This window comes from Eleutherodactylus coqui, chromosome 6 (genome assembly GCF_035609145.1).
Source record: "Eleutherodactylus coqui strain aEleCoq1 chromosome 6, aEleCoq1.hap1, whole genome shotgun sequence".
In the NCBI taxonomy this organism is placed as follows: Eukaryota; Metazoa; Chordata; class Amphibia; order Anura; family Eleutherodactylidae; genus Eleutherodactylus; species Eleutherodactylus coqui.
Window position 1 is genome coordinate 224,692,618 of NC_089842.1, and position 72,089 is coordinate 224,764,706.

Sequence of the window (72,089 nt, forward strand, 5' to 3'; positions counted from 1 at the left end):
CAGGAGTCGGGTAGCCTAGGAAATTATCTGCGGTAATACGCAGATCAATCACATTGGATTACACAATTCCACTCTCATTAGCGGGTCGGAATTGTGTAAATCACTCACAGAAAAGAGAACGCAGCATGTTCTATTTTACCGCGGATATCCCCGCAGCCCATACACAACTACCTTGTATACGGGCTGCGGGCACCCGGGTCATCGCCAAGCGACGGTGCGGGAAATACAAACAACAACAAAAATATACTGCGCATGACCGCCTGTGTGAGTAAGCAGTTATGCGCAGTACATTACATGGCCGTACGCAGGGTCACAGCCGGGCTCACAGCTGGGTTCCGCTGCGGGCCTCCGCAAGCAGATTCCGCCTACAGCTGCGTGAGCCCGGCGTTATTCAGACCGCTACCTGTAATCCGTAATTTACAAGAAGCCCCGGGAATGCTCGCCTTCCTGCAGTTCCAGGAGCAGCTTGTTGAGCGTCTTCTGTGTGAGACCGCCGCACCTAATCAAGCTTACGGAGACTCACAGAGCGCCACTTTTTACACCCCATACCCGCTACTGAGCTCACAAAATACCCCCAAAAAGCATGAGAGGAGGGGGGATACACGTTTTTTCTGCCCAATGTACCCATCCCAACCAGCCTCCGTAATTACCCCTGTCTTCGGAAATACTACACAGTTCACATTATTACTTTTATCTACGATTTGGAGAATGCCGAAAAGGGCACGGGGGGGGGGGGGGGGATTTTTTTAAGGTGTCAATTTTTATTCCGTACAAGTGGGCAATGGGGCCTGGAATTTATTCAGTTGTACCCTGCAATCCAACGGGTGTTCCCTCCATTATAGGCCTTGCCATGTTTCCTGTAAGTAGATTAGGGCCACAATGGGTATGTTATTGAACACGGGACAAACGGGGGTATCCATTTTGGGGTGAATGTCTTCATTCCTATTTACACTGTACAAAAAAAACAGTTTCTAAATTGACAAAATTGCCAAGAAAATGAAAATCATAATTTTTTCCTTCTGCTTTGCTTAGATTTATGCAAATACTATGGGGTCAAAATATGCAATACACCCCTAGATGAATTCGATAAGGGGTCTAGTTTTTAAAATGGGGTCATTTGTGGGGGTTCTTTATCGTTTTGAAAGCTCAATGGCTCTATAAGTGGGCGATGGGGCCTGGAATTTATTCCGTTGTACGCTGAAATCCAACGGGTGCTCCTTCTATTATAGGCCTAGCCATGTGTCCTTTAAGTAGATTAGGGCCACAATGGGTATGTCTCTGAACATGGGACAAACAGGGGTATCTATTTTGGGGTAAAAGTCTTCATCCCTATGTGTGCTGTACAAAAAAACACAGTTTTTAAATTGATACAACTGCCAAAAAAATGAAAATTTTTTTCCTACTCCTTTGCTTAGATTTATTCAAAAATTGTAGGGTAAAAATACACAGTACATCCCTAGATAAATTCATTAGGGGGTCTAGTTTTCAAAATGGGCTCTACAAGTGGCCAATGTGGCGTAAATCACCTTCATGCTAAATTTGTGTTCTGAAAGCCACCGACTACTCCTTTCATTTTGGGCCCCATTGTGCATCCAGACAAAAGATTAGGGCCACAATGGGTATGTCTCTGAACATGGGACAAACAGGGGTATCTATTTTGGGGTGCAAGTCTTCATTCATGTGTGTGCTGTACAAAAAAAGCAGTTTTTAAAATGACAGAATTGCCAGAAAAACGAAAATCACATTTCTTTCCTTTTGCTTTGCTTGAATTCATTCAAAACTGTTGGTCAAAATGGGCAGTACACCCCTAGATAAATTCGATAAGGGGTCTAGTTTTGAAAATGGGGTCACTTGTGGGGGTTCTCTTTGGTTTTGGCCGCTCAAGAGCTCTACAAGTGTTCTGTGGGGCCTAAAAGGCCTTCAAGGAAAATTTATGTTCTGAAAACCACCGACTACTCCTTTCGTTTTGAGCCCCGTTGTGCATCCAAACATAAGATAAGGGCCACAATGGGTATGTCTCTGAACACGGAAGAAACAGGGGTATCCATTTTGGGGTGAAAGGCTTCATTCATGTGTGTGCTGTACAGAAAAAGCTGTTTTTAAAATGACAGATTTGACAAAAAAACGAAAAACAACATTCTTTCCTTTTGCTTTGCTTGAATTCATTCAAAAACTGTGGGGTCAAAATATGCAGTATACCCCTAGATAAACTCGTTAAGGGGTCTTGTTTTCAAAATCAGGTCATTTGTGGGGGTTCTCTTTGGTTTTGGCTGCTCAAGAGCTCTACAAAAGTGCTATAGGACCTAAAACGCTTTCAAGCAAAATTTATGTTCTGAAAGACACCGACTACTCCTTTCATTTTGCGCCCCGTTGTGCATCCAGACATAAGATTAGGGCCACAATTGGTATGTTTCTGAACACGGGAGAAACGGGGGTATCCATTTTGGGGTGTAAATCCTCATTTTCTTGGGCACTATAGGAAAAAAATATGTCTTTAAATTGACATATTTGCAAAAATATGAAATTTTATTTTTTCTCCTCTAAATTGAATTAATTCCTGAAGAAAACTGGTGGGGTCAAAATACTCATGACACCCCTCAGTAAATATATTAAGGGGTTTAGTTTTGAAAATGGGGTCATTTGTGGGGGTATCTATTATTCTGACACTCATGAGCCTTTGCAAACTTGTCTTGGTGCAGGAAAACAAAGTGCTCCTCAAAATGCTGAAAAGTAATGTTAAATTTGTACGTCCTCTAAATGGTTTAAAAAACCACAAAAGTTTTTCAAGTGTGCATCCAGAATAAAGTAAACAGATGAAAATATATATCTTATAAAAAAAATTGTACAGTATGTTTGAACATATTTGAGATATTACGGTTGAAAATGTGAAAAAATGACAATTTTTTTCACAATTTTTGCAATATTGGTACTTTTAATAAATATACACAAATTCTATTGGTCTCTTTTTACCACCTAAATGAAGTTCAACATGTGGCGAAAAAACATTGTCAGAATCACTTGGATATGTAAAGCCTTTACGGAGTTATGCTACATTGAACGACGCATGTCAGATTTCCAAAATTTGGCTCCGTCACTAAGGAGCAAACAGGCTTCGTCACTAAGGGGTTAAGACACTTTTAGGCAGCGGCTGCAGGTATAAATTTGGCAGTATTAAAAATGGACGGATGATGATGTTGCATCTTGTAGCCGAGGTGTTCATTATGTTGTAGAGCCATCTTCTGGCTTCACAGACTTCATCCATTTTATATGATAGAAGATGAATAGTGCAATGATTGATAATACACATGCAGATAATATCAGACGGGCTATATTCTGCCGGGTATACCCAATATTGTCCATGCGGCCTGCAAAAACAAAATCATTGAGTTTATTTCCAAATATAAAATCTTACCATTAAACAATCGAGAGAAACTCAACTAGATGATTTTCTGGACTTTTGGAAGTGTTCAACGCTCAATGAAATTATAAAATGTAATTTTGGAGGGTATGACAAATTATGGAATCGCCTCAGCTAAGTCAGTTTTACACAGTCGAGAAAGTTGCATGAGATTTGTGCATTGCGAGATGCACAAATCCCTCACAAATATAAACATTGTTCTTTTGAATGGGGTCATACACATGAGCGATGCTTTTCCGCATTGCATCGCAGGATGGGAAAAAAATCACGTCATGTTCTATGTTTGGGCATTCTCTCGGAACACATTGCCCTTTGTTTTCAATGGGGTCGGCAGAGACATCACACCGTGTGTGAGGTGCACGCAATTGTGATGCGAGATTTCCCATTGAAAACTATGGGAAACATTTGCCAATCCTTTGGCGCGGCTAAAAGCCCTGATGGAGGATCACTACTCCCATGCAGTGACGTGAGGCTTTTTTGACACAAATGCTTCACATCCATATTGGAATTGCTCATGGTATCGGGCTGATATCGCACTCGCCCATGTGAAATTAGCTGAGAGTTCATCCAGACATTTTTAATTTATAGCAAATACACAAATCACAGATATGACCCAAATGATGTCTCTTTAGTTGGAGAACATTGGTGCTTCATGAAACACCTCAAATAAATGAAGTAAACTTATGTCATGAAATAGCATGTGTTTTCCTAATCAACTAGAGGGAAAAATATTGGAATCACTCAATGCTAAGAACCCCCTTTTATGTTGGTGATGAATAGAGATGAGCGAACGTACTCGTCCGAGCTTGATACTAGTTCGAGTATTAGCGTGTTCGAGAAGCTCGTTACTAGAGCCGAGCACCACGCGATGTTCGAGTTACTTTCACTTTCATCTCTGAGACGTTAGCGCGCTTTTCTGGCCAATAGAAAGACAGGGAAGGCATTACAACTTCCCCCTGTGACGTTCAAGCCCTATACCACCCCCCTGCAGTGAGTGGCTGGCGAGATCAGGTGTCACCCGAGTATATAAATCGGCCCCTCCCGCGGCTCGCCACAGATGCATTCTGACAGAGATCAGGGATAGTGCTGCTGGTGCCGGAGCTGCTATAGGGAGAGCGTTAGGAGTTATTTTAGGCTTCAAGAACCCCAACGGTCCTTCTTAGGGCCACATCTGACCGTGTACAGTACTGTTGAGGCTGCTTTTAGCAGTGTTGCACAATTTTTTTTTTTGGTATATCGGGCGTGCAGAGCATTGCGTCCGCAGTCTGCAGTCATTGTACAGAGTATAGGGCCAGTACTGGTGAGGCAGGGAAAGAGATATTCAGGCTATATAGGCAGTGGGCTTTTTCCCAAAAATTGGGGAAAAATACTGTATTTGGGCTGCCTGTGACCGTCTTCAGTTTACTGCGTGTCTGCTGGGGTAAAGTAGTCCTAATTAATACGCAGCTAAGCGTTACAGCATTCTTGCACAAAATTGTTTCCTGGATCTGCTGTCTCTGTTACATCAGCGCCGTCATCCCGCCAGAGGGAAACAGTATACATAATATTATACGCTGCCTACAGTATCTATCTGCTGGGGGTAGTAGTCCTAATTAATACGCAGCTAAGCGTTACAGCAGGCTTGGGCAAAATTGTTTCCTGGATCTGCTGTCTCTGTTACATCAGCGCCGTCATCCCGCCAGAGGGAAACAGTATACATAATATTATACGCTGCCTACAGTATCTGCTGGGGGTAGTAGTGCTAATTAATACGCAGCTAAGCGTTACAGCAGGCTTGCGCAAAATTGTTTCCTGGATCTGCTGTCTCTGTCACATCAGCGCCGTCATCCGGCCAGAGGGAAACAGTATACATAATATTATACGCTGCCTACAGTATCTGCTGGGGGTAGTAGTGCTAATTAATACGCAGCTAAGCGTTACAGCAGGCTTGCGCAAAATTGTTTCCTGGATCTGCTGTCTCTGTCACATCAGCGCCGTCATCCGGCCAGAGGGAAACAGTATACATAATATTATACGCTGCCTACAGTATCTGTCTGCTGTATCAGCTCAGCATTTTAAAAAAATAGAAGCAAAATACTTAAGGCCTACTACTGGCCTTTGGCCACTTGACTGCTTCTGCGTTGTGAATTCCACTAGCTCAGTCATACGCACCTACGTCTCACTATAGGCGTGCGCAAAATTGTTTCCTGGCTCTGCTGTGCGTTCCGTAAGGGAAGTCAGCCTCCAACCACAGGCCAATAAGCGGCACATTTAATTACAGAATTCTGTTTCTGCACTACTGGTAATACAGCATGCTGAGGGGTAGGGGTAGGCCTAGAGGACGTGGACGCGGGCGAGGACGCGGAGGCCCAAGTCAGGGTGTGGGCACAGGCCGAGCTCCTTATCCAGGTGTATCGCAGCCGACTGCTGCGGGATTAGGAGAGAGGCACGTTTCTGGCGTCCCCACATTCATCTCACAATTAATGGTTCCACGCGGTAGACCTTTATTAGAAAATGAGCAGTGTGAGCAGGTCCTGTCGTGGATGGCAGAAAGTGCATCCATCAATCTATCGACCACACAGAATTCTGCGCCGTCCACTGCTGCAACTCTGAATCCTCTGGCTGCTGCTCCTCCTTCCTCCCAGCCTCCTCACTCCATTACAATGACACATTCTGAGGAGCAGGCAGACTCCCAGGAACTGTTCCCGGGCCCCTGCCCAGAATGGCCAGCAATGGTTCCTCTCCCACCGGTGGAGTTTGTCGTGACCGATGCCCAACCTTTGGAAAGTTCCCGGGGTCCGGGGGATGAGGCTGGGGACTTCCGGCAACTGTCTCAAGAAGTTTCTGTGGGTGAGGAGGACGATGACGATGAGACACAGTTGTCTATCACTCAGGTAGTAGTAACTGGAGTAAGTCCGAGGGAGGAGCGCACAGAGGATTCGGAGGAAGAGCAGCAGGACGATGAGGTGACTGACCCCACCTGGTTTGCTACGCCTACTGAGGACAGGTCTTCAGAGGGGAAGGCAAGTGCAGCAGCAGGGCAGGTTGGAAGAGGCAGTGCGGTGGCCAGGGGTGGAGGCAGGGCCAGACCGAATAATCCACCAACTGTTTCCCAAAGCGCCCCCTCGCACCATGCCACCCTGCAGAGGCCAAGGTGCTCAAAGGTGTGGCAGTTTTTCACTGAAAGTGCAGACGACTGACGAACAGTGGTGTGCAACCTTTGTCGCGCTAAGATCAGCTGGGGAGCCACCACCACCAGCCTCACCACCACCAGCATGCGCAGACATATGATGGCCAAGCACCCCACAAGGTGGGACGAAGGCCGTTCACCGCCTCCGGTTTGCACCACTGCCTCTCCCCCTGTGCCCCAACCTGCCACTGAGATCCAACCCCCCTCTCAGGACACAGGCAATACCGTCTCCTGGCCTGCACCCACACCCTCACCTCCGCTGTGCTCAGCCCCATCCACCAATGTCTCTCAGCGCACCGTCCAGCCGTCGCTAGCGCAAGTGTTGGAGCGCAAGCGCAAGTACGCCGCCACGCACCCGCACACTCAAGCGTTAAACGTGCACATAGCCAAATTTTTCAGCCTGGAGATGCTGCCGTATAGGGTTGTGGAAACGGAGGCTTTCAAAGGTATGATGGCGGCGGTGGCCCCGCGCTACTCAGTTACCAGTCGCCACTACTTTTCCCGATGTGCCGTCCCAGCCCTGCACGACCACGTCTCTCGCAACATTGTACGTGCCCTCACCAACGCGGTTACTGGCAAGGTCCACTTAACAACGGACACGTGGACAAGCACAGGCGGGCAGGGCCACTATATCTCCCTGACGGCACATTGGGTGAATTTAGTGGAGGCTGGGACAGAGTCAGAGCCTGGGACCGCTCACGTCCTACCCACCCCCAGAATTGCGGGCCCCAGCTCGGTGGTGGTATCTGCGGCAGTGTATGCTTCCTCCACTCAACCACCCTCCTCCTCCTCCTCCTACGCAACCTCTGTCTCGCAATCAAGATGTGCCAGCAGCAGCACGTCGGCAGCAGTCGGTGTCGCGCGTCGTGGCAGCACAGCGGTGGGCAAGCGTCAGCAGGCCGTGCTGAAACTACTCAGCTTAGGAGAGAAGAGGCACATGGCCCACAAACTGAAGCAGGGTCTGACAGAGCAGACCGACCGCTGGCTTTCGCCGCTGAGCCTCCAACCGGGCATGGTCGTGTGTGACAACGGCCGTAACCTGGTGGCGGCTCTGTAGCTCGGCAGCCTCATGCATGTGCCATGCCTGGCCCACGTCTTTAATTTGGTGGTTCAGCGCTTTCTGAAAAGCTACCCACGCTTGTCAGACCTGCTCGGAAAGGTGCGCCGGCTCTGCGCACATTTCCGCAAGTCCCACACGGACGCTGCCACCCTGCGCACCCTGCAACATCGGTTTAATCTGACAGTGCACCGACTGCTGTGCGACGTGCCCACATGGTGGAACTCTACGCTCCACATGTTGGCCAGGCTCTATGAGTAGCGTAGAGCTATAGTGGAATACCAACTCCAACATGGGCGGCGCAGTGGGAGTCAGCCTCCTCAATTCTTTACAGAAGAGTGGGCCTGGTTGGCAGACATCTGCCAGGTCCTTGGAAACTTTGAGGAGTCTACCCAGATGGTGAGCGGCGATGCTGCAATCATTAGCGTCACCATTCCTCTGCTATGCCTCTTGAGAAGTTCCCTGCAAAGCATAAAGGCTGACGCTTTGCGCTCGGAAACAGAGGCGGGGGAAGACAGTATGTCGCTGGATAGTCAGAGCACCCTCCTGTCTATATCTCAGCGCGTTGAGGAGGAGGAGGAGGAGGAGCATGAGTAGGATGAGGAGGAGGGGGAAGAGACAGCTTGGCCCACTGCTGAGGGTACCCATGCTGCTTGCCTGTCATCCTTTCAGCGTGTATGGCCTGAGGAGGAGGAGGAGGAGGATCCTGAAAGTGATCTTCCTAGTGAGCACAGCCATGTGTTGCATACAGGTACCCTGGCACACATGGCTGACTTCATGTTAGGATGCCTTTCTCGTGACCCTCGCGTTACACGCATTCTGGCCACTACGGATTACTGGGTGTACACACTGCTCGACCCACGGTATAAGGAGAACCTTTCCACTCTCATACCCGAAGAGGAAAGGGGTTCGAGAGTGATGCTATACCACAGGACCCTGGCGGACAAACTGATGGTAAAATTCCCATCCGACAGCGCTAGTGGCCGAAGGCGCAGTTCTGAGGGCCAGGTAGCAGGGGAGGCGCAGAGATCAGGCAGCATGTACAGCACAGGCAGGGGAACACTCGCCAAGGCCTTTGACAGCTTTCTGGCTCCCCAACAAGACTGTGTCACCGCTCCCCAGTCAAGGCTGAGTCGGTGGGAGCCCTGTAAAAGGATGGTGAGGGAGTACGTAGCCGATCGCACGACCGTCCTCCGTGACGCCTCTGCCCCCTACAACTACTGGGTGTCGAAGCTGGACACGTGGCCTGAACTCGCGCTGTATGCCCTGGAGGTGCTTGCTTGTCCTGCGGCTAGCGTCTTGTCAGAGAGGGTGTTTAGTGCGGCTGGGGGAATCATCACAGATAAGCGTGCCCGCCTGTCAACCGACAGTGCCGACAGGCTTACACTCATCAAGATGAACAAAGCCTGGATTTCCCCAGACTTCTCTTCTCCACCAGCGGACAGCAGCGATACCTAAACAATACGTAGGCTGCACCCGCGGATGGAAGCATTGTTCTCTATCACCATCAAAAACGTGGACCTTTTAGCTTCATCAATCCGTGTATAATATTCCTCCTCCTCCTCCTCCTGCTCCTCCTCCTGAAACCTCACGTAATCACGCCGAACGGGCAATTTTTCTTAGGCCCACAAGGCTCAGTCATATAATTTTTGTAAACAATTTTTATACGTTTCAATGCTCATTAAAGCGTTGAAACTTGCACCTGAACCAATTTTTATTTTAACTGGGCTGTCTCCAGGCCTAGTTACCAATTAAGCCACATTAACCAAAGCGATTAATGGGTTTCACCTGCCCTCTTGGTTGGGCATGGGCAATTTTTCTGAGGTACATTAGTACTGTTGGTACACCAATTTTTTGGGGCCCTCGCCTACAGTGTAATCCAATTAATTTTTTGCCCACCTGCATTAAAGCTGATGTTACATCAGCTGTGCTGGGCACTGCAATGGGATATATTTATGTACTGCCGGTGGGTTCCAGGGAGCCACCCATGCTGTGGGTCCACAGGGAGTTGTAACTGCATGTGTCCACTTCTAAAGAACCCCAGTCTGACTGGGGTATGCAGTGTGGGCCGAAGCCCACCTGCATTTAATCGGACGTTACCTCAGCTGTGATGGGCACTGCAATGGGATACATTTATGTACAGCCGGTGGGTTCCAGGAAGCCACCCATGCTGTGGGTGCACACGGAATTCCCATTGCGGAGTTGTACCTGCCTGTGACTATTTATAAAAAACCGCGGTCTGACTGGGGCATGCAGACACCTTGACAGAATGAATAGTGTGTGGCACATAGGTTCCCCATTGCTATGCCCACGAGTGCAGCTCCTGATGGCGGTGGCACAGGATTATATTTCTCATTGCTTCTGTACAGCATTGTGGGCTATCGCCCCGCCCCTTTTAAAGAGGGTCGCTGCCTAGCCGTGCCAACCCTCTGCAGTGTGTGCCTGCGGTTCCTCCTCATGGCAGACGCACTTATAAATAGACATGAGGGTGGTGTGGCATGAGTGCAGCTGAAGGCTGTGCAGGGACACTTTGGTGTGCGCTGTGGACACTGCGTCGTGCGGGGGGGGGGCGAAACGAACCCTCGAGCATCGCAAAAATTTCGTCCCGAGCAACGAGCACCCGAGCATTTTGGTGCTCGCTCATCTCTATTGAGTACCCATCCAGAACTGGAGCCTTGTCTTTTTTGGATGCTTTTATTATTTTCAGTATTTTTTGGATTGTTATAGAGGAGTTTAATTTTCCTAATTGGTCTTTAGTTAGGGCTAGAGATGAGCGAACCTACTCGTTTCGAGTAATTACTCGATCGAGCACCACGATTTTCGAGTACTTCCGTACTCGGGTGAAAAGATTCAGGGGGCGGGGGGAGGCATGGCGGAGCGGGGGGTAGCAGCGGGGAACAGGGGGGAACCCTCTCTCTCTCCCTCTCCCCCCCACTCCCCGTTGCAACCCCCCACTCACCCACGGCGCCCCCCGAATCTTTTCGCCTGAGTACGGAAGTACTCAAAAATCGCGGTGCTCGGGCGAAAAAGGGGCGTGGCTGAGTAGGTTCGCTCATCTCTAGTTAGGGCCGGACGTTGCAGAGGTCAGAGGAACCGGTCAATCTCTGCTTCAGAGGGGTGATCTAACGTGTTCTCCTCTCTAAGGTTGTAAAGGTATTCATAATACTTCCTGAAAATCTCTGCTATATTGATGGGGTTTGAAGTTTTGATACCTGTCATGGGATTAACTACAAAGGGGATTTTTGATTTGATTCTTTTTTGTTTGACCCTTCCTGCCATTAGGCTTGTATATTTGTTATTGGCTATATAGTATGTAGACTTTAGGTATGTAATTTTTTTTTCATGTTCATTGATGAGGATATTCCTCACTTTTAGTCTAGTCTCTTATAGAAGGTTTTGTAGTTGGGTTGATGTTTGTAGATCCTTTTCAATTTTAGCTAGTTCTGACAAGGTGTTTTTAAGTAATTTGGTATTTTCTCTTTTATATATAGCCCCTTGCTGTATCATAGCTCCTCTTATCACTTACTTGTGTGTTTTCTGTAGTGTAAATCGACATGTCTCCAGTGAATCATTGAAATAGAAGAATTCCTCCAGCGCCTTACCAATTTTTTTCTTGGAATTTAGGCAACCTCATCAAAAAAGTATTATTCCTCAAGCTCCCTAAAGAGCTGGGAGAGTTAAGCCCTAAACAAACTGTGATTTTCACTGGAGCGTGATCAGACCATGAAGCCACTCTGATGGATGCCTTCCTTACTTTCGTAAGAGATGGCAAAACCTTGAGATTTCTAGAAGTTTGCATCATTTCTTCCTTGATGTGGAAAAAATGCCCCATTGCAATCACATCTCTCGGTGCCTGCTCAGGTATACTCTTTGGTTGGGGAGTCTGTAGATTCTGTCTAAGATGTGCTCAGTCGGGTTAGAGTTTGGCAGTAATGTTTTTATGAGGTTCTGTACATAGGTGCGCAATTCTTCTGGTCTCACTGACTCCTCAATTCTTCTAAATTTGAGATCTTTGCTCCTATTGAGATCTTCCAGATCAGCTCATTTATTTTTTAAGAGATTCAAAGTCCTCAGATAGCTTGCAATAGGCATCTATTAGCTAATTATTAGAATCAGTAATCTCAACAGTTTTGGCCTCCAGATGGTCCACTGTCTCCTAGTCCTGTGAGAAGTAAAGTCCAAGGCAGCATACCGGGATGCAATAATAAAATAACGCTTTTATCCCTCCATAAAAATAGCTGCAACGTTTCAACCTAGACACAGGTCTTTTTCAAGCAAGTCTCCTAGTCCTGTAATAGCCAAACTGACTTTGTTGTTCAATGTAGTTAATTCCTTCTTCCAGAAACCTCTTAGTGCTTGCACCATGTCCCTGATAAAGAACTCTGAAGCTGCTTGGCTAGAGCACTCAATAGTCATGATAGGATCCTGCCTCTCCTCTGCCTTTGTAGTTTCCTGCTCTAAAGAGGATTGTGGACTGACCTCCTCCTTTCTTGGCCTTCTTTTCTCTGGACTCTGACTTGAGGAGGGTGATTTATCTCCCTCATTACCCTTTTCCTCTTGTGAAGATGGTGGGTAGTTGGCCTCCCTCCTTCTACTCACCGTGTGGTGCAGGGCTGCCTGCTCTCCTCTCTCTCCTTTCAGTGACAAGCTGTTTTGCTCTCTAGTGTGGGACTGGGAGTTGCTGGATGTTGGGGGACACCAGGACGCTCTCTTACCCAACTTCTTGGCATGAAGGTCTCCTCTGGCGGATGTCCCCGGCATTATCCTCTGCTCTGCATCTGCATTGGTAGCCATTTCCTGCTCTGCTTCTTCTCCACGGGTGGTGAAGAAATCTGTTAACCTCTTCAGTCCAACTTTGGAAGGCTTTCTTTCGGACATCCTGAGGTTCAGAAAGCTATCCAATGCTCTGGTGGCGATGTTCTCAGTCCTCAGAAGTTGCTGGATGTTGCTAAGGGAAGTAATGTACAGAGCTAAACTGCTGTGCTTCTGCCATTAACTCCTTCCAGGCCACACACCCCAGCAACTCCTTTATCTTTTCAAATTTGAGCTAAGAGCAGATTTGAAAGGAAAGATTTACCAGCACCTCCTGGGGCATCCAAAAATAACAAATCCCCATTATGCGCGGCATTTTAAAAGAAATGGATAGGAAATACTATTATTAGTTGGGAAATTACAGCACCAGTGTTTCTGGTGGTGCAATGCACTACACAGCTCTGCTACATGCAAGTCACACACAGCTCTGCTACATTGCTTTTAAACACTATGTCAAAGTATTCAGTAATGAGGGTACTGCAGTGGGGAAGAAAGAATCTCCTGCCACAGCTGTGGCAGAGGAGCACTATGCTATCCCATTGCCACCCTATTAAAATCACAGGGATAAAGCAAACTCCTGGAGGGATTTTAGGGGAAGGGCTTGAAATATAAGCCATTCCCTGAAAATTAGCCCTAGCTGCTTGAAAAAAATATATATCACCTTTCCGCTGCAGTCCTGCACCGGCGCGTCTTCTCCCCAGCTACCTTGTACTGTTATAAAACATTTTCTTCTGGCTGGATATTTAAAAATCTCCACCTCCTGAAAGCGCTGCCTCTGATTGGCTGAGCACTCTGACCAATCAGAGGCAGCGCTCACCCACTCATTGAGAGCAATGGGATAGCACTGTGCTCCTCTGCCACAGCTGTGGCAGGAAATTCTTTTGTCCCCGCTGCAGTCCCTTCATCACTGAACACTGTGACAGTGTTGTCACAGTGTTCAGTGATTAGGGGACTCCCTGTGGGAATTAATGAAACCCTTGGGTAGTTCCCTCATCCCCACAGAGACTAAGGGGTTAACAGTGGGGCATTTAAAAGTGATTCTGGCCAGCGGGGAAGCTATACCCAGCAGGAGTTTCCATCAATTCATGCTCCCATAAGAGTCAATGGAAACTCCGGCGAAATGCACCTATGTCCTATGTTTTTCTGCACTTATGTCCTATCAAATTCTGTGCATATGAACGCTTCTATGAGAACCCATTGATTCTTTTAGAAGCTTTCATTTTAAATGAACCTTAAACATGCTTGTCTGACCGAGCCCTTAGCATGCATTATGGGAAAGTTGATTTTCCTGCAATTTTTGCCATAAGTCCCGTTGGGCTGACCTTATCAGATTTTGCAAAAATTGGTCTGATTTTATCACACTACTGCTGCAGAACCTCTTTATGAAGAGATGGTGAGCACTATATGTCAGTAAATCAGTGGTTGGCACTGAATAAGGAAATATCTGCAAATAAGAAATACAAATGTTATTTAAAGTCAGTGGACTGTCCTATGAAAAATAGAAATCCTCCTCCTCCTCCTCCTCCTCCTCCTCCTCCTCCTCCTCCTCCTCCTCCTCCTCCTCCTCCTCCTCCTCCTCCTCCTCCTCCTCCTCCTCCTCCTCCTCCTCCTCCTCCTCCTCCTCCTCCTCCTCCTCCTCCTCCTCCTCCTCCTCCTCCTCCTCCTCCTCCTCCTCCTCCTCCTCCTCCTCCTCCTCCTCCTCCTCCTCCTCCTCCTCCTCCTCCTCCTCCTCCTCCTCCTCCTCCTCCTCCTCCTCCTCCTCCTCCTCCTCCTCCTCCTCCTCCTCCTCCTCCTCCTCCTCCTCCTCCTCCTCCTCCTCCTCCTCCTCCTCCTCCTCCTCCTCCTCCTCCTCCTCCTCCTCCTCCTCCTCCTCCTCCTCCTCCTCCTCCTCCTCCTCCTCCTCCTCCTCCTCCTCCTCCTCCTCCTCCTCCTCCTCCTCCTCCTCCTCCTCCTCCTCCTCCTCCTCCTCCTCCTCCTCCTCCTCCTCCCCCTTACCAGCAGTGTTACCTGGAATGTATGGTTGGACAGAGATGTGAACATTTGGTGTTGTAGGGTCCCAGGGACTTGGAAGATTTGCTGACTGAAGACTAAGCTCAAAGATAGTGGAAGATCTCTGCTACAGATACGGTCTTACAGCTACAGATGCTACAGAGAGATTTTATTGTCTACATTGCAAAAGGGGAAATCTGTGAAGTTGATAATCCTCCCATGTAGTGCAGTTTGTTGCAGAGTTTCAGTCTGTAGAATTCCATCCCAAAAATCCTCCACATCTAACCGTAACCTGACTAAGTAATAATTACAGATGGCCGGTCAGGAGACAATGTGACTCCATCAGTATACAAGCGCTGCCGGATAATTCTTATATAACTGATCCTGGACTTACCTTCTACAGATACAGAAGCTTCATCATAATGGATGTTCTGTCCAGCGATTTTTTTCCCACATCTGTAAGTCCCGGCAGTCGTCCCATCTACATGTCCTATGTAATATTCTGCATTATCTGTCCAGTCTCTAATGACTCTGTCATCTTTGTAGTATATTGTCGGTCCTCCAAAGTATCCGGGACGGTGGTGACATCTTATGTGTATCTCATCTCCTTCATAGACATATAGAGGGGTCTGCAGGATGAACCACCCTGTAAAACATATGTGATATGTTATCAGTCTGTGTGATACAATGTGTTACTTTGTGTCTATATGTATGACCTGGTAGATTTACTCACCATTACTAACGTCCAGTCTAGCAGGGTCACTTATTTCTCCAGGTCTGGTCTGACATCGGTAACTTCCACTGTGTAATATTTCAGCACTTTGTATTGTATAGGACTTTCCATTGTGTACAGGAGAATTGTCTTTGGACCATATATAATTTGGCCCCCCTCCTATAGTAGAGCCCCCATCACAGGTCATCGTTATAGACTCTGTGGTAAATATCTTCTTGTAGTTTGGAGAGAAGGTCACCGCAGGTCTGATGGTGGCTCCTATAAGACATCATATATTATATAGAGGACTTGTAGACACAATGACCTGCACATTCTTCATATCTTCATAGTACATATTAGGACCATAACATGTACATAATGTGCAGTCCACATAGAAACAACCATCATCTGCCGAAACCACCAGGTCTACAGCTGAATCACCGGCCCCATTACCTATCACTGCTGTTATAGAGAACCTGTCCCTATGACAGCCCATAAACACACAGTGATTGGCCTATTTTGCACCTTAAGGACCAGGCAATTTTATTTTTTTTTGTTCTTATATCATTACGTTTCAAAAGCCAGAACATTATTTTTTCATCGATATAGCCATATGAGGCCTTGTTTTATGTGGGACGAGCTTTATCTTCTAAGGGGACCACTCTGTGGTACTTATTAAAATAAATTTTCTTTAACTTTTTTTAACACATTTTTTTTCCCTCATTTCCCTCAAAGGAACTTGAATATGTGATTGTTCAATCACTGTCACACTGCACTGCACTACTTACTGCATGTGTAGTGATCACATTGTGGGGTGCCCGCAGATGACCATGATCAGTATGATGTCCTATCAAATATGCACTAACTTGTATAACTGTATTTGGGTGCTTTCATACAGGCGAGTACGATATTGTTCCAAGAAACTCGGACCGATATCTCACTCTTAGGGCAGCCACACATGGGCGTAAGTGCATATACACTCACTATCGCGGATGTTTATGCACTATGAAGGGTGCAAGATTACTGGCTGTTGCTCCCGGATTGGCACGTTTTACTGTACTTTATTGCGCTGCCGACACCGCTCACATCCGCATGGTCCCAGCAGTGCCATATTTGATTAGACAGGGCAGCCTACTTACTAGCTGGGTCAGGTGGCATCATTTAACCCTGAGAATTACTCAGTTCTGTGTGCAATTTTATGCAGACGGGACCTTCGGTGCACAATTTTACCCGAAAATAAACCAAATGCGCTCATATGAGGCCGCCCTTAAAGGGGTTGTCCCGTGAAATCCCGCTGTAAGGATTCCTCTTCTTACTCCCTCCGGGCTCACGAGCGGTGTCCTGGCTCCTCCCTCTTCTCCGCATCATCGTAGCTCCGCCTCTGTCACGTGCTGCCGATCAGCCAATTAGGTGGCTGTATTGGCAGTGGAACACAAGGAAGGAGAAGACAATCCATGGTGCACCATGGGAGAAGACCCGCGGTGCACCATGGGAATAGACCGGCGGCCATTTTTAAAAGAAGATGCTGCGCGAACGGAGATGCAGGTAAGTGATTTTTTTTTTAAAATAACTAACGGAATTGATTTAGATAAGTTAAAAAAAAATGGATTTCGCCGTGGGACAACCCCTTTAAACCAGCGATTCTGGCTGTGAGCACATTGCATTTTTGTTTAAAGAGCGCATCAAATCACATCTATGTACTTGATATTTTCATGTGTTTTTCACACGTGTGAAATATTGTATTGCGCTTCCAGTAGTTTTAATGGTAAAAATTGCCTCACGCACGCTTGTAAATATTTGATTCCCAATGCTGTAAGAGAAAATCACTGATGTGAATAAACACATAAAAATCAATGTGTTATTTTTATGCTCGAGTTCTGCCCATATCGCTATCGGATGGCATTTGCATGTGAGAACCGCCTACGTGAAGGCCTCTCAGGCTTATACTGATATGTATACAGGGTCTCTGACTATAATTGTACAACATGAACGTCCTTCATTATATTACATAGTTGACAAAACATTGTAAACTTGTAGGTTTTTTTCAACCCCTTAGTGACCAGCCCATAGTGTTTTTACATCTTGACCTGTTATTCTTTAATCCCCAAGGACATAAAAACATGCTTCATCTGGGGATTAAAACCCTGCAGGCTTCTGGACGTGACAGCTCCGTGCTGTCGGTTACTGAAGGTAGCCAACAACCTTGAGCTGTCATCCCGGGCCGCGGGATCCTCCCCCGGTCATGCAATCGCCAGTATCCATCGGATACCGTCGATCACATTAAAGTGAATGGAAAGCAAAAAGTTTCAGCTCCCCTTACGGATCGGCTTCGGGAGTGAAATGTAAAAATTCCCTGCTCCCAGCTAGTATGAGTAGCCAAAAGCAGGGAGCTGTCACCAGGAGCTGCTGTATGCAGTTCACAGTCACATGATTACTGCTATCCAATGGATAACAGCGATCATGTAAAAGTAAAAAAAAAAGTTTAAAAAGTGTTAAAAAAAGTGTTTGTTTCATCTCCCCTCATGGATCACATCCACGAGGGAAGATGAAATTACATACCCAAAGCCCCTGGAATTATCCGCGGACCTTACCTGGCTTCTATGCATGTGCCCACCGCCAAAATGTAAGATGCATGTGCAAAAGACGCAGATTGCCGCACTAGTTTAAAATTTCTCCACACCTGGCTACTAAATGTTGCCTAGAGCCTGGAGATCTCATGGGGGTACATGGTACATGGTTATTGGTCACGTGATCACCATTATCCAATGGATAATGGCTATCACGCATGGATTCGAACCGTGAGGCAAGATGAAATTACTTATCCTTATCATTCGAAAACTGTGGGGTTAAAATATTCAGTACACTACTAGATGTATTTGCTAAGGCGTCTAGTTTCCAAAATGGGGTCATTTGTGGGGGTTCTCCATTGTTTTAGCCACTCAAGGGGTCTACAAGTAGGCAACGGGGCCTAAAACACCTGCAAACACAAGTAAAATGTCTGTACTGAAAGCCACCAGATGGTCTGTTCGGTGTGGACCCCATTTTGCATACAGATATGTTTACGGCCACAACAGGTATGTTTCTGAACACAGAAGAAACAGGGGTATCCATTTTGGGGTGCAAATTCTTCTTTTCATGTGCATTATAGAAAAAAAAACTGTATTTAAAATTACATTTTTAAAAAAATTTGCATTAATTTATGAAAAGAAACTGTGGGGTCAAAATACTCCTGACCCCCTCAGTAAATACATTAAAGGGGTTGTCCCGCGCCGAAACGTTTTTTTTTTTTTCCAACAGCCCCCCCCGTTCGGCGCGAGACAAACCCGATGCAGGGACCTAAAAAAAAATCCGCACAGCGCTTACCTGAATCCCCGCGCTCCGGTGACTTCTTACTTACCTGGTGAAGATGGCCGCCGGAATCTTCTCCCTCGGTGGACCGCAGGGCTTCTGTGCGGTCCATTGCCAATTCCAGCCTCCTGATTGGCTGGAATCGGCACGTGACGGGGCGGAGCTACACGGAGCCGCTCTCCGGCACGAGCGGCCCCATTGAGAAAAGAAGAAGACCGGACTGCGCAAGCGCGTCTAATCCGGCGATTAGACGCTGAAAATTAGACGGCACCATGGAGACGAGGACGCTAGCAACGGAACAGGTAAGTGAATAATTTCTGATAACTTCTGTATGGCTCATAATTAATGCACAATGTACATTACAAAGTGCATTAATATGGCCATACAGAAGTGTATAACCCCACTTGCTTTCGCGGGACAACCCCTTTAAGGGATGTATTTTTTAAATGGGGTCACTTGTGGGGGTAGCTATCATTCTGACCCCTATGAACTTTTGCAATCTTGGCTTGGCGTAGGAAAACAAAATGTTGCTCAAAATGTTAATAAATAAAATTTAAATTTCTATGTCTCCTAAATGGTTAAAAAAAACAAACGTTTTACAATGTATAGATGGAAATCTATATCTTATCAAAAATGTCTATATTATGCTTGCACATATTTGAAATATTGCAGCTGAAAATATGAAAAAATAATGATTTTTTTTTAATTTTCCCAACCTTGATGCTTCTAATAAATATACTCAAATTCTATCAGTCTATTCTTTCCGCCTAAATGAAGCACAATATGTGGCTAAAAAACAATGTCAAAATTACTTGGATATGCAAAACCTTTACGGTGTTATTCCATCTAAAAGTGACACTTGTCAGATTTCCAAAATTTGGCCTGGTCATTAAGGCTCGAACAGGCTTGGTCACTAAGGGGTTTAAGTGATTTCCACACAAATATTATTGATGAGCATATCCTCCGGGTAGGTCATCAATAGTTTATCAGCTGGGGTCCACTGCTTGGGACACAGTTGATCAGCTAATTGAGCTAATGCTGTCAGAGTTACAACACACAGTGGTAGGGATTTTTACCAAGAGCGTATATTGTCTAGCATTTTCACGGCCGGCTGATTTACGCTATCATCTGGAGCGTAGAAGTTTGTGAACGGGCACACAAATCTAATGTTTGTGCACCTGTTCACACAGTATGAGCCCCGACGCATATGCGCCAAGATCACCATGCCGTCGTCCCTTTCCCCTCCCTTTCTATTGCAGGGTTCGCTCTGCTCTCCTCCCCACTCATTCTTTGCAATGGAAGGGGAGGGGCGGAGCTAAGCTTCATTCTGTCCACCTCCTCCCATTGATGGCTATGGACAAGGGGCGGGAGAGGGTGGGAGCTTATCTCCGCCCCCGCCCCATTTCCTCCCATTGCAAAGAATGAGCAGAGGTGAGCCTGCATGGCGGAGTAGAGCAGAGGGAGGGAGTTTAGCAGCCATGCAGCTAAACTCCCGCCCACCTCCGGCTGCTGTCATGGGCTCCCATAGGAGCCCATGCAGTGGCCGATGTATTCTGACCCAAAGGAAAGTTCCAGTTCTATATTTTGGGCCTGACATAAAAACGCCCAGCACTATATTGGGCTTGCGCTTTTATGTCTTAGGAATAGGGCCATGTGATCTGATGCATCAGATCATAGCGTATATCGGCGGCCATGAAAACGGACGGCTGATATACGCTCATGGGAAAAAGCCTGTATGGTGTAGAAGCAGATAACTATGATCATTGTGTATGTGAAAAAATGAGTTGTTCCAGCAGCACCACCAATGTCCCATTAGGAGAGCTTTAAACTAAAACAGTATGGGAAGGGAAGTGAAAAGCCAGGTAAAAATATACAGCTAAATAATAGATTTGAGAGCCTAGCTATTAGAAGTGGAAAGAAAGAACAGAGACAAAAAATTCAAAAGGCAAGTAGAGGAGCAAGAGACACTGATCACAAACTAAAATGTTTTTATACAAATGCACAGAGCATGAGAAACAAAGAAAGAGAATTGGAGCTCCTAACACAAAAAGAGAAATATGATGTCATAGGCATCACGGAAACTTGGTGGGATGATACACATGATTGGAACAAAAGGCTTGAAGGATACAACTTATTTATAAGAAACAGACCATGTTAGGAAAACATTCATCTCCACAGAGATTCAAGATTCAGAGCATGAGAGTTCTGTAGAAACTGTTTGGGTAAGAATACAAGGAGAGAACAACAGAAAGGACACCATTGTAGGCATTTATTATAGGTCGCCTGGACAAGCAGAAGCTATTGATGAACTCTTTCTACATCAGATGGCCAAGCTCTCCAAAAAGCATGACATAGTGTTTTTTTGGAAGATTTTAACTATCCAGACATTTGTTGGGAATCTCTCTCAGGTAAAAGTAATGGATCCAACAAATTCTTATATGCTCTTGCTGACAACTTTAACTTCCAAAAGGTTGAAGAGAAAACAAGGGGATCTGCTATCTTGGACCTAATTCTTACCAACAGAGAGGAAATGGTTGAGAGAGTGAGGGTGGCTGGGTCCTTAGGAGGCAGTGATCATGCTATCCTTGAATTTTGGATAAAAAGGGGAGGAAGACCTGAGAAAACAGAGACCTCAAGGCTGGATTTCAAAAAGGCAGATTTTAATGAACTCAGAAAGAGGGTAGGAAGAATCCAATGGCTGGATGTTCTTAAAAACAGAAATGTCCAAGAAGGTTGGGAAATTTTGCGAACTGAGATTCTCAAAGCACAATCGTTAACAATCCCTAAAAGAAGGAAGAATGGGAAGCATTTAAAGAAACTAGGATAGATGATCGCAGAACTTGCACACATGTTAAAAACAAAGAAAAATATGTTTATCAAATGGAAAGAGGGGGGAATAGCTAAAGAAGAATACAATGAAGTATACAGAAACTGTACGGCAAGTGTCAGAAAAGCTAAAGCTAATAATGAATTGAGGCTTGCAACAGAGGCCAAAAGCAATAAAAAGGGATTTTGGGGGGTATGTCAAAAGCAAAAAAAAAGTCAAAGATGCTATTGGATGCTTACAATATGAAAATGGTGAATTGGTTAAGAATCATGTTGAGAAGGCCGAACTTTTAAATTCCTATTTTGTATCTGTTTTCTCTCAGAAAGTAGATGGAACATCAACTGATCTTCCCTGTGCTATTGGGGAAATAAAATAATGCATGCTATCTGTAAGCAGAGAGATGGTAAGGGAACACTTAGCTAACTTAAATGAATTCAAGTCTCAAGGTCCAGATGAATTACATCCTAGGATACTAAAGGAAGCGGAAAAGGTAATTACTGAACCAATCGCCATAATCTTTGAAAATTCCTGGAGAACAGGAGAAGTCCCAGAAGATTGGAAAAGGGCAAATGTTGTCCCTATCTTCAAAAAAGGGAAAAAGGGGGATCCAGGAAACTACAGGCCTGTGAGCTTGACTTCTATACCGGGAAAGATCTTTGAACAAATTATTAAACAGCATGTATGCAAGTACTTGGATGAAAATGGAGTAGCTAACCAGAGCCAGTATGGGTTTGTAACAAACAAGTCATGCCAGACTAATCTAATTTTCTTCTATGATAGTATCACTGACTGGGTTGATCAGGGAAATGCTGTAGATATACTTTTTCTTAACCTCAGTAAAGCATTTAACAAAGTATCTCATACTATACTTATTGAAACAATAACCACATATGAGATTGACAAGACAAGTGGTCATAAATGGCTGCACATCGAAGTGGAAGAATGTATCAAGTGGGGTACCACAAGGCTCTGTCCTAGGCCCAGTGTTGTTCAACATTTTTATAAATGATCTGGAGAAGGGAATTGATGGGAAACTGATCAAATTTGCTGATGACACAAAGCTAGGAGGATTAGCTAACACTAGGGAAGAGAGAGAGAGAGTATTCAAAAAGATCTAGAAAAGCTTGCACAGTGGGCAGCGACTAACAGAACGGTATTTAACAAGGAAAAATGTTAAGTCGTACATCTGGGCAAGAAAAATGAAAACAGCACATACAGAATGGGAAGAATTGAGCTAAGCAGCAGCAGATGTGAAAAAGACGGGTATACTAATAGATCATAGACTGAACATGAGTCAACAATGTGATGCAGCAGCCAAAAAGGCAAACACAATTCTGGGATGTATTAAGAGAAGCATAGAGTCTAGATCACGTGAGGAAATTATCCCTCTCTACTCTTCCTTAGTCAGACCTCATCTGGAATACTGGGTCCAGTTCTGGGCACCCCACTTCGAAAAAGACATAGACTAACTGGAGCAACTTCAGAGAAGAGTTACCAAGATGGTCTGCAAATCCTGTCCTATGAAGAACAGTTAAAGGATCTGGGAATGTTTAGCTTGCAAAAAAGAAGGTTGAGAGGAGACTTAATAGCTGTCTACAAATATCTGAAGGGTTGTCACACTGCAGAGGGATCATCCCTATTCTCATTTGCACAAGGAAAGACTAGAAGCAATGGGATGAAACTGAAAGGGAGGAGACACAGATTAGATATTAGAAAAAACTTTCTGACGGTGAGGGTGATCAATGAATGGAACAGGTTACCATGGGAGGTGGTGAGTTCTCCTTCAATGGAAGTGTTCAAACAAAGGCTGGACAAATATCTGTCTGGGATGATTTAGTAAATCCTGCACTAAGCAGGGGGTTGGACCCGATGACCCTGGAGGTCCCGTCCAACTCTACCATTCTATGATTTTTTGATTCCCAAAGCAGATCAAGTCATCAAAATGCACAGCCAGTCAGGAGTTTCAAACCTTCCACTCCACATAGGTCCAACAGATGAATAGTAGAAGACCGGCAGCATACGCAGGATGCAATCAAATGTGAAGTTTATTCACCCATCATATATTAGTAGCAACGTTTCCTCATGAGGAAAGGCATATGGCCGAAATGTCGCTACTACTTATATATGATGGGTGAATAAACTTCACATTCGATTGCATCCTGCTTATGCTGCCGGTCTTCTACCATTCATCTGACCACTGTGTAAACACTTGCACTGGAAAATTGCAGGCTGAGATTTCATTAAAATCAATTACTGCTACTACTGCAATTACCAACCCCATCCACTACATAGGGGTTGGAGTGATCTGCTTCTGCTTTGTACCACAGTGTCTTGTGGTGATGACAACTGATGACCTGGTTTTCCAAGCCGTGGATCCTTGCCGATCAACTACTGTTTCACTATCCTGAGGACAGGTCTTCAATAGTATTTGCTTGAAAAGCGCCTTTAAAGAAAAAATGATGCTAAGTATATCTATAAGTCAATAAGAGTAAAATTTGTTTTACTAATTTGCCCCCCAGAAGGTCTCCAATGTAGCCAAAGCCCCCCAAATTGCATGGGGATAGTGCCTCACAACTGGGAAGCACTGTGCTCCTTGCAAAAATTGGTCAAAATAGTGTACAACGCCGTAGGGGTCAATCAAAGTACACGGGTGTCACTGAAAACAAAAGAAGGGCAACATAAGAGCTCCTATGTCAGAAATTTCAAAGGACAAATTCTACCTGGTGAACAGAACAACTAAGCACGGGCCTTCTCCAAAGAAAAGTTGTAACGCTACAAATGTTTTTTCTGCTTTAGAAAATGTTTGCTTTAGGAGAAGGATGGGGTGAAACATGGGGAGGCAGAAGAAAGAGAACAGCAGCAGTTCCACCACCCCTACTAGCAGCAACAGCACCACAGTGTGGTCTTCAATATAATTCTATGCTCAGTCACATTTTATCTCCCATCCGATCACGACAAGCAAGACTATTGCTGAGGAACCTCTTTTTGAAGAGACGGTGAGCACGACATGTCAGTAAGGCTGGGCTCAAACTAATGTATTTGGGGGGCGTGCTGCATCGGTGAGGAAAGCAGACGCAGGTTGAGGGAGCTCCTCAGTCTAAACACAGAAAACCTAGTAAATAATTTTTCCAGGCGCTCACTCAAGAGGATCCAGCACAAGAGACCCTCCTGAGCCACAAGGTAACAGGAAGAGAGTCTCTGCACCTCTCCCAGACGTTTTGAGCGATCACAGCCTTTGGGCCTAGTGCAGAGAGTGAACCCGGGACCTCAATTTACTTGTGGACCATGGGACTGCGCCGCATGAATGCACTGAACCCATGGAATATGCAGCAACAACTACAGCACACACAGCAGCACTGCAAAGCCCCATACCTGGGCACAGACTTTGGATCTGAGGTGAGGAGGCTTTGAAAGATCTGGGGAATCCCGCGGTCATGCTGTCTGTTCCTGCAACTGCCCAGTGCGGTCTGCACACTTGGAGAGGAGTGGAGCTGCTTTTAGCAGATCTCTCTAATAACAGCCAGAGACACTTTGCAGCAGGGAAGAAGGCTGTCATAGAAAATTTGGCGGAACACCTGTAGCTAACGGAGAGATTAGGCCATTACTGATTCCAACATGGAGGGTCTAGAAGAACAGTTACAGTGCAGCCCACGGCTCTCCTCTTCCCATTCCCCCATCAGTGAAGAACACAGAGGAGTCCTGACAGCAAGATAAAAAATCCAAATATAGGAGACTGTCACTTTAATAATAATAGGACTCCGGAAGTTATAGGAAATAATTAAAATACAACCCTTACCTAGAAATGGCAGGGTACATTAAAAAGAAACAACGCCCCCAAATACATATTAATATTTGTGTTATCCTAGCAGTTTCTCTAAAATATCTCTTACAAGAAGCTCTATTTTTGTCGGTGTAGGAAATAGCTCTTATGTTGGTTTTAAAGTATGTGTAGTGGATTTGCCGAACACCCCTCTCTAACCCCCAGGTTTGGATAAGTTGGCTCTGTCCTGAGTCCCTGGAGAGTGATGAGGAAACGCCTTATATGTAAACGGAGGTTGTTATATAAGAGGAAGGGGTTGTTGAGACATTGAGTTCCATAGCACATGGGAATCTAGAGGGGAGCTGCTGCGGGCAACTAGTCAGATATTCCCTCTACATACCAGAGAGCTGCTTTACCTTAACTGGGATCCAGTAGGTAAAAGCTATCAGCACACTATCTATATAGTTGGGCTTAATCTAATCTATAGTGAAGAAACAGCTACTGTACTGTTTAATTACTTTCAGTCTTCCTTTGCAGAGCTGATGATACTAGTTCTGCTGAATCACTGTTACTGCTTGATTCCTCTAGGCTTTATGCATTGTTGCTTGGTGATTGCTAATTCCTAAGCAGCTCTGGTTGATCATATGTGGATATGTAATAGCCACAGTGGGATCCTTACACTAGATAGAATTATAGACAAGGATTGGTGTTCAGTTTAGAAACAGTGTCAGGTTAGGTGACCGCTGACCCATAGAAAAAGTAGAGGTCCGGTCACACTGATAGAATAGAATAGTACCAGTGTTTTTGGTGACACAATAGTGAAAGGGATTGTAGTTGGCCAAAATATTTGCGTGCAAATGGTAAGCAGCTGCTCGCTGAGGTAAAATCGTGGCTTGTCACTGTATCATGTAAGCTGCATTAGCTTCATGGTGGCGTTGAACCCTCTGTGGTGACATGTTTGCACAACAGTGACGGTTAGTTGCAACACTTGACAACTACTGACGATAAGATGAAGGCTCGACTGGTGTTGGTGGCATTAGCGCTTGAGATGACATGATATCACGTTCAGGAATCTGTAAAGATAGCAGTAAAGGACTATGCTTCAATGTTGTTTGTCAATATGCACCGCCATCTATTTATGTGGACATTTGTGAGGTATCATTTATTGGAGTCTCCATACAGGTGTCCAGTTGTCTCACAACCAACTACAAACTGCCAGACTGAGTACTGCTGTATCCATAGCAACTGAGGACACGGGGGTTTGTGGTAGATGTAGTCCGCCCATAATCCCTCATTCAGTGCACAGGAATGAAAGACCTGTGATGACATCACGTGATCAGGGGTAGAGCTCAGAGTTGGTCATGATCACATGACGGTAACATCATCACATGTAACTCACAAAGTCACTCATCACTCATAGACAGGTGGTCATTAGCATTTTGATAGAGAAGAGGGAATAATACAGCATAGTTAGGTTTGTCTTCGGCTTCCAGCTTCCTGTGTGGTGATCGTCTGATACAGAAGCTCCTTCTCACCTTCTTCTATCTCCTGACCTGCATTGGAGTGTGGTTCATCCTGCTGTGGAATCCTGCATCTGCAACGAGATACAGGGGCCCCTGCATCATGACTCTTCATTTTTCTAACGTTTGAGGTATCATGCAGGGGACTGCATGCACACCTGTATATGCTTATACCCGGGTATATAGTCACCAATTAACCAGAGCTATTTAGGACTATTTACTAAGTGCTATATCATTCATAGAATGGTAAAGTTGGAAAGGACCTCCAGCGTCATCGGGTCCAACCCCCTGCTCAGTGCAGGATTCACTAAATCATCCCACACAGATATTTGTCCAGCCTTTGTTTGAACGCTTCCATTGAAGTAGAACTCACCACCTTCCATGGTAACCTGTTCCACTCATTGATCACCCTCACTGTCTAATATCTAATTTGTGTCTCCTCCCTTTCAGTTTCATCCCATTGCTTCTAGTCTTTCCTTGTACCAATGAGAATAGGGTTGATCCCTCTGCACTGTGACAACCCTTCAGATATTTGTAGACAGCTATTATGTCTACTCTCAGCCTGCTTTTTTCATATATATTCTTTATTTTTAATTGGTAAAAAAAAGGGGGGAAGGGGTTACAATAATAATCAGGAGAATCAGTAGATAATCACAAAATTAAAACAATCAGTCATATACATAATAAAAAAAAGAAAAGACAAAATAACAAAAAGGGGAAACAATGACAGCTCTGTTAATAATGCAGTAAGTAACAATAGATAAAGATCTGAAATCTAGTAAAGAGTAGATGCTAATGTAAAGTGATCAAGTAAGTAGGTAAAGGAACCTCGATAATTAAGAGGTGACAGTGGGTTGTGAGAGTGGGCCATACTGCTCGCATGTGTAGGAAAGCCAGGCTTTCCAGAGGCCCACGAACTTTCCTGAATCTCCCACTCGTCTAGCCTTGACTCTCTCGAAGGAACAGATAATTTTCACCTCTTTATACCATTCTGCGATAGAAGGGACAGTCTTGTCTCTCTAGTATCTGGGGATTAAAATATTAGCCGCATTTATAAGAAGCGGGAGAATGGGTTTGTGCTCAGAGATAAGTACAGGAGCATCTAAGTTTAGGAGAATGATCTCAGGTGTAAGAATGATGTTAGATTTAAGAATAATACCTAGTAACCTCTGAATCTCTTCCCAGAAAGGTTGCATAAGTGGGCATGAAAACCAGATGTGAGAGTATGATCCGATACCATCTGAACATCTCCAGGATAGAGCAGAATAGTCTGGGTTTATTTTGTTTAGTAGGACTGGGGTCTTATACCATCTAGAGACAATTTTGTAACTTAGTTCTTGGAACCTAGTGGAGGAAGAAGACGAGTGAGACCTAGATATAATATCTTTTATCTCATCTGTGGTAAAAGTGGTGTTCAGTTCGGATTCCCAACGGGCAATAAAGGAGGGTTGATGTTCGTTCAGTGTCAGGGTCCTATAGATTTTAGAAATTGGGCTTTTAATGGGTTGGAGATTCCAAAATAATTTGTGAAATGGTAAATTCTGATCTGTATCTATAATATCTGGAGAATGCAATACAGCCGAGTCCCTAATGATACGTAGGTCTCCACTCTTGAGTAGAGTAAATTTGTTAGGAATTAGTGTGAGGAATGGAGTATGCTGATCTGAGGTACTAATTTATGCTTAAAGGTAAGATTAGTTAAGTTAAGGGATTTTGGATCTCCTTGAGCTTAGCTTTGTTATATGGGGTGGACCAGAGCGATAATTTCTGGTCATTGTTTAGTGAAAGAAGTTCTAGTTCCGGACAGAGTTTAGTACTTGTTTGGCGAGTCAGGTCCACCATGCGGTAAAGATGTGATGCAATCCAGTTCTGTTCAAAATCTGAAAGCCCTATTCCACCGTATCTTTTGGTTTTCACAAGCGTTGCATGGTTGACCCCGTGTCCCTTACCCTGCCATATAAACTTTGCTACTAGGCTTTTAAGCTTGGTGAAGAAAATCCGTGGAACTCCTATTAGGAGCGTTTGGAGCACATATAATATTTTTGGCAAATAGATCCTCTTAATTAAGTTCTTTCTGCCGAAGCAGGAAATCAGCAGAAAGCTCCAGGAAACAAGATCCCTCTCCATTCTCTCGAGAAGGGGTACAAAATTTAAATTGTACAGATCTGCTGTACTCCGAGATATTCTTGCCCCTAGATATGTAATTTGTTTGCTTGAATTTTTAATTGGCGAGAGTTTTAGAATTTCTGACCAAGAATCGTGTTTAAAGTTTATATTTAATAATTCAGATTTTGAAGGTTTAGTTTAAAGTTGGAAATCTGACCGAAATTCTTGAATTCATGCAGAATATGGGGGATTGCGGTTTTGGGAACCATAAGGAAAAACAGCATATCGTCTGCATAGGAGGCCGATTTGTGTTCCCTGGAGCCACCCCTCTTACCTGCAATTTTGTTATTTTGTCTGATTCTTTCCAAAAAGGTTTCCATAGTTAAAATAAATAGTCGAGGGGAAAGAGAGCAGCCCTGTCTGGTTCCATTATTGATTTGAACTTTAGAAGAGAGGTCAGAGTTAATTTTAATTCTAGCCAAGGGGAGTACAAGGCCATGATCCTATCAATGAATTTTTCGGGGAAGCCAAATTTTAAAAGGGACATTCGCAAAAATAACCACTCAACTCTATCAAAAGCCTTTTCGGCATCCGTAGTAAGAAGGACTAGTGGAGATTTGCTATGATGTGCTAAATGTATTAAGATGCTATGTTTGCTTCTCTATTTGATACAAAGCCAACTTGCTCAGAGTTGATCAATTCGGGCAGAATCACTTTTTATTCTGTTAGCTAAAATTTAGCGTATATTTTGATATCATTATTGATTAAGGATATGGGTCTACAATTTCTGCATAGGGAGGAGTCTTTTCCTTCTTTAGGAATTAGTGTAATGTGTGCCGTCAATGCCTCTTTTTGGAAAGGGTTTTCAGCAGTGATGGAGTTAAAATAATGAACTAGATGTGGAGTGAGGGTCTCTTTAAAGGTTTTAAAGTATAGGGAACCCAAGCCATCTGGACCAGGACTTTTTCCGTTTGGGGCTGATTGGATAAATTCCTCCACCTCCCGAGGGGAGATCGGCTCAAGGAGCGGTTGTAATTGAGTTATAGATACACTGGGGAGTTTGACCGAGTCTAGGAATTTGTGTATTCTTTGCTGTTTGATTGATAGGTGCTCTATGGAGTTTTGAATGTTATATAAGTCAGAAGAGAACTCATGAAAAATATTTGAGATCTCTGATGTTTTGTGATGTATCACTCACAGCATTTTTGTCTTTCATTTTAGGAATGAAAGCTTTGGCATTTTGTGTCTTAATTAGGGCTGCAAGTTTTTTCCTGCACTTATCCGAGAAAGCATAATGCTTATTATACCTTGCAAAGAAAAGATACTTCTCAGATTTTTGGTTTAGAATCTCTTTTAACTTGATACGCAGATCAAATAATTGGTTTTCATATTGAAATGAGACATTTTTCTTATTACAAGTTTCTATATGTTTGATCTGCTCAGTGAGAAAGGTGATCTCTCTCTCTTTCTCTTTCTTTTTCCTTGCGCCCAATTCAATAAACAGGCCTCTTACTACTGCCTTATGGGCCTCCCAAAGGGTCGTGGGATTGCATGGTTCTATCTTGTTCTCCTCAAAATAGTGTTGTAGACCTTTTTGTATATATTCAATATCCTCTTTGTTCTTTAAAAGGCTCTCATTTAATAGCCAGTGGGACAGAGTTCTCTTTTTGGGGAAGATGGCTATCTTCATGAAAATCGGAGCATGATCTGAGCATAGAATGGAGTCGTAGAAAGTTTTGGTGATTGAGTCTAAAAGAGAGTGCTTAACATAAAAATAATCTATTTTTGAGTATTTTTTATGAACCGGGGAATAAAAGTAATAGTCTCTTAGGTCTGGATTGAGAACTCTCCAAGGGTCTACCAAGTGGATATCGGCCAACAATTTTTTTGATTTTTCTAATTTTAGAGAACGGGGCTGCTGAGGAATCACTGGACGTGTCCAGGGTGGGGCTGAGTGGCACATTGAAATCCCCCTATAATAAGATCTCCCTCAGCAAATTCTTGCAAATGTTTGGTGACTGCAGTTAAAAAGGCGTTCTGATTGGAGTTAGGGGCATATATATTTGCTAGGGTAAATACTCTGTCACCAATTGAGCCCTTAACAAAAATAAATCTGCCCTCTGGGTCAGCTAAAACATTCAGTGTTTGGAAAGGAACTCTTTTATGTAAGACAATAGCTACACCTCTATGGCTTTTTCAGTATCTGGACCAGTAACAAATAAACACATTATAACCTTTTGCTGCTGGACCAGAGTTAGGGACAAAGTCTTTTCTGGTGCCAGATTCTCAAACAGAAATTAGAAGTTTTGCGGGACAGCACAAGAAAAGCCACGACTCCCAACGTAGTCTGTAAATTCTGCAAATAAAAAAAAGATAAGAAAAAGCAGAATCAAATAAGCACATGCCAGATAGGAGGCAAACAGTGAGATCAAGGAAGGAGGAAGCGTCACAAAGAGCCTCTTAGTTGGATGTTTGGTGTGGCATTCAAGTATTGTCATTAGGTAGTCCTTTTCTGGAGGATTTGGTTGGACTCCTATCTTGGATGCAAGATTTCTTAGTTTTGGTGTAGCTGATGACTAATTCTCGCAGGTTGGGAGAGCAGGCAGGTTCAGGAAAGCTTCGGCAGTAGTCCAATCCGATATCTGAATGTGGTTCAGGTCCAGTTTGGATAAGACGTGGGGAAGATCCTCAGGATTTCTGATGGTCCATGTCCTGCTAGTGCCAGATATCGCCAAGCCAAAGGGGAATAACCATTTATAAACTATTGCTTTGTCCCTTAGGGCTTTGGTAAGAGGCTGAAGTTGTTTCTGGGATAAAGAGTCAATTTAGATAAATCTTGGAATATCATAAGCTCCTTGTCGGCATATTCTATTTTTTTTCGCTAGTCTAGCTTTGAATAGGATCACTTCTTTAATTTTGAAACTTTGCAGACAGCAGAGTATGTACCTTGGCCTATTTGCATTAGTTGATCTTGGTCTAAAGACACAATGTGCCCTCTCCATGCCTAGGTGGAAATCCTCGGTTTTATTCAGAAGCTCTGTGAAGATAGCTGATAATACTGTTGGTATTTCTTTGTCTGAGACCGATTCAGGGATTCCCCTAACTCGAATGTTTCTTTTCAAGCGATTTTCGAGGTCATCGATTTGTAGTTTCTGGAAATAAGATTATTTTTGTTTGTCAATGAGAATCTCTGTCACCCTCTCGGAGTGATGCACCACTTCAGCGTAAGTGACTTCCAGGGTTTGCACTCTTAAGTGAACTTGTTTGACATCCTTTCTCAACTCTGAAATGTCCTCTTTGATTGTCTTAATGAATTCCCTGAAGAGATATCTTATGCACTCTTTGGTGCATAGCACTTTAATATAGTTTCTCAGATCCGAGTCATTTCATGTATGCGCCTCCTCTTCTGAATCACTGTCCAGGTTTGAAGGTGGGGCTGACATAAATATAATTTTATCTTGTTCTGAGGTAGTTTTTGTTCCTATAGGTTTTGAGCAATCAGGCATAAATCTTTTCATTATTTTTTTTGCTTCCTATTGATCTGTTAGGCATTTTAGAATTTTTGCCTGTCTCCGAGCCGGCACTTTTGGTATTCTTCCTCATTGTATCTGCTTTCTTATGTCACTACATTGGGAGGAGAGATAATTTTTCTTCACATTGGTGGAATGTTTTCTAGTGATTGCTTTGGGAGAGGGGGGGGGGGGGGGGGGGGGGCACTGCCGCAGACGAACGGTCCTTATTGCAAAGGAGAAAGGAGTGGTTTTGCTCTTCTAATTAAGGGATAGACTTATAGGTCCATATTTTCCCCTGTCTGGCGAAGTAGAGTTATATTTTTTATTTATATTTGTTTATTTATTTATTTGACACACTCTGAAGACGGAATGAATGGGGATTAAGGTGTTGCTCATATCAGTTTTGGCCACTAGATGGTGCTGTGGTGTATTACACTGTAGGCAGAGGTGTGCCCCAGTGGAGCTATCTGCAGCATAAAAAGTCCTGAGGCGTTAGCTTCAGTCCTGCTGGTGGGCTTCAGCTAAGATCAATGCTGCAACAAAGCAGGGATGGGGGTCTCTCTTGAATTTCACTCTCCCCTGCCTTTATAAGCAAGCACTGGGAGCTGGATGTAGTCTCCTTCCTGCTCCCTCCCCTTACACTCATGGGATCCCATGAAAGAGGAACCCCAGTTAGCCAGTTACACCTCCAGTATGGCCGGTGATGAAAGTTTGACTAGAGAGAGCGCAATGTGTATCTTATCCAAGTTGACTGAAATGTTGGCTCAGGCTCTGGTACTATACCAGTAATACAAGCAGAAGAGAGCTTTGAGATATGGAAAGATCATACACTTCAATGTTTGAGGGAGTACCCTGAAGAGGGTTAAAGACAGTGTATTAGTGAGAGCCTGCGGTCTCCTGCTGCAGAATTTATTTGCTTTTTCAGAGACATTCACAAAGTAGTAAGTTTGTCTTAAAAGCTGTGTCTTAAAGTTTGTAAAGGACAAATTTTACCAGGTGAACAGAACAACCAAGCATGGACTTTCTCAAGAAAAACTAGAGCTACAAGTGTTTCTTGTACTTTGGAAAATTTTCATTTTAGGAGGAGGAGGAAATATGGCGAAAGCAGGAGTCTGAGAGTAGAAACAATTCCACCAACAACAACAACACCTTGAGGGCACAGAAGTCAGGTGAAATTCATGCTTGGTTCAAAGGTCAGGCAATCCACGTTGTCTGTGGACAGGTGGATGTATCTGTCAGTTATCAAACCTCCAGCTATGCCGAAACCCCTCTCTGATATCACACAGGCAGAGGGACAGGCAAGTACCTATAAAGCGCAAGCTCTGGCCACTTGTTCAGCTTAGACACCCATAAGTCATAAGTGCTGCCTGTGACTATGAGTCTTTCCCAGGGCTGTTGCTGAAGACTGTGATGGGCTGAAAATACTATGCCACAGCTCTGTTCGACTTTCCCTGCCAATGGTGGTGGTGCAGATACAGTGGCTTCCTGCTCATGAGCCGCAGATCTGTGATGCATTGCGGATGCATCTCTGCGGCCATAGAAAAATGCTCTGTTCAAGCTGCTTAACAGTCTGTCTAGACCTTCTAGGAACCCCCCAAAAACCTGAGATTGCAGTGAAAATGATCTTCAAGATTTGACCTTTGATGCCAGCTGGATATCTGCAGCATTGGCAGAAGTGAAGTGGGTGGGCGGAAGTGAAGTCAGCGGGAGCCGGGGAGTGGGAGAACGCTGGAGCAGCACACGAGCTGCAAAAAGACCAGAGGGCCTGCTGGAAGGATATATCCAGTGGCTGAAAAGGAGAGAAGAGGAGTAACAGTCAGCGGAGTGTCATGGCAGGAGGCCAGACAGTGCGGCCGCCAGAAGAGAGGTCCTGCAGGTGACATCATCGGAGCTGCAGGGGAGCTGAAAAGTATATTCTGTGTGTGTGTGTCTAAGTGTGTGTGTCTGTGGGTCTAAGTGTGTGACTGTGACTAAGTGAAGGGGTATAAGAGTGTGAATGTGTAAGTGTAGAAAAACAGTGTGAGTGTCTATGTGTGGGGTGTAAGTGAAGTATGATTGGGTGATTGAAGGAGAGCAACTAGTAAGTGTGCGAGCATATAAAAAAAATTAAAAAGTGTGAGCGGTTGCGCACGAGCAGAGGTGTGTGAGCAGTTGCATACGAGCGGAGGTGTGTGAGCTGTTGCGTACGAGCGGAGGTGTGAGAGATAGGGACGGGGAGCGTAGGGCAGACTAGACAGATCATAGTGGTGGGGGACTCATTTATTTGGGGGACAAATAGGGCAATCTTCCATAAAGACTGGGATCGTCGAACAGTGTGTTGTCTTCCTTGTGCTCGAGTTCGACACATCGCTGATCGGATTGACAGATTACAGGGAGGGGCTGGTGAGGATCAAGCCGTCATGGTACAATGAGTACGTACCATGGCACATTGGCACGAATGAACAAATTTCATTTCACGGTCGGCTGATATGCACTGTGATCTGATGCATTTGGATTTCAATGCATGAGATCACATGGGCGTATTTCTGAGACGTGAAAACGCCCGGCCAAGCCAATATAGCTCCAGGCGTTTTTATGTCGAGCCCAAAAGATAGTCCTGGAGCTATCTTTTGGGTTGTAATACATGGGCCACTGCATGGGCTCAGCGGCCATAGGTGGGAGAGAGTTTAGCTGCGTGGCTGCTAAACTCCCTCCCTCTGTTCTCCTCTTCCCCAGGCAGGCTGACCTCTCTTCCTGCCCACTCGTTCTAGGCAATCGGAGGGGGCGGGATGGGGGCGTAGCCAAGCGGCAGTCCCCTATGCCTCCTCCAATTCATGCTATAAACAAGGGGCCGGGGTGGAGCTTAGTGACCTGTCCCCACCCTTTGTCCATAACCATCAATGGGAGGAGGTAGGACAGGTCAGTGCTTAGCTCTACCCCCCCCCCCCCCCCATTGCACAGAACGAGCGGGGAGGAAGAGAGGTGAGCCTGCAATGGGAAAGGAGGGGAAATGGGAGATAGCCCGGTGAGGTCGGCGCATTTGCACTGGCCTCACCAGGCCATATGAACGGGCACACAAACGTTTGATTTGTGCGCCCGTTCACCGTTTTTTTCACCCCAAACGTAGCGCATATCAGCCAGCCGTGAAAACGGCTGGCCGATATGAGCTCAAGTAAAAAAAGACTAAATCACATATTGATGACTGTTTCACATCCATTGTGGGTTGGGCAGATGCCAAATAATGAAAATTGGGTCACTGCCCAATACGTCTGTGTTATAAAATAAAGGGTGGAAGAAAAAGTTGGTAGCTTACCTTCTTGTATGAGAACCAACACTAAAAAAGAGAACAGGAAAATAATTATCAGATATCATATAGTCCTGGTACATTGGAGGTTATTACAATTTAGGGCCACAATTAGTGTAATTGTATAACTAACAGGTTTTTACTATAATTCAAAAAAGTTTTCACTATTATAACTTAATGTTTATTTACCCCCTAAGTGTGGGTTACACGAACGTGTTTTTGTAGGTGCATATGCACGCACAAAAACACGCTTGCATTTGCAACATTGCATTCCCTACGGTGTGTTCACATGTCTGTACTTTGCAGGTGCGTGCCTGCAAAGATAGGTGATGCGTGTACGATAGGGAATGCATGCATTGTTTTCAATGCAGCCGCGGCTGCTGCCGGCGGCGCAATTGAAGACGATAGTCTGCCGGCACCCCTGCATTCTTTTTCAGGGCAGGGCTTTACATATAAGCTCTTCCCTGAAAAAGAAAAGTTTTGGTGTAAAAAAAAAAAATGCAGGCATTCTCTCCAATGGCACCGCTGTTGCTGCTGGCGGCTCCATTGAAGACAACAGTCTGCTGGCACACCTGAATTGTTTTTCAGGGAAGAGCTTTAGATATAAGCCCTTCCCTGAAAACAAAACATTTTAGTGCAAAAAAAAAAACTTACCTCTCCACCACTGTCGTGACCCCCGCGGGCATGAAGAACACATCTGCCGCATGCGGCAGATGTTTCCTTCACCCCCGCTAGTTAAAAGAATTCCCTGCTGTTACATCTGCCACATCTGTGGCAGATGCAGCAAAGGGAATTCTTCAATTCTATTGAAGAATCCTGCTGCCGGCATCCCGCCAATGTCTTTTCAGGGAAGGGCTTCGTAAAGCCATTTAAAAAAGTGTATTTAAAAAAAATACTCACCTCCCTTTAGCTACTGGGGCTCAGCCGCGACTTCTGGCGCTGTCTCTGGCTCTGTAGTACTGATTTAAAATCCACGGCTGCTGATAGCTGAAGACAGCAGTGCAGAGCCGGGGACAGCGGCAGAAGTCGCCGCTGAGCCCTGGCAGCCGTCAATGGCTTTTCAGGGAAGGGCTTCATAAGCCCTTCCTTGAAAAGCCTTTTAATATGGTGTGACAAAAAAAATCTATACTTACCTGCCGGGGCACAGCCGCGACTTCTGACGATGTCCCCGGCTCTTTAGTACTGAGATATCAGCAGCTGGGGATTTAAAATCCCCGCCTGCTGGTAGCTCTAATTGCGATTGGCTGAGCGCTTCAGCCAATCACAATCAGAGCTACCAGCAGACGGGGATTTTAAATCCCCGGCTGCTGATAGCTCAGCAGCGCTACAGAGCCAGGGACAGCGGCAGAAGTCGCCGCTGAGCCCTGGCAGCTGTCAATGGCTTTTCAGGGAAGAGCTTCATAAGCTTTTACCTGAAAAGCCTTTTAAAATAGTGAAACAAATGTGGCAGATGTAGCAGCAGGGAATTATTTTAATTAGCGGGGATGAAGGAAACATCTGCCACATGCAGATGTTTTCTTCATCCACGCGGGAGACACAGCAGCAGCGGCTGACAGGTAAGTAATTTTTATTTATTTTTTTCTACTTTTAATTGGCTTTTCAGGGAAGAGCTTATGAAAAGCCATTGACAGCTGCCGGGGCTCAGCAGCTACTTCTGCCGCTGTCCCAGACTCTGTAGCGCTGCTGAGCTATCAGCAGCTGGGGATTTAAAATCCCCGCTTGCTAGTAGCTCTGATTGTTATTGGCTGAAGCGCTCAGCCAATCACAATGAAAGCTACCAGCAGGCGGGGATTTTAAATCCCCGGCTGCTGATAGCTCATAACTACAGAGCCAGGGACAGCACCAGAAGTCGTGGCTGAGCCCCGGCAGCTGAAGGGAGGTGAGTAGTTTTTTTTTTTTAATGCACTTTTTTAAATGGCTTTTCAGGGAAGAGCTTACGAAGCCCTTCCCTGAAAAGCCATTGACGGGATCTGGCAGCAGGATTCTCTACCGCAGCTGTCATGTATGACAGCTGCAGTTGAGAATTGAAGAATTCCCTTTGCTGCATCTGCCACAGATGTGGCAGATGTAACAGCAGGGAATTCTTTTAACTAGCGGGGGTGAAGGAAACATCTGCCACCTGTGGCGGAGAGGTAAGCTTTTTTTTTTGCACTAAAATGTTTCTTTTTCAGGGAAGGGCTTATATGTAAAGCCCTTCCCTGAAAAATAATGCAGAGGGCCGGCAGAGCATTGTTTTCAATGGAGCCGCCGGCAGCTGCCGTGGCTCCATTGACAACAAGCACGCAGCTGTGTTCACACGTGTTTTTGCTCGTACCTAGGTGCGGACGTATGTACGCACCTAAGTACGCACAAAAACACGCTCATATGAACGCACCCTAAAGAGCACATTTTTTTTCTGAACATGTTTTTTTTAGTTCATAACAAAAATATGTCAATGAATGAAATTTACTGCGGATTGAGATCTGGAGAGAATCTTATGAATGATCCTGACTGTGACCTACGATTCATCACCATCAGTGGAAATTTTTGTTACTTTCATCAGAGGCATGTCAGGCAAGAGATGATAGGGGAAGGGCAAACTTTTAAGAAGGGATGCAGAGCCAGCTACAGGCAGTATTGCTGGTACATTTTTGTCGCCCGACAATGCTGCCTCTAGCTGTGAAACATGATGGGAGTCTAATAGGGTTCATACTGTAATCACACTGTGTCATACACTTAGGTGGCCTGCAGACGGCCGGGTCAGATCCGGCAGCGAGAATTCTCGCCGCGGGACCCGACCCGAGCGCCTGCACAGAGCAGCGCGTACTCACCCGCGCCCCGCAGCTCCGGATCTTTCATGTGCCAGCTGCCGGGCAGCCGGCGCATGCGCACACCGGAGCCGTCGGCCGGTGAGTGACGTTTCTGTGCGGCATGCTGCAGTTTGTTTGCCGCGTGAGATTTTGCGCGGCCAAACCGCAGCCGTCTGCCTAGAATTGCGTTTGGTAACACAATCGTATGGCAGCTTCCAAAGGCGGAAATTCAGCGGGAAATCCTGCCGTGGAATTTCCACCCATCTGCAGGCGGCCTTAGTGTACAAGAGGAATAATATCTGTAGTCAGTATTTGGCAGAAGCGAGTTTGAGCTCAGCCCATCTGCTGCTATCACAGACACTAGTGCCCACAATTGGAAGATGTCAGTTTCTTCCTGTGAATTAGAGGAAGGAAAAAGTGTGAAATAGTCACTGCCTTTATATAAATAGTAATTTTTACTTAAATACATCTGTGGTTGACCACGAGATGCGTCATTAGGACCTTAGATTGGATGATGCCATGTGTGATACTGCTTATAAATGCCCCAGTGCTATGCATCTTGTCTTCTGCATGTCGTCTACTAAACCCAAGAATTAGATTTTTACAGTCATTATTAAAGGGATTGTTCCATCTGTATAACTACTTTCCATGTGTCCTATTAAGGCTTATGGAAATGATAGAAGGGTGTATCTCACTTTGTGAGCCAGAGAGGAGAATTGCTGTAAGGGGAAGATATTACCCTGGTGAAATCAACATTTATTCTACAGATAATATCACCAGGTATTAGTCTATGTCTACAATGTCTACAAGTCTTGGGGTGCTTTTAGACAAAGCAATTTATCCTTCATAATATGAACTGGTTTTGTTATTTCATTGTTACTATATGTAAATATCTCATCAGTTGTCAGTAGTTGTAAGAACCCTTCATATATACAGACACAAAGTATTACAGGTCACTTTATCACAGTCTCTGATAGAAGTACATATACCGTACAAGTGTATAACAATGTACACTGAAGGTGACAATGCAGATAATAGACATTGTCAGTCATAGGACATAGTAAGGACCGATCACTATCGGCATGATGATATTCTTTCCGGATCTCAATCCACAGGATATCTATATATATAAAGACGAACGCCCTCACTGACTCACTCACTCACTGACTCACTCGCCACTAATTCTCCCACTTCCCGATGTCGTGGAAACATGAAATTTGGCAAAAGCAAAGATAATGTCATAAATAGGAAAAGTAAAGAGGTCCCAACTCGATTCTTCAATTCTAGCGCAAAAGAATTAGCATCCAAATTTTACGTAATAATTAGAGATGAGCGAACGCGTTCGTCCGAGCTTGATATTCGTGCGAATATTAGGGTGTTCGGGATGTTCGTTATTCGTAACGAACACCATGCGGTGTTCTGGTTACTTTCACTTCCTTCCCTGAGACGTTAGCGCGCTTTTCTGGCCAATTGAAAGACAGGGAAGGCATTACAACTTCCCCCTGCAACGTTTAAGCCCTATACCACCCCCCTGCTGTGAGTGGCTGGCGAGATCAGGTGTTCGCCTAATATAAAAGTCCGCCCCTCCCGCGGTTCGCCTCAGATGCCTGGTGAGTTAGATGAGGGACAGTGCTGTTTATACCGGAGCTGCTGTAGGGAAAGAATTGGTAGTTAGTGTAGGCTTCAAGACCCCCCAAAGGTCCTTATTAGGGCCACTGATAGCTGTGTGTTGGCTGCTGTTAGCAGTGGCAAATTTTTTTTTCTCAAAATCGCCTCTGCAGACCGTTGCACCTGGCATTAGGGACAGAAGTGCTGCATAGGCAGGGAGAGTGTTAGGAGTGAGTGTAGCCTTCAAGAACCTCAACGGTCCTTTCTAGGGCCATATTTATCCGTGTGCAGTACTGTCCAGGCTGCTGTTAGCTGTGCTGCATTTTTTTTTGCTTCTCAAAATCGCCTCTGCAGACCATTGCACCCTCCATTGATACTGCAGGGAAAGAATTGTATAGGCAGGGCCACAACACAGTTATTATTCATAGAATATACGCAGTGCTGCCTTTTGGTGGAAAAAAACTGAAAACAAATCTATTTGTCCAGCCTCTGTCCGTCCTAAGGGCGGTGGACACGTGTGAGCTGCTTGAACAACATTGCTAAATCAGACGCACCCAGCTACGCTTTACTGCTGGCTTCGCCATTTGCTTTCCTTAATTGGGAAAAAAATACCTGCTCTCCAAGAGTTATAATAACTCTGCTACCCTCACGTTCTGTGACACATAAGCAGGGACACAGCACAGTTATTAAACTTAGATAATTCATTCACTAGAGGCAGTGGGGCCTTTCGTTTTCCAAAAAGGGCAAAAATTATATTTGGCCTGCAGTCTTGCGCCAATTTATTTCCTGCCTGTGAAATCAAATCACTGGTAATACAGCATGCTGAGGGGTAGGGGTAGGCCTAGAGGACGTGGACGCGGCCGAGGACGCGGAGGGCCAAGTCAGGGTGTGGGCACAGCCCGAGCTCCTGATCCCGGTGTGTCGCAGCCGACTGCTGCGCGATTAGGAGAGAGGCACGTTTCTGGCGTCCCCACATTCATCGCCCAATTAATGGGTCCACGCGGGAGACGGTTATTAGAAAATGAGCAGTGTGAGCAGGTCCTGTCCTGGATGGCAGAAAGTGCTTCGAGCAACCTATCGTCTACCCGCAGTTCTGCGCCGTCCACTGCTGCCAATCCGAATCCTCTGTCTGCTGCTCCTCCTTCCTCCCAGCCTCCTCACTCCACTACAATAACACCTGCTCAGGAGCGGGAACACTCCCAGGAACTGTTCTCGGGCCCCTGCTTAGATTGGGCAGCAGCGGTTCCTCTCCCACCAGAGGAGTTTATCGTCACTGATGCCCAACCATTCGAAAGTTCCCGGGGTCCGGGGGAAGAGGCTGGGGACTTCCGCCAACTGTCTCAACAACTTTCTGTGGGTGAGGAGGACGATGACGATCAGACACAGTTGTCTTGCAGTGAGGTAGTAGTAAGGGCAGTAAGTCCCAGGGAGCAGCGCACAGAGGATTCGGAGGAAGAGCAGCAGGACGATGAGGTGACTGACCCCACCTGGTGTGCAACGCTTACTCAGGAGGACAGGTCTTCAGAGGGGGAGTCAAGGGCATCAGCAGGGCAGGTTGCAAGAGGCAGTGCAGTGGCCAGGGGTAGAGGCAGGGCCAGACCGAATAATCCACCAAGTGTTTCCCAAAGCGCCCCCTCGCGCCATGCCACCCTGCGGAGGCCGAGGTGCTCTAAGGTCTGGCAGTTTTTCACAGAGACGCCTGACGACCGACGAACAGTGGTGTACAACCTTTGTCGCGCAAAGCTCAGCCGGGGAGCCAACACCAACAGCCTCACCACCACCACCATGCGCAGACATATGATGGCCAAGCACCCCGCAAGGTGGGACGAAGGCCGTTCACCGCCTCCGGTTTGCACCCCTGCCTCTCCCCCTGTGCCCCAACCTGCCACTGAGATGCAACCCCCCTCTCAGGACACAGGCACTACCGCCTCATGGCCTGCACCCACACCCTCATCTCCGCTGTCCTCGGCCCCATCCAGCAGTGTAGTTCAGCGCACCGTTCAGCCGTCGCTTGCGCAAGTGTTCGAGCGCAAGCGCAAGTACGCCGCCACGCACCCGCACGCTCAAACGTTAACCGTCCGCATAGCAAAATTCATCAGCCTTGAGATGCTGCCGTATAGGGTTGTGGAAACTGAGTCCTTCAAAAGTATCATGGAGGCGGCGGCCCCGCGCTACTCAGTTCCCAGTCGCCACTACTTTTCCCGATGTGCCGTCCCAGCCCTGCACGACCACGTCTCCCGCAACATTGTGCGCGCCCTCACCAACGCGGTTACTGCCACGGTCCACTTAACTACGGACACGTGGACAAGCACAGGCGGGCAGGGCCACTACATCTCCCTGACGGCACATTGGGTGAATTTAGTGGAGGCTGGGACAGAGTCAGAGCCTGGGACCGCTCACGTCCTACCCACCCCCAGAATTGCGGGCCCCAGCTCGGTGCTGGTATCTGCGGAGGTGTATGCTTCCTCCACTAAAGCACCCTCCTCCTCCTCCTCCTCCTCTGTCTCGCAATCAAGATGTGTTAGCAGCAGCATGTCGCCAGCAGTCGGTGTCGCGCGGTGTGGCAGCACAGCGGTGGGCAAGCGTCAGCAGGCCGTGCTGAAACTACTCAGCTTAGGAGATAAGAGGCACTCGGCCCACGAACTGCTGCAGGGTCTGACACAGCAGACCGACCGCTGGCTTGCGCCGCTGAGCCTCCAACCGGGCATGGTCGTGTGTGACAACGGCCGTAACCTGGTGGCGGCTCTGCAGCTCGGCAGCCTCACGCACGTGCCATGCCTGGCCCATGTCTTTAATTTGGTGGTTCAGCGCTTTCTGAAAAGCTACCCACGCTTGTCAGACCTGCTCGTAAAGGCGCGCCGGCTCAGCGCACATTTCCGCAAGTCCCACATGGACGCTGCCACCCTGCGCACCCTGCAACATCACTTTAAGCTGCCAGTGCACCGACTGCTGTGCGACGTGCCCACACGGTGGAACTCTACGCTCCACATGTTGGCCAGGCTCTATGAACAACGTAGAGCTATAGTCGAATACCAACTCCAACATGGGCGGCGCAGTGGGAGTCAGCCTCCTCAATTCCTTTCAGAAGAGTGGGCCTGGTTGGCAGACATCTGCCATGTCCTTGGTAATTTTGAGGAGTCTACCCAGGTGGTGAGCGGCGATGCTACAATCATTAGCGTCACCATTCCTCTGCCATGCATCTTGAGAAATTCCCTGCAAACCATAAAGGCAGCTGCTTTGCGCTCGGAAACGGGGGCGGGGGAAGACAGTATGCCGCTGGATAGTCAGGGCACCCTCCTGTCTATTTCTCAGCGCATACAGGAGGAGGAGGAGGAGCATGAGGAGGATGAGGAGGAGGGGGAAGAGACAGCTTGGGCCGCTGCTGACGGTACACCGGCTGATTGCCTGTCATCCTTTCAGCGTGTATGGCCTGAGGAGGAGGAGGAGGATCCTGATAGTGATCTTCCTAGTGAAGACAGCCATGTGTTGCGTACAGGTACCCTGGCACACATGGCTGACTTCATGTTAGGATGCCTTTCTCGTGACCCTCGCGTTGCACGCATTCTGGCCACGACGGATTACTGGGTGTACACACTGCTCGATCCACGGTATAAGGAGAACCTGCCCACTCTGATTCCCGAAGAGGAAAGGGGTTCGAGAGTGTTGCTATACCACAGGACCCTTGCGGACAAGCTGATGGTAAAATTCCCAGCCGACAGCGCTAGTGGCAGAAGGCGCAGTACCGAGGGCAAGGTAGCAGAGGATGTGCGTAGATCGAGCAGCATGTACATCCCAGGTAGTGCAACAGTCTTTAAGGGCCTGGCCAGCTTTATGTCTCCCCACCAAGACTGTGTCACCGCTCCCCAGTCACGGCTGAGTCGGCGGGAGCACTGTAAAAGGATGGTGAGGGAGTACGTAGCGGATCGCACGACCATCCTTGGTGACGCCTCTGCCCCCTACAACTACTGGGTGTCGAAGCTGGACATGTGGCCTGAACTAGCGCTGTATGCCCTGGAGGTGCTTGCTTGTCCTGCGGCTAGCGTCTTGTCGGAGAGGGTGTTTAGTGCGGCTGGGGGAATCATCACAGATAAGCGTAGCCGCTTGTCAACCGACAGTGCCGACAGGCTAACACTCATCAAGATGAACAAAGGCTGGATTTCCCCAGACTTCTGTTCTCCACCAGCGGACAGCAGCGATACGTAAGCAATACGAAGGCTGCACCCGCGGATGGAAGCTACGTTCTCTCTCACCATCCAAAACGGGGACATTTCTGCTTCATCAATCTGTGTCTAATATTCCTCCTCCTCCTCCTCCTGCTCCTCCTCCTGAAACCTCACGTAATCACGCTGAACGGGCAATTTTTCTTAGGGCCACAAGGCTCACTCAAATAATTTTTCAGAACAATTTTTATAAGTTTCAATGCGCTTAAAAGCATTGGAACTTTAACTTGAACCAATTTTTCGTTACACTGGGCTGCCTGCAGGCCTAGTTACCACTTAAGCCACATTAACCAAAGCGATTAATTGGTTTCACCTGCCCTCTTGGCTGGCCATGGCCAATTTTTGGGATGTACATTAGTACTGTTGATACAGCAATTTTTGTGGGCCCTCGCCTACAGTGTAATCAAATTAATTTTTAGCCCACCTGCATTACAGCTGACGTTACCTCAGCTGTGTTGGGCAATGCAATGGGATATTTTTATGTACCGCCGGTGGGTTCCAGGGAGCCACCCATGCTGTAGGTGCACACTGAGTTTTTAATACATCTGTACACTTCTAAAGAACCCGTCTGACTGGGCCATGCAGTGTGGGCCGAAGCCCACCTGTATTATGCACGACATTACTACCTCAGCTGTGTTGGGCAATGCAATGGGATATTTCTATGTACCGCCGGTGGCTTCCTGGCACCCACCCAGGCAGTGGGTCCACAGGGAGTTTAACCTACATGTGTCCACTTGTAAAGAACCCCAGTCAGACTGGGGCATGCAGTGTGGGCCGAAGCCCACCTGCATTAAGCACGACATTACTACCTCAGCTGTGTTGGGCAATGCAATGGGATATTTCTATGTACCGCCGGTGGCTTCCTGGCACCCACCCATGCTGTAGGTGCACACGGAGTTTTTACTACATCTGTACACTTATAAAGAACCCCAGTCAGACTGGGGCATGCAGTGTGGGCCGAAGCCCACCTGCATTAAGCACGACATTACTACCTCAGCTGTGTTGGGCAATGGGATATTTCTGTGTACCGCCGGTGGGTTCCAGGGAGCCACCCATGCTGTGGGTCGACAGGGACTTCACAATAGGGAGTTGTACCTGCCTGTGTCTATGAATTAAAAAGCCCGGTCTGACTGGGGCATGCAGACACCTTGACAGAATGAATAGTGTGTGGCACATAGGTTCCCCATTGCTATGCCCACGTGTGCAGCTCCTGATGGCGGTGGCACAGGATTCTATTTCTCATTGCTTCTGTACAGCATTGTGGGCTATCGCTCCGCCACTTTTAAAGAGGGTCGCTGCCTAGCCGTGCCAACCTCTGCAGTGTGTGCCTGCGGTCCCTCGTCATGGCAGACGCAATTCTAAATAGACATGAGCGTGGTGTGGCATGAGGGCAGCTGAAGGCTGCCCAGGGACACTTTGGTGTGCGCTGTGGGGGGGGAGGGGGGGCGGTTGGGCAGCATGTAACCCAGGAGAAGTGTCAGTGGAGTGTCATGCAGGCAGTGATTGTGCTTTGTTGGAGGTAGTGTGGTGCTTAGCAAAGGTATGCCATGCTAATGAGGGCTTTTCAGAAGTAAAAGTTGTTGGGAGGGGGGGGGGGGGGCCCACTCTTGCCGGTATTGTGGCTTAATAGTGGGACCTGTGAACTTGAGATGCAGCCCAACACGTAGCCCCTCGCCTGCCCTATCCGTTTCTGTGTCATTCCCATCACTTTCTTGAATTGCCCAGATTTTCACACATGAAAACCTTAGCGAGCATCGGCGAAATACAAAAATGTTCTGGTCGCCCATTGACTTCAATGGGGTTCGTTGTTCGAAACGAACCCTCGAGCATCACGGGAAGTTCGTTCCGAATAACGAACACCCGAACATTTTGGTGTTCGCTCATCTCTAGTAATAATCTAATTCTCTCACTTCCCGATGTCGTAGAAACATGAAAATTGGCACGAGCATCGGCGATATACAAAAATGCTCGAGTCGCCCATTGACGAACTCTCGAGCATCACTGAAAGTTCGACTCGAGTAACGAGCACCCGAGCATTTTGGTGCTCGCTCATCTCTAGTCGCAACCGAATTATTCAATTCTAAGCGCAAAGGAATTAGCGTCCAAATTTTACGGACGTAATCTAATTCATTTCCCGATGTCATAAAAACTTGAAATTTGGTACGAACATTGATTATGTCATAAAAAGGAAAAGTTAATGGGTCGCAACTCGATTATTCAATTCTAGCGTAATAGAATTAGTGTCCAAATTTTATGTGCGTAATCTAATTCTCTCACTTCCCGATGTCATAGAAACTGGAAATTTGGCACGAGCATTAATTATTAACTAATTATTAACTAGAGATGAGCGAGCATACTCGCTAAGGGCAATTGCTTGAGCGAGCATTGCCCTTAGTGAGTACCTGCCCGCTCGAGAGAAAAGGTTTGGGTGCCAACGCAGGGGAGCGGTGGGTTGCGGCAGTCAGCAAGGGGAGAGAGGGAGAGAGAGATCTCACCTCCGTTCCTCCCACTCTCCCCCGCAGCTCCCTGCCCGCCGCCGTCACCCGAACCTTTTCTCTCGAGCAGGCAGGTACTTGCTAAGGGCAATGCTCGCTTAAGCAATTGCCCTTAGCGAGTATGCTCGCTCATCACTAGTCCCAACTCAATTATTACATTCTAAGCACAAGAGAATTAGCGTCCAAGTTTTATGTAGGGAAGCTAATTCTCTCCTTTCCCGATGTCATAGAAACCTGAAATTTGGCACGAGCATTGATTATGTCATAAATTGGAAAAGGTTTTGGATCCTAACTCGATTATTCAATTCTAAGCGCAAAAGAATTAGTGTCCAAATTTTATGTTTAGAATCTAATTCTCTCACTTCCCGATGTCATATAAACTTAAAATTTGGCACGAGCATTGATTATGTCATAAATAGGAAAAGCTAATGGCTCCCAACTCGATTATTTAATTCTAGCGCAAAAGAACTAGCGTCCAAATTTTGCGCACGGAATCTAATTCTCCAACTTCCCGATGTCGTAGAAACATGAAATTTGGTACGAGCATTGATTATGTCATATATAGGAAAACCTAATAGGTCCCAACTCGATTATTCAATTCTAGCGCAAAATAATTAGCATCCAAATTTTATGTACGTAATCTAATTCAGTTACCGATGTCATAGAAACTTGAAATTTGGGACGAGCGTTGATTATGTCCTAAATAGGAAAAGCTAATGGGTCCCAACTCGATTTTTCAATTCTAAGCGCAAAAGAATTAGCATCCAAATTTTACGTACAGAATCTAATTCCCTCACTTCCCGATGTCATAAAAACATGAAATTTGGCAACAGCATAGATTATGTCATAAATAGAAAAAGTTAATAGGTCCCAAATCGATTATTTAATTATAAGTGCAAATGAATTAGCGTCCAAATTTTACGTACGGAATCTAATTCTCTCAGTTCCCGATTTCAAAGTATCTTGAAACTTGGCACGAGCATAAATAGGAAAAGCTAATGGGTTACAACTCGATTATTCAATTCTAAGTGCAAAAGAATTAGCGTCCAAATTTTACATACGTAATCTAATTCTCTCACTTCCTGATGTCATTTTATGTAAAGGAAATGTTGCATTGTTACCTCCACGTGGTGTTTCCTTGGTAACGCAAGAACCATGCAAAATGGTGAACATATTTTTTTCCTCTGTATCTCTAAAGTAACCACGACTTCATAAGCTTTTCCATGTGAACACCAGATAAACACCAGTACCAAATTAACGCAAAGTCGGGTATATCAGCTAGTTATATATATTCACACATTTTTGTTGAAAACTAAAAATAATGTTTTAAAAAGGTGGTAAATAAAATTTATATTTTATTAGCATAAGTGGCAATTAGTAATATAGTAACTAATAATTTATTAGTTATATGTTTATTGATATAAATACCCACCTATAACCTTTGTTCCTTTACTGAACATCTATTGAATTAACACTTTAGTGTAGCTAATTACCATGATAGCAATTTCTACTTATACTTTACATAACAGCATCCATAGCTTTTTGAGTACAGATACAGGATCACTAGTTTTAGTTCTGTTCAGCTGAGCGTCCATGTGTTTTCCATGGGGACAGTGCAGAAAGCTGCTGCAAGATAGTTCTGGTGGGGCTTATCTCCAGGAATATGAACAGGACCCGGCATTACATTTACCATGGCTGATCTTTCTTTCCCCAACATCATCAATCATGTTAAAGTCGGTAGACCCCCATACACATCCAACAGTCAGATGGTTTGGCTCAAAATGGTGGGTTTCAATTACTTTTATTTAATGCGTACAACAACTTTAAATATATCAGAGCTTGAAATGAGCTGTACCCCTGGGAGTTTGGCAGAAGTAGGACAGGTTGTAAGTTCAAACTGAGAATAATACTGGCTCAGGAAAGCGGACAAAGCATATAGTTGGGTGTCCATACTGTAGCAGACAGATGTGGTCAAACCTCGCCCACCCATGGTAAGCAAAGGCCACATGGATTTGTAGGTAATATTGCCCTATTACCAGCAGAATTGTGTGGCCATTAGCCACAGTGGGTGGGCAGGGTGTTGGCTGTATGGGGCGGCTGCTGCTTATTGATCTATTGGAAGAATTATCACCACAGTCCAGTCATGATAAATATCATGGTCTCCGCAATAACTTTACTTAATTTAGCAACACAACCAACAGTGAATTGTACATAGTAATGGAGTTATATGATGGATAGTCACATCTGACACTATACATTGCACAGCCGTATAGAGGGACATATGATGGGAGACTTGGTGTGCAGACCGGTAACTTGTAGTAATGTCCAATATTATATGACATTATTGAACCCCTCCTATGGTTCCCCATCAGACAGACACCAACACACATGAAGATGATTGTACTTACAGAGTAATAGCATGGACATCTGTGTGGGCATGATGGATGGAGACAAGGCTGCCGCATTTAAAGAGGGAAGTTGGTATCTGCTGGTATCTTCCTGTGAAGTAAAAGAATTACGACGTGTGAAATAGTCACTGTCTTTATATAAAAAGTAATTTGTATTTAAATACATCTGTGGTTGACCATGAGATGCGTCATTAGTAGTGATGAGCGAGCACCAAATGCTCGGGTGCTCGTTCCTCGAGTCGAACTTTTCGCAATGCTCGAGAGTTTGTTTTGAGTAACGAACCCCATTGAAGTCAATAGGCGACTTGAGCATTTTTGTATGGGACCGATGCTCTGCATAGCTGATGACTTGTCAAGCACCAGAAAACATCAGAAAGTCATGGAAACACCACAGAAACGATAGGGAAGGGCAAGGGCAGCGTGCATGGCTGCATCTCAGGCTCCCAGGTCCCACTATTAAGCCAAAATAGGGACAAGAGTCTGGCGTCACCCCCCTAACAATTTACTTCGGACAAACCCTTATTAGGAAGGCACACGCGCTCGAACATCTTAGCTAAGCACCACACTACTTGCAACCAAGGACAATCACTGCCTGCGGGTGACACCGCTGCCTCTTCTCCTGGGTTACATGCTGGTATTGCTTTCCAACCCACTGCGCAGCGTTCAGCTGCCCTCATGCCACAAGCTCGCTTCATAGCCACACCACCCTCATGTCTATTTATAAGTGCGTACTGGATGAGGAGGAACCAGAGGCACACACTGCAGAGGGTTGGCAGGGCCAGGCAGTGGCCCTCTTTGAAAGTGTGGGCGATAGCCCACAATGCTGTTGAGAATGGATGAGAAATTGACGTACGATCATCATTCCAATCCTGTGCCACCTCCGTCACAAAATTGTCTGGAGCCGCAAATATGGGCATAAAGGGGAGTTAGGTGCCAGCACTTCTTCACATCTCCACAGTGCAGCAATACTCTGTTTGGGAAGCACGTGAGCGGGCCCAGGGTCAGGCTTGGTCCCAGACTCCACCTTGTGTGACCCAAGGTGCCGCGAGTTACATAGCAATGGGAAATACATGTGTCCCCACACAATTCATTCTGTGTAAGTGTCAGATACCTCAACAGCGCAATGGAAAGTCTTTGAGTTCCTTGGGCTTGCCTATGCTGTGGGTGCACAAAGATGTTATTACACAGGAAGAAATCAAAGTGCCCAAACATGGCAGAGCTTCACCCAGCCAAGGACTTTGGCCTTAGCCCACATTTCTCAAGTCTGTCAGTGTATTTGTGCCAGATAGGTAAAACACCACGATGGGAAGTCTTTGTGCACCCTCAGCATAGGCAGACCCCAGTAACATTTCTATAGCAAGAGTATAGGCAGACCCCAGTAACATTTCTGTAGCAAAAGTATAGGCGAACCCCTCAAACCATTCAGTACAAACTGCATAGTCAAACCCCAGTAACATTTCTATAGCAAGAGTATAGGCGGACCCCTGTAACATTTCCGTAGCAAGAGTATAGGTGAACCCCTCAAACCATTCAGTAGAAAAGGTATAGGCGGACCCCAGTAACATTTCTGTAGCAAGAGTATAGGCGGACCCCAGTAACATTTCTTTAGCAAAAGTATAGGCAGACCGCAGTAACATTTCTGTAGCAAGAGTATAGGTGGACCCCAGAAACATTTCTATAGCAAGAGTATAGGCAAACCCCTCAAATCATTCAGAAGAAACTGCATAGGCGGACCCTAGTAACATTTCTATTGAAAGAGTATAGGCGGACCCCAGTAACATTTCTGTAGCCAAAGTATAGGCGAACCCCTGTAACATTTCTGTAGCAAGAGTATAGACGAACCCCTCAAACCATTCAGTAGAAAAGGTATAGGCAGACCCCAGTAACATTTCTGTAGCAAGAGTGTAGGCAGACCCTTGAAACATTGGTGTACCAAGAGTATAGGTGAACAGCTGAAAAAATTTTGTTACCAAGAGTGTAGGCGAAGGCTGGAAAAATTAGTTAGATAACAGTATATTGTGAGGGCCAGAAAAATTGGTGTACCAAGAGTACAAGTGTACCCCTGAAAAATTGCTCAACCTCGAGGGCAGGTGAAACCCGTAAACATTCTTTAAAGATACAGCTCGCTGCTACTTAATTTGTAACAGAGCCTGGAGGCAGCCCAGTAAAAAAATTGGTTTCTGTTAAAGTATCAATACTTTTGAAACTTTGAAAAATTGTAAAAAAACGTTTAAACAGAGCCTTTTGGGCTGCAGAAAAAATTTAGGTATGCTGCCACTCTTTTCTACCACTTTTGGGACTGTTAATCGAGTCTTGAGGCTCAGACTCATAACTAGTGGCTTGCATTTTTCCACTTCTTCCTTTGGAGACATATATTGAGTGAAGCTAAATATTTATTTTCTATACTATAGGAACATGGATGGACGATAATGTTGGATCTTGTAGCTCAGGTGATCCTTGTATTGTAGAGCCGTCTACTGGTTCCATAGACTTCATCCATTTTATATGATAGAAGATGAATAGTGCAGCAAGAATTAATACACATGCGGATAAGGTCAGACGGACGATATTCTGCCGGGTATACCATGTATTGTTTGTGCCGCCTAAAAATAAAAATGTTCATTGAGTGTTTTTTATTCAAAAAGAATAAAATAGGGACATTTCAATTATTACCACAGTTTTGGAACAAGAAATACATGGGTTGTTTACCCATATTACTGCTATAGCCATTAGAAGGCCGGACAGGGACATCATCAGTTATGACGGTTTCTACATTAAAAGTCCACGTGACAGGTTTATGCTATATGTTAGATACGGTGGGCCAGCGCCCCATGAGTATATTGATTCAATATAGTTTAGGGCATGAGGAGCCTAAAACTACACTCTGTCAAAAAAAAAAAATCAAGCACCTCGAAGTAGTTAACATTTTGCTGCAAAACTTGGCATACAACTACATACCAAACAGATATGCAAATGATGAGAGTTGTGATGTTATTAGTTGAACAAACTTGTTATCTGAGGCCCTAAAACTGGTTCCTTTGGCTTATAAAAAGGCTCTCAGGAGCTACTTGTTTGTATTGGACCTCTTTATTTCAGCCTTCGTAGAGCTAGTTGACCACGTACCAGTGGAGACCCTAGTCTCTGACCTGGAGAATATAGTTGCACCACTCAGGGTGCAAGCACAGGCGCTTGAATCTACATCTACTGCTCAACAGTTGAAAATCAATGATCTGGAAAACCGTTCTCGTAGATGTAACTTCGGAATGGTCAGCTTGCCAGAGGGAGTGGAGGGGACACAACCCTGTGAGGATCTTGAATCTTTACTCAATGAATTTTATGGCTCTGACTCCTTTTCAACTCTTTTCTGTATGGAACGCCAATGAGTCTCCTGCATTCTAGACAGACAGACTATGCAACGCTGTACCTGGCTAAAATTAAAGTGATCAGAGACAATCATGCTCATTTCTTTCAAAAGCCAAAGGATGTGATCGTATGCCTGGAGCATCCGTAGATCCTGAGTGTCCTAAAGTTCTTGAATGGGGTTGGCAAGTTAAAATTACTTTTGTTTCTTTCCGATGTCATTAATACTGCTTTTATTTTTCCAACAAAGGGGAGATAGACTCTCCTTGGCATTAGATATGTGCTTAATTATATACTGGGCCACTATCAAGACTGAACCATGCACATCTAATGATTACTGTAATGTAACTGTCTTGCATTGACTATAACATCTCTTCTAATATCTAATCTGTGATCCCTTTCAGTTTCATCTCATTGCTTCTAGTCTTTCCTTGTGCAAATGAGAATAGGGCTGATCCCTCTGCACTGTGACAGCCCTTCAGATATTTGTAGACAGCTATTAAGTCTCCTCTCAGCCTTCCTCTTTGCAAGCTAAACATTCCCAGATCCTATAACCGTTCCTGATAGGACATAGTTTGCAGACCGCTCACCATCTTGGTAACTCTTCTCTGAACTTACTTCAGTTTGTCTATGTCTTTTTTAAAGTGGGGTGCTCAGAACTGCACACAGTATTCCAGATGAGGTCTGACTAAGGAAGAGTAGAGGGGGATAATTATCTCACGTGATCTAGACTCTATGCTTCTCTTTATACATCCCAGAATTGTGTTTGCCTTTTTGGCTGCTGCATCACATTGTTGACTCATAAGATTCAGTTCTGAGTCAGCAGCACTGCAGGTGTGCTACAGGTTGTTCTGGACATAGACAATAGAGTCCTCACTCTCTTTTTCTTGTTGCAGTTACAGTTTAATTCTCAGGTTTAACCCACAGTGCGACTGTCCATGTAAGGTTATGCGAGTGCCTTGTGCTGGTGTGACCTTGTCATATATTCCTTTTTTTCCCCAATAGCTGATTGTTGCGTCCTCTGGACGTGCAACCTCAATAACATAAATCAAAGGCACAACTGTGCAAAAGGAAACAAAAACTAAAGGGGAATGCTCTCCCTATAGTCCCCTAACCCGGGAGGGGGCCCTGCCTACACGGCAGACCGACCGCGCTGATAAGTGTGAGCCTGCACTCGAACCTGGGCCACTGACCAGTCTCTCACTGGGGGCCCTAGCACAGAACAAAAGGAGAAACAAAACAAAACCAAACAGTAAAGAACTTAGCTTCAAATGAAGAGCTTCCACCACTCTGTGTTGCTCCGCCGCTGTCCAACATAGGACTGAAGTGAATTGACCAACACAGGAGTAACAGTTAGCACTGCTTAAATAGGAGCAGAGCTACTTAGCACCAGGTGCTGACTGCCATTAATCTTGCAACCACCACACCTCTCAGCTCCAGGAGAGTTAGGAATGCTGCTAAACCCTGGTCTGGCCTGAAAGCAAGATGGAAACCTCAGAACGGCTGCAACACTGATAAACGTAAAAGGATTTAATGGAATGTCAGAGATCTTAATTCTTAAGTTAAGAGGGCATCAATGTTTAATTTCCTTAAAAACTACTCTCTCTACATTCTTCTTCTGCATGGAACATATTTGCAGGGCTCTAGGGTGATGGCACTTAAGCATGCTTTGGTGGCCTGGCCTATCATGCCACATATTTTAATTATGCTAGAGGTGTGACAATACTTGTGGCTAAATCCATCCCATTTACTTTTAAATGTCTGGATATTGGCCCTAATGGCTGTTTTCTTATATTACAGAGTTTATTTAATGGGCAACTTACAAATATAGTCAATGTTTATATCCCATATTCAGTTGATATCCAGGTATTGCATGATATTATTGCTAAAGTTGTGCTTTTAGAGACAGCCCCACTGATACCGATAGGGGATTTCTACCATCCTATGGACCCTGTACATGACCATCTTTTCCAGAGTCGGGTAGGTGAAGATATTGTTTTGTCATGACGCCAGTGTGTGCATTGATAAAGACCCATTCTGAACAAAATAATAAATACAAAAAGTTGGAGAAATCAAAATAACGGGGGGTAAAACCACTATTACCCTGGAGCACGTAGTATGGTACCTCAGTGCAGGTGTTAGGTTGGTGGAAAGGGACTCCAGGAGTCAGGTTGCAAAAGAAGCTTAAAACAGCTTTACTCCTCTAGAGCAGATGAGAGTTCAGGTTACACATATTTTCAACAGTTCACACAAGATGACTTTGCAGTAATGGTTACATTTGCAGGCATTAATTATTTCTGCATTTTTTTCTCAGGGGATTTTGTACAAGAAAAACACATTTTGTACACTCTGCTGTTCCTCTCAGCTTTCCTCCCTGGCTGCTCCTATGACTGACTGACTTAGTTTCCTTTCCTTTACTTAATTTCTCCTCTTCTCATTTTTCCTCTCAGACTCTTTCTGCTGGCGGTTTTGAGCTCTATAGTACTCACACCTATGATGTTATTTTCTTCCAACCGCACTGGCTGGCTCTGTGATGACTTGCAGAGGCTTTCTTCTTCTATCTGGTCCCTGTCACAGGCTTCTCTGGACTAGATTAACTTAGCTCCGCTGATGCCTCTCTTTTATACTGTCACACTAACCCAGCCTGCATAGGGGTTCTAAACTGTCCATCCCAGACCCTCTATCTTACTAAGCCTGGCTAACCAATCCCCCAGACTGTTGCTAGGTGACCTGTATTCCCTTGGGGGCTAGAGAACCTTGCCAGTAAAACATTCACAGTGCATAATGGTGAACATAGCAACACAACACTACATTTAACACACATATTTAACACTGACATTGTTACAGATGTAATGGTGTATCAAACTCTGGGGTATGGGGACACCCATTGGTTTGGAATCGGCAAAGGCATCCAGCAGGGCTGCATCCTCTCATCCTTCTTGTTTAACCTATATGCAGAAGTAATCATGTATAAAATGGACCCAGACGAGATGGAAATCTGTGTAAAAATAGGTGGAAGAAACATCAACAATCTCCATTATGTGGATGACACAACTCTGCTTGCAGAAACAGAAGCAGATCTGAAGCAGCTGATATGTAAGACTAAAACTAAAAGTTAAAAAATTGGCATCAACCTGAATTCAAAGAAGACTAAAATTATGACAACTGCAAAAAATGGCCAAATTCAAATAAAAAACAACAACGAGGCCGTAGAATGCATGCATGACTTCATCTTCCTTGGCTTAAAAATTGACCAGGCTGGAGAATCTATGCCAGATGTAAAATATAGGATAGCATTGGGGCGAAGCACGATGTTAAACATGGACAAAATCTCGAAAAGTAGGTATATCGATATAGCAATTAAACACAGGATAATGCAAACCACCGTTTTCCCCTTAGCCATGTATGGATGTGAAAGCTGGACTGTGAAAAAAGCTAATAGAAGGATTGATGCAAAGTTGTGGTGCTGGCGAAAGCTGCTGCGTATGCCATGAATGGCAAGAGTAACAAATAGAGAAGTCCTGAATTGTATAAGACCTGATATATCACTGGAGGGCAAGATGACCTGACTCACATAATTTGGCCATGTAATGCGAGCAGAGTTGCTTGAAAATTGTATAATGCTTAAACAGTTCAGTGGCAAATGAAGATCTGGACGCCAAAGCTTGATACTGGCAAAGCTGATATTGGCATGGATATCACACAACTGAATGAAGCAGTGCAGAACTGAAAAACATGGATAGAGCTCGCCTTTAGGGTCACCAAGGGTCGTGAACAACTAAACGGCTAACAACAGCAACAACTCAGGGGTACTAAAATAGAAAGTCCCTACAACAAGATAAACTTGACTTGGAGCACCGTCTCTATCCTACTGATTGCAACCCCTGTTAGCCATAATCAACCCCCCCCCCCCCCCCAGTCATACTGATTTAGACACTATACGGCTCAATTTGACCATTGTCTATGTGTAGAACATCCGACACTCCCAACCTCGCCATACCTTGTACAGCTCCAGCCCCTTTAGCTTCTGTATCACCCCATTATTTGTAGTTTGTAAGCCCCTCACTCCCTACTGTCTCCATCATCTGATTACTAGATGTATCTGTGGTTTTGTTTCTGTTCCAGCTGTTTTATAAGCGCTCCGAAATATGTTGGCACTATATAAATAATGATTATTATTAAACCTAATTAAAATGAAGCTGCTACCTAAATTCTTATATATATTCCTGAACACCCCTATTTTGATTCCTAAAGGTTTCTTTATAACTCTCTGTAAAATACTCCTTTGAATACTGTGGTAGTGCTTGAACGTAAAGTAGAAGGTCCTGACTAGAGATGAGCGAACGTACTCGTCCGAGCTTGATATTCGTGCGAATATTAGGGTGTTCGGGATGCTCGTTACTCGTAACGAGCACCACGCGGTGTTCTGGTTACTTTCAGTTTCCTCTCTGAGACGTTAGCGCGCTTTTCTGGCCAATTGAAAGACAGGGAAGGCATTACAACTTCCCCCTGTGACGTTCAAGCCCTATACCACCCCCCTGCTGTGAGTGGCTGGGGAGATCTGATGTCACCCGAGTATAAAAGTCGGCCCCTCCCGCGGCTCGCCACACATGCCTTGTGAGTTAGCTGAGGGAAAGTACTATCGTGCTGGTGCTGCTGTAGGGAGAGCGTTAGGAGTCAGTGTAGGCTTCAAGAACCCCAACGGTCCTTCTTAGGGCCACATCTACCTGTGTGCAGGCTGCTGCTAGCAGTGTTTTTTTTTTTTTTCTCAAAATCGGCAGTGCAGAGCATTGCACCCGGCATTAGGGACAGAAGTGGTGTATAGGCAGGGAGAGTGTTAGGAGTGAGTGTAGCCTTCAAGAACCTCAACGGTCCTTTCTAGGGCCAAATTTAACCGTGTGCAGTACTGTGCTGGCTGCTGTTAGCAGTGTTGCATTTTTTTTTTTTTCTAAAAATCGTCTGTGCAGAGCATTGCACCCTCCATTGATACTACAGGGACAGAATTGTGTAGGCAGGGCCACAACACAGTTATTGTTCATTTGATATACGCAGTGGGTCCTTCCCTTTGCTAAAAAGGACCAAAAATTATATTTGGCCTGCCTGTGTCAGTCCTAAGGTCTCCGTGTACGTGTGTGCTGCGTGGAGAACGTACAAAAATCAGACGCAACCAGCTACGGTTTACTGCAGGCTTGCGCCATTGTCTTTCCTGACTGGCAAATACCTGCTCTGCTAGAGTTAATAACTCTGCTACACTAAAGTTGTGTGTCACTTTTTGAGGGCCACACCACAGATATTAAACTTCTTGTTCATTGAATATACGCAGTGGGTGCTTCCCTTTGCAAAAAAGGAAAAGAAATTATATTTGGCCTGCCTGTGTCAGTCCTAAGGTCTCCGTGTACGTGTGTGCTGCGTGGACAACGTACAAAAATCAGACGCAACCAGCTATGGTTGAGTGTAGCCTTGCGCCAATTTCTTTCCTGCCTGGGAAATCAAATCACTGGTAATACAGCATGCTGAGGGGTAGGGGTACGCCTAGAGGATGTGGACGCGGCCGAGGACGCGGAGGGCCAAGTGAGGGTGTGGGCACAGGCCGAGCCAGTGCGGTGGCCAGGGGTAGAGGCAGGGCCAGACCGAATAATCCACCAACTGTTTCCCAAAGCGCCCCCTCGCGCCATGCCACGATGCACAGGTCAAGGTGCTCTACGGTGTGGCAGTTTTTCACAGTGACGCCTGACGACCGACGAACAGTGGTGTGCAACCTTTGTCGCGCCAAGATCAGCTGGGGAGGCACCACCAACAGCATGCGCAGGCATATGATGGCCAAGCACCCCACAAGGTGGGACGAAGGCCGTTCACCGCCTCCGGTTTGCAGCACTGCCTCTCCCCCTGTGCCCCAACCTGCCACTGAGATCCAACCCCCCTCTGAGGACACAGGCACTACCGTCTCTTGGCCTGCACCCACACCCTCACCTCTGCTGTCCTCGGCCCCATCCAGCAATGTCTCTCAGCGCAGCGTCCAGACGTCGCTAGTGCCACAGTTTGAGCGCAAGCGCAACTACGACGCCACGCACCCGCACGCTCAAGCGTTAAACGTGCACATTGCAAAATTGATCAGCCTAGAGATGCTGCCGTATAGGCTTGTGGAAACGGAGGCTTTCAAAAGCATGATGGCGGCGGCTGCCCCGCGCTACTCGGTTCCCAGTCGCCACTACTTTTTCCGATGTGCCGTCCCTGCCCTGCACGACCACGTCTCCCGCAACATTGTACGCGCCCTCACCAACGCGGTTACTGCCAAGGTCCACTTAACAACGGACACGTGGACAAGCACAGGCGGGCAGGGCCACTATATCTCCCTGACGGCACATTGGGTGAATTTAGTGGAGGCTGGGACAGAGTCAGAGCCTGGGACCGCTCACGTCCTACCCACCCCCAGAATTGCGGGCCACAGCTCGGTGGTGGTATCTGCGGCGGTGTATGCTTCCTCCACTAAAGCACCTTCCTCCTCCTCCTCCTCCAACGCAACCTCTGTCTCGCAATCAAGATGTGTCAGCAGCACGTCGCCAGCAGTCGGTGTCACGCGGCGTGGCAGCACAGCGGTGGGCAAGCGTCAGCAGGCCGTGCTGAAACTACTCAGCTTAGGAGAGAAGAGGCACATGGCCCACGAACTGCTGCAGGGTCTGACAGAGCAGACCGACCACTGGCTTGCGCCGCTGAGCCTCCAACCGGGCATGGTCGTGTGTGACAACGGCCGTAAGCTGGTGGCGGCTCTGCAGCTCGGCAGCCTCACGCACGTGCCATGCCTGGCCCATGTCTTTAATTTGGTGGTTCAGCGCTTTCTGAAAAGCTACCCCCACTTGTCATACCTGCTGGGAAAGGTGCGCCAGCTCTGCGCACATTTCCGCAAATCCCACACGCACGCTGCCACCCTGCGGACACTGCAACATAGGTTTAATCTGCCAGTGCACCGACTGCTGTGCGACGTGCCCACACAGTGGAACTCTACGCTCCACATGTTGGCCAGGCTCTATGAGCAGCGTAGAGCTATAGTGGAATACCAACTCCAACTTGCGCGGCGCAGTGGGAGTCAGCCTCCTCAATTATTTACAGAAGAGTGGCCCTGGTTGGCAGCCATCTGCCAGGTCCTTGGAAAATTTGAGGAGTCTACCCAGGTGGTGAGCGGCGATGCTGCAATCATTAGCGTCACCATTCCTCTGCTATGCATCTTGAGAAGTTCCCTGCAAAGCATAAAGGCAGAAACAGAGCCGGGGGAAGACAGTATGTCGCTGGATAGTCAGAGCACCCGCCTGTCTATATCTCAGCGCGTTGAGGAGGAGGAGGAGGAGCATGAGGAGGAGGAGGAGGAGGAGGGGGAAGAGACAGCTTAGCCCACTGGTGAGGGTACACATGCTGCTGGGCTGTCATCCTTTCAGCGTGTATGGCCTGAGGAGGAGGAAGAGGAGGAGGAGGAGGATCCTGAAAGTGATCTTCCTAGTGAAGACAGCCATGTGTTGCGTACAGGTACCCTGGCACACATGGCTGACTTCATGTTAGGATGCCTCTCTCGTGACCCTCGCGTTACACGCATTCTGGCCACTACGGATTACTGGGTGTACACACTGCCCGACCCACGCTATAAGGAGAACCTTCCCACTCTCATTCCCGAAGGGGTTCGAGAGTGTTGCTATACCACAGGGCGCTGGTGGACAAACTGATGGTAAACTTCCCATCCGACAGCGCTAGTGGCAGAAGGCGCAGTTCCGAGGGCCAGGTAGCAGGGGAGGCGCAGAGATCAGGCAGCATGTACAGCGCAGGCAGGGGAACATTCTCCAAGGCCTTTGCCAGCTTTATGGCTCCCCAGCAAGACTGTGTCACCGCTCCCCAGTCAAGGCTGAGTCGGCGGGAGCACTGTAAAAGGATGGTGAGGGAGTACGTAGCCGATCGCACGACCGTCCTCCGTGACACCTCTGCCCCCTACAACTACTGGGTGTCGAAGCTGGACACATGGCCTGAACTCGCGCTGTATGCCCTGGAGGTGCTTGCTTGTCCTGCGGCTAGCGTCTTGTCAGAGAGGGTGTTTAGTGCGGCTGGGGGAATCATCACAGATAAGCGTACCCGCCTGTCAACCGACAGTGCCGACAGGCTTACACTCATCAAGATGAACAAAGCCTGGATTTCCCCAGACTTCTCTTCTCCACCAGCGGACAGCAGCGATACCTAAGCAATACGTAGGCTGCACCCGCGGATGGAAGCTACGTTCTCTCTCACCATCCAAAACGGGGACATTTCTGCTTCATCAATCTGTGTCTAATATTCCTCCTCCTCCTCCTGCTCCTCCTCCTGAAACCTCACGTAATCACGCTGAACGGGCAATTTTTCTTAGGGCCACAAGGCTCACTCATAATTTTTCTAAACAATTTTAATATGTTTCAATGCTCTTAAAAGCGTTGAAACTTTAACTTGAACCAATTTTTCGTTACACTGGGCTGCCTCCAGGCCTAGTTACCACTTAAGCCACATTAACCAAAGCGATTAATGGGTTTCACCTGCCCTCTTGGTTGGCCATGGCCAATTTTTTGGATGTACATTAGTACTGTTGATACAGCACTTTTTGTGGGCCCTCGCCTACAGTGTAATCAAATGAATTTTTAGCCCATCTGCATTACAGCTGACGTTACATCCGCTGTGTTGGGCAATGCAATGGGATATTTTTATGTACCGCTGGTGGGTTCCAGGGAGCCACCCATGCTGTAGGTGCACACGGAGTTTAACCTACATGTGTCCACTTGTAAAGAACCCCAGTCTGACTGGGGCATGCAGTGTGGGCCGAAGCCCACCTGTATTAAGCACGACATTACTACCTCAGCTGTGTTGGGTAATGCAATGGGATATTTCTATGTACCGCCGGTGGCTTCCTGGCACCCACCCATGCTGTGGGTCCACAGGGAATTATAAATGCATCTGTTTCCACTTGTAAAGAACCCCAGTCTGACTGGGGCATGCAGTGTGGGCCGAAGCCCACCTGCATTAAGCACGACATTACTACCTCAGCTGTGTTGGGCAATGCAATGGGATATTTTTATGTACCGCCGGTGGGTTCCAGGGAGCCACCCATGCTGTGGGTCCACAGGGACTTCACAATAGGGAGATGTACCTGCCTGTGTCTATGAATTAAAAACCGCGGTCTGACTGGGGCATGCAGACACCTGGACAGAATGAATAGTGTGTGGCACATAGGTTCCCCATTGCTATGCCCACGTGTGCAGCTCCTGATGGCGGTGGCACAGGATTCTATTTCTCATTGCTTCTGTACAGCATTGTGGGCTATCGCCCCGCCCCTTTTAAAGAGGGTCGCTGCCTAGCCGTGCCAACCCTCTGCAGTGTGTGCCTGCGGTTCCTCCTCATGGCAGACGCACTTCTAAATAGACATGAGGGTGGTGTGGCATGAGGGCAGCTGAAGGCTGCGCAGGGACACTTTGGTGTGCGCTGTGGGGGGGAGGGGGGGGGGGGTTGGCAGCATGTAACCCAGGAGAAGTGGCAGTGGAGTGTCATGCAGGCAGTGATTGTGCTTTGTTGGAGGTAGTGTGGTGCTTAGCTAAGGTATGCCATGCTAATGAGGGCTTTTCAGAAGTAAAAGTTTTTGGGAGGGGGGGGGGGCACTCTTGCCGCTATTGTGGCTTAATAGTGGGACCTGTGAACTTGAGATGCAGCCCAACATGTAGCCCCTCGCCTGCCCTATCCGTTGCTGTGTCGTTCCCATCACTTTCTTGAATTGCCCAGATTTTCACACAAGGAAACCTTAGCGAGCATCGGCGAAATACAAAAATGCTTGGGTCGCCCATTGACTTCAATGGGGTTCGTTACTCGAAACGAACCCTCGAGCATCGCGAAAAGTTCGTCCCGAATAACGAGCACCCGAGCATTTTGGTGCTCGCTCATCTCTAGTCCTGACCAAAGCCTGAGAGACTTACTGCTAAGGGGTCTGACCTTGCGCGTAAGTAACCCTATTTACACCAATGGATGATTCTCAAAGTCTGTTATATTCATTTGATACCAGATGAGGCAACCAAATAGTCCCCTCTTACTCTCCTATGGAACAATCCCAACCTTCCGCACTAGCAATGTCTGCCGGACACTCTTCTAGAGGCGTCATGAAATCACTACCTTCTCAAATGTTGTAGAGGGTGGCGATCTCTGTACCTTCTCACAACAAGAGATGCATTTTGGCCTTCCTAGTAGTTCCCTCTTTAGGTACTTCCAACTCCACCTCACACTCAGAACTCAATTTGGGTTCCTGAATATCCCCCTCGCATTAACCCCGCTAGAGGAGCTGGTGCAGGTGGCCAATTTTCTAAAGCCACTCTTCTGTTTTTATAGACAATTGACACATAGCCTCACTTCACTGATGGATGGGACTCTCGAGATTTGCTGCTCAGATATATCAAACCTAGATTCGGATGACTGGAGTGGCCTCTTGGCTGGCTCTGGGCCTCCCCTAATTAGTACTAGGGACAGACCAATACAAGTCAAGTTTCTCCTCAGAATCTATTATACTCTTACTCATTTATATGTAGTTTAAGATGTTTGATGGGTGTGAGCATAATCATGCCTATTTTGGGAATGTCATGTCTTAGGCCGCCTACAGACGGGCGGAAATTCCGCTGCGGGATTTCCGCCGCTGGAAGCCTGCATAGGATTGCGTTAACAAACGCAATCCTATGCAGACGGACGCGGTTTGGCCTCGCAAAATCTCGCGCGGCAAACAAACCGCGGCATGCTCTATTTCTGTGCGAGGCTCGCAGAAATGTCACTCATCCGCCGCCGGCTCCGGTCTGCGCATGCGCTGGCTGCCTGGCAGCCGGTACATGAAAGATCCGGAGCTGCGGGGCGCGGGTGAGTACGCGCTGCTCTCTGCAGGCGCTTGGGTCAGCACCTGCGGCGAGAATTCTCGCTGCTGGATCCGACCCAGCTGTCTGAAGGCGGCCTTACAGATCTATTGGCAGGATATTATTGAGGTTGTGGAGACACATCTGAGAACCCAGCATATCCTACATCCTAAATTTTGCCTCTTTGGCCTTGTGGAAGATATTCCAGTTGATACAACAACATGCACTCTATACAAATTGCTGCTTTTTACGCTAAAAACGTAATATTACTTAACTAGAAACATCCCCAAAAATCTACCAGAGCTGCCTGGCTGCGGGAGTTAAATGGTGTTATCCAATGTTAACAATGCCTAATAAATGTGCCTTTAAAGAGGTATGCACCAGTCACAGTAGGTAATTAGGATGTCTTTTAAAACAGATGGGCACGTGATCTCAATTCTGACCAGCTCAGATCTACTTGGGGTTATGTGTGCATTTTATAGTCAGATTCTCAGTCTCTATGATGTTATTACATGAACCCTAATACAGAAACTGCCTAGAGAGGGGGCAGAGGCACTCTTATCAGAGTTACTGATGATGGTCACACAGCTCCTGTCACACAGATATAATAAAGGAAATCACAGCTCATCCTGACTGTATACTAATTGTCTGTTGCTTATTCAGGTGAATATAGGAGCTAATGACAATTACACTGACACCCGTGCAGTCAGAAATGGTACAGCCATAATTAATGCTGTTTTGATGCATCATGGGATAGATGTGAAACTGAAAGAAAAAATATCTCACTTTCAAGATGGTGCCGAATAAGCATCAGACAGGAGGCTGCACTGCAGAAAACTGACTGTAATATACAGAGCAGACCTCCAAAGTGTGACAGGCAGTCAGGTGAGGTGACAGGGATAGAAAAATATGTTTTCACCAGAGTGGTCCTTTAATTTTTAATTATTGAACTGAGCTCTTCAAAAAATCACTGGTACAGAAGTTTCTACTTGCATTTAGTTGCACATCTTTGGATGACTATCATTTTGGTAGTTGTCCATTATATGCATAAAGTCTTAGGAATTAACATATTGAGACTTTAGTGCAATCAAACATTTTATTAGCATGTAATATGTAAGCTCATGGTGGAATCAAATAGGCATATAGAATAGTGGAGTATGTGCCGAAATGTTGGCCAAAAGGTGACAGCTTTTTTTTTAGTGACTCCTCTACTTTTCAAAATTATTAGCAGAGAAATACAATAATTTTGGTCACTTAGAATATAAGGATACAAAGCAAAGTAGTAGCATATTGTGTGGTCAATCACATTTATGTAAGTAGGACACTGAAGTTGGATCTTGTTATCCAATTGATCCTCTGGAAGGGACTGCTGGTTGCATAGACTTCCTCCATTTTATGATAGAGTCAATTATTATATGCTGCAAAAAAATCTTCTTCATACTGTAAGGACAGACTAAAATATCGGTGTTGTTATGAACCATGTCAATTTTTTGAGAGGCCTAAAAAAAACAAAAGAATTGAATTTATGTAAAAATGTCCTAATTAAAACTGTTTAAATCAGAAATTGTCCGATATTACAATATCTTAGTATCAAGTGCCCCATTATATTTTGGACTGTGAAATAAAATTCAATATCATCAGACCCTTTTACAGAGCTTACCGTATATACTCGAGTGTTAGCCGACCCGAGTATAAGCCGAGACAATAAGTTTTACCACAAAAAACTGGGAAAACTTATTCTCGAGTATAAGCCTAGCTATACTCGAGTATATACTAAGTAAAAAAAAAAACCTCCATGCTCACCTCCCAGCTGGCGTCTGTGTCTGTGCGACAAGCTGCTTAAATTCTCCCCGCTGTCATCCCCCACCGTCCTCTCTGCTTGGCTCTGTCAGTGCTGTGTAAGTAAGCGCTGTGATTTGATTAAGCGCTCGATCCAATCACAGCGCTTACTTACACAGCCCTGATGGCAGGGGATTTGAAAGCCGAGCAGGGAGATGACAGCAGGGAGAATTCTAAAGCAGCTTGATTGGCTGTGAATGATTGAGCACCGGCTGTGATTGGCTGACGCTTGATCCAATTACAGCTCTTACAGCGCTGACGGTGGGGGATGACAGCGGAGAGAATTCAAGCAGCTTGCCGCAATGCCACCAGAGACAAAGACGCCGGCTGGGAGGTGAGTATGGAGGGTTTTTTTTTAAGCCTTGCCTGACTCGAGTATAAGCCGAGGGGGGCTTTTTCAGCACAAAAAAATGTTCTGAAAACTAGGCTTATACTAGAGTATATATGGTAATTTAAACTATTTAGCAAGTGCTAGTGAACAAGATTGGTGCTTGTTGTAAAGGTCTTTACACAGACTGAGGCACTCTGCATCATTATAAAGGGATTTTCCAGACAAATAATATTGATGACCTCTCATCAAAATAGATCATCAATAGTTGATTTGCTGGGGTTCACTGGTCTGGATCCTGGTCAATCAGCTGATCAGGTGCCTGCTATCAGCGCTGCAATACACAGGGGTATGAAGCGGATATAGTCAGTTCCAATTCCTGTGTAGCAGCCGGCGCTCGTACGCACCTCTCATTAATTTTATTGACAGCTGAGCCGGAAATTATGAGCATCAGCCACTACAGAAGGGTCAGAGCCAACCACTATGTGTTGTGGTGCTGACAGTGGGCACCTGATCAGCTGATTGGCTGGACCCGAGTGGTGGACCCCGGCTGATCAACTATCGATGACCTATACTGAGACTATGATTACAACACGTTAATGCCATACTTTTTCTTAAACTCTAAAGCCTAAAGGGCATATAAGTACACCCTCAAGGCACAGGGCTTGTATGGATCAGGACTGGGAGTCAATTCTGCTCCATAAATGGTGTGTGCTGGCTGTCTTTGACAGCTGACACCTGCCTGCAACAACCGCAATCAGCGCTCATATTGATTGCAGCAGTTGACCATCTAAATTCTGCAATAAAATCTGACAGGGGCATTTAAATGCCAAGAATAGCATTTGCGAGTCCGAAATGGCCCTCGCACAATGAGATCATGAAGTGGTATTCAGTAGTCTTGGCAGTTCAGGACCTTCTGAAGGTCTCCAGGGCTACCATGAATGATTTCCTGTGACACATCTTGATAGGCTGCCTGTCAAAATGCAGTATAATGTAATTCTATGGTTTTGCATTAGACTGTGTGAGCGATCAAACATTTGCAAGTTCAAGTCCCCTTAACCCCTTCCCGCTCCAGGATGTAAGGGTACGTCATGGAGCATCGGGGTATGTATGCAGAGAGGTTGCGGGGCGACGTTTATTACAGCTGACGCCCGCGGGCAATAAAAAGTTTAAATCACCCCCCTTTTGCCATATCTATTGTTAAAAAAGCTAAATCATAAAATAAAAATATGCATTTGGTATCGCCGCGATCGTAAAAGTTCGATCTATCAAAGTAGCACATTATTTTTCCCACACGGTGAACGTCGTCCGAAAAAAAAAAAAGAACGCCAAAAATGCACTTTTTTAGTTACCCTGTCTCCCAGAAAAAACGCATTAAAAAGCGAGCAAAAAGTCATATGTATTCCGAATTGGTACTACTGGAAACTACAGGACATCCTGCAAAAAATCAGCCCGCGCACAACTACGTCAACGAAAAAATAAAAAAGTTATTGCGCGCAGAAGATGACCGCAGAAAATAATTGAAAAAAATTGAATGTCTTTGAAAAAAAAAAAGAGTGGCACAGTTAAAAAAAAGAAACTATACAAGTTTGGCATCGTAGTAATCGTACTGACCCATAGAATAAAGTTATCATGTCACTTTTGTTGCAGTTTGTGCGCCATAGAAACAAGATGCACTGAAAGATGACAGAATGTCGGGTTTTTTTTCATTTTACTCCAATTAGAATTTTTAAAAAGTTTTTCAGTACATTATGTGGTACAGTAAATGGCATCATTTAAAAATACAAGTCGTCCCGTAAAAAACAAGCCCTCATACAGCAACATCGATGGATAAATAAAGGAGTTACGATTTTTTTGAAGGGGGGAGGAAAAAACGAAAATGGAAAAAGAAAAAGGGTCCGAGTCATTTGCCTCAGTTTTTTAGCAATTTTTTAAACGCTTTTTGCCGTGCAGGATAAAAAGTGTGTTCAATTTATTGTACGCATCGTTACAGACGCGCTGATACCAAATATGTGGGAGTTATTAATTTTTTTTGCTAATAAGAGAAAAAGCATAAAAAAGGGTGTTTTAACTTTTTTTTTTTTATTTTAATTTTTTGTACTTTATTTTTCTCTTCTTTTTACACAATCTGTGTCCCTCTTAGGGACTTACACTGCAGGACTGAAGATCGCTACGATAAGGCATGGCAGGACTTCTCTCCTGCCATGCCTTATCGCTTATTATAGCGATCTTAGGCAATGGTAAAACAGGACGCCGGTATCTGGCGTCCTGTTACCATAGCAACTAGCTGGGCTCTCAGGATTATATCGCGAGAGTCGGCTGAAGTCACAGAGGGAGCACGCTCCCTCTGTGAACCCTTTCCCTGCCGCGATCTACTTAGATCGCGTCAGGGAAGGGATTAACAGCGGGTGGGCACATCTCCGGAATATCAAAGTTAAGAAATGACAGATAGTATAATAGAGCTTCTGCTGCATAGAGAAGACCACAATTGGAACATGTCCATGCCACACTTTTTCTTAAAGCTGTCTGAAGATATGAGATATTTTTTTGGCAAATCCTGCTGAGCTGATAGGATCTTTCATCGATCTAAAGTCTGTGATACTGTTTACACTGGCCACCTAGGAACTTAAGGCAAGATATAGTTTGGTGCTACTTGGGGAATTCGTCCAATTGTCTTAAAGGGATCTCTTTCTACTGTTACACTTGTCCTCGTAGCAAGTCTCAATACTACAAAAAAAATCAAAAAGACTTTGAAGTCAAGTGATGCTCTCACCACATTGGATTCTTCCCCGATCCAGGTGGAGGAAAAAGTTCTCACATGCATCAGACAGGTCCATACTCACCTTCTCTCTGCAGTAATCGTTCTGCACTTCTCTTCCTTACTCGGCCATCTGTAGTTTCTACCTCACATGAATATTTCCCAGAATGCTCCAGCTGAACATTGCAGATTTCATCATTTATACTAAAGTCCTGAAAAATTTGTCCTCCTCTGTAGAAAGCAAATCGTAGTTGTGTGTTCTGTCTGGCAGGAGGAAGACGTGTCTCACATGTTAGGGTCATGTTATCTTCCTTTGAAACTGGGTTTGGAGTCACTTTTAGTGTTGGAGTTGTGAACAGCTCTAGGCAAGGAACATAGTGATAATAATAATATAGAATTAGTTTTTTAGAGCAAAAAGTAAAATTAAAGGGGTTTTCCAGGCAAAAACTATTGATGACCTATCCTCGGGATCCCCGGCGATCACTTGATCTCCCTGCCTGCTGTCAGTGCAGTGGCCTCTACGTGCATCATAGCGATCGGAGCAGGAAGTGCCATAGCTGACTTCACTTCTATTAAAATTAATGCGAGCTGAAGCGATTATTACACTTCCATGCCCAACCTGGTGTTAGAGGCAGAAGTGCTAGAAGTCTAAGGGCCGGCTTCAGCTGCCATTGATTTCATTGGAAACCAGGCCAGCTTCTGGTATTCCCTGTGCCAATCCTATGGCGCATACGACAGCGGGCCGGGCGATCAAGTGATAGCAGTGGATCCTTGTCAATTAAGTATTGATGACCTATCCTGAAGAAAACCCCTTTAAGAGACCATTTCTATCAGCAATATATCAGAAAAGAAGAATATGAAGAAGAAACAACTTTTCTTAAAGTCTCCATAAAATCCTCAAGCATACTGTAAACATGATATCTGAGAAGATATAACTCTACATCATATGCATAGGTACATTGGCTTGGCATCCCAAGCTGCATCTGTAATTGAATTACAAACTGCTATAAACTGATATATATCCTTGAATCTACCTCGAACAAATATGGAGTCTTCATCTCCGTGGTTGTAATATATTAGATGATGTTTTACTTGTTTTGTACATTTGTATGTCCCAGACATTTCCAGGCCCACCCTTGTGATATGGAAATGCTCATCATATCTCCAGTCCTGAATGACTTTGTTGTCTTTGTAGAATACAGTCTGTCCTCCGGGGTATCCAGGATAGTGATGACATCTCATAGTCAGTTTATCTCCTTCATAAACCTGCTGAGGGACCTGCAGAAGGACCCAACCTGAAACATAACATAATATAATGCATCACTTCCAGCACTCTGTATTATCAGACTTTCACATATTACATTCAGAATTCATTATTTAGCATTAATACTAGAAGCTGAATTCCATCTTAAAGGAGATGTCCCGCGCCGAAACGGGTTTTTTTTTTTTTTAAACCCCCCCCCCGTTCGGCGCGAGACAACCCCGATGCAGGGGTTAAAAAACCCACCCGCACAGCGCTTACCTGAATCCCGGCGGTCCGGCGTCTTCATACTCACCTGCTGAAGATGGCCGCCGGGATCCTCTGTCTTCATGGACCGCAGGGCTTCTCTGCGGTCCATTGCCGATTCCAGCCTCCTGATTGGCTGGAATCGGCACGTGACGGGGCGGAGCTACACGGAGCTACACGGAGCCCCATAGAGAAGAGGAGAAGACCCGGACTGCGCAAGCGCGGCTAATTTGGCCATCGGAGGGCGAAAATTAGTCGGCACCATGGAGACGAGGACGCCAGCAACGGAGCAGGTAAGTATAAAACTTTTTATAACTTCTGTATGGCTCATAATTAATGCACAATGTACATTACAAAGTGCATTATTATGGCCATGCAGAAGTGTATAGACCCACTTGCTGCCTCGGGACAACCCCTTTAATGTATCTGGGGCTTAGAAGTATCTCACCACCAGCTTCACTTTGGAAAGCAATGTAGGTGCCAGGCTATACAAACCCAATAATGTTCCCTACTGCTGTGCCACTGTCAGATGTCAGAAGGTACATTGGGGTGAGATTGGCATGCTTTATTTTTATTTCAAGCTCCGTCCAGGAACTGGAAGTGTCTCGCAAGATTTTTTTAAGCAGGTAGCCCCAGTCTTCATATCCAAATAGTGGGATAGCTATAAAGGTCGCAGAGGTTGTAATTGTGACCTGGCCTCCAAAGAACCTTTTGTGGAATACTTGTGGTTTGATATCTGCTAGAGTAAAATGAGTCAACCCAAGATGATATCATATAAGGATGTTTATTCTATAAAACACGGAATTGCAACAAGTTTCGGAGCTTACGGAGCTCCTTTCTCAAGCACAATAATCTAAATATAGATATGAAATGTAAAGTGTGATACAGAAAGTATATAAGAAAACAGAAAACATATAAAACAATTAACAAATAAAAAATAATAATAGTATATTAATATACAGTTTATACAACAAAATATGTTGGTAATAGCTCAAATAGAAAATATTAATAATATTTAGCTGTTCTATAGTAAAAGTCATACTAAAAATATGTATTTTTTGTGAGAAAGCAATGATTACTGTATATACAAGTTAGTGCATTATTCTAATGAAAATAGACAAGTATTAGAAAATCACACACTGCTTTTATCTTAGGTAAATATCGGAGGGTAAAACAAAATTAAAAAATTTCAGAGCAAGAAAATGTAATAATAAAAAAATAAGAATTAATAAAAAACTTGAATATAAATTATAAATGATATAATATATATTATAAATGATATAAATAATGAAACTTTAATTTTATATACGTATGTATATATAGTGTCTATACAAGAAGGCTATGCATGCCTGCCTAGTGGGGAATACTTGTGTAGGTAAAGGAACTGTATTCAGCCAATGGTATGGAGCAAAAGACACACAACATTATATATAAAAGGCTATGCAAGCCTGCTCATTAAAGAGCAGATAAGGAAGCTGTAATAAAAAGCGATGAGCGAGCACACTCGTCCGAGCTTGATGCTCGTTCGAGTATTAGGGTGCTCGAGATGCTGGTTACTCGAGATGAACACTACGTGGTACTCGAGTCAATTGCATTGCCTTCACTGCATGTTTAGCGCCATTTTCTAGCCAATAAACATGCAGGGAAGGCATTACCACTTCCTGGTGTGACGTGCCAGCCCTCTCCCTCCCCACAGTAGTGAGTGGCTGGCGAGAACAGGTGACCGCCGAGTACTTAAACTGGTCCCCCCCCCCCCCCCCCGCAGCTCGCCTCAGACACATGCTGGCAGTGGCTAGGGAAAGTGCTGATGCTTATACAGGGATAGTGTTAGCGTAGGATCCTGTCTTCGAGGTCTCACCATGAAACAGTACTATAATATTTCCTAGGCTACTGAAAACCATTTCAGTTATATCATTCTCAGTCTGCAGTACATTAGACAGAGGTCCCACCATGAAACAGTACTCTAATATTTTCTAGGCCACTGCAAAGTATTTCAGCTCAGCCGCTGTGCAAAGCATCTCACAATTCCCTTTCCTTGAGGGCGGTTGAGATAGCCGCAGTTGCCAGCACTATCCACTGGCTTTATAGTCTTCTCTCACTCTATAGAGCCTCTTTACCACTCTGTGAGTGGTAAATTACCCCTAGGTATCAGCGCAAGACAGCGGGTTAATTTTTTCAAATCACAGCATAGCATCTCTGCTATCTACAAGTGTGCGGTGAATTAGCCACAGTTGTCAGGGTTGTCCAGTTGGGAAGTTTATTTGGGCCCTGCTCTATCCTTAATCCACCATGATGAGGAGTAGAGGAAGGGTTGAGGATGTAAACGCGGGCGCGGACACGGGCGTCCAAGTGAGGGTGTGGACAAAGGCCGAGTTGCTGTG

At 45.6% G+C, this 72,089-nt stretch overlaps 2 protein-coding genes and 1 long non-coding RNA gene across 3 annotated transcripts in view; all 3 read right to left on the reverse strand.

Annotated features, from left to right (window-relative positions):
• Positions 1-3,219: 3,219 nt before the first annotated feature.
• LOC136571850 (low affinity immunoglobulin gamma Fc region receptor III-A-like) lies at positions 3,220-15,248 on the reverse strand (the record flags this gene model as incomplete). Its single annotated transcript, XM_066572471.1, has 3 exons — positions 3,220-3,365; positions 14,840-15,091; positions 15,179-15,248. Coding segments are annotated over 3 exons (468 nt in total), but the record flags the coding sequence as incomplete, so codon positions are not given.
• Positions 15,249-15,254: 6 nt separating this feature from the next.
• On the reverse strand, positions 15,255-49,117 carry LOC136633332 (uncharacterized). The gene is made up of 3 exons (XR_010793257.1): positions 49,034-49,117; positions 35,523-35,543; positions 15,255-15,436 (listed from the first exon to the last, which is right to left on the reverse strand). It is a non-coding gene; the product is annotated as an uncharacterized lncRNA (long non-coding RNA).
• Positions 49,118-64,388: 15,271 nt separating this feature from the next.
• The window catches only part of LOC136633331 (high affinity immunoglobulin gamma Fc receptor I-like), a 12,999-nt gene continuing 5,298 nt past the window's right edge, over positions 64,389-72,089 (reverse strand). Inside the window, exons 2-4 of the mRNA XM_066608992.1 lie at positions 69,236-69,496; positions 68,287-68,562; positions 64,389-64,775 (exon numbers count right to left, since the gene is read on the reverse strand). Of these exons, the coding sequence (XP_066465089.1) occupies positions 64,759-64,775; positions 68,287-68,562; positions 69,236-69,496 (554 nt within the window). The 3' untranslated portion in view covers positions 64,389-64,758. The remainder of the gene's footprint in view (positions 64,776-68,286; positions 68,563-69,235; positions 69,497-72,089) is intronic.